General features: G+C 39.6%; 1 protein-coding gene across 2 annotated transcripts; it reads left to right on the top strand.

Moving 5' to 3' along the window:
* The first annotated feature begins 43,241 nt into the window (after positions 1-43,241).
* On the top strand, positions 43,242-56,085 carry LOC149022496 (uncharacterized). 2 transcript variants are annotated; one of them, XM_089150567.1, is made up of 4 exons: positions 43,242-43,471; positions 44,394-44,509; positions 53,824-53,942; positions 55,244-56,074. In XM_089150567.1, the coding sequence occupies exons 2-4, from the start codon at positions 44,428-44,430 to the stop codon at positions 55,358-55,360; spliced, it is 318 nt and encodes a 105-aa protein (XP_089006693.1). In that variant the 5' UTR covers positions 43,242-43,471; positions 44,394-44,427; the 3' UTR covers positions 55,361-56,074. The 2 variants fall into 2 exon arrangements, with proteins under 2 accessions (XP_089006693.1, XP_089006694.1); XM_089150568.1 differs by lacking the exon at positions 43,242-43,471 and having other exon boundaries at positions 44,400-44,509; positions 53,790-53,942; positions 55,244-56,085.
* Positions 56,086-72,089: the final 16,004 nt, after the last annotated feature.

The raw sequence follows: 72,089 nt of genomic DNA, 5'->3' as shown, positions 1-72,089 counted from the left end.
AAATCGGGGGGCCAAAATCGGGGCCAAGATCATGGCCAAAATCGGGGCCAAAATCGGGGCTTGGGTCAGGGCCAAAAATCAGGGCCGGGCTGGGCGGGCTAGAGAGTAATCCCAGGCCCGCCCTTGGCCCTAATTCAGGGCCAGAATATTTTGGCCCTAACCCGCCCTTAGGGCCAAAATCTTTAGCCCAAGCCCTATTCGGGCTCAGGGCGGGCTTAGGGCGGGTCAGGGCCGCCAGGGCCAAACTTGCACCCCTATTGGTAGGGTTGCATATGTTAGGCTTGGGCTCATGGAAATCCAAGGAGCCGCCGGGAGTCGTGAGGGATCATGAGAGCATCCACCCCAACAATATGTGGATGACCATAAGGTTAGGGAGTGTAGTCTTGTGAGGGTTCTCATTTCTAGTAGTGAAGGATACTGAACCTAGTTGGTTGGTGCCATAGGGGAAGTATCTAGACCACATGTAGTATGTCACTATATGACCTTGCATTAGATTAGAAACCCCGACATGCGCTAGTACTCATGCCAATGGTCATGGTAAGAGAGTGTTGACCAAAACTCCACCCATGGTTGATTGACGAGGACTGAACCCCTTTACCCGGGATCCCAACAAAGGTAACTAGTCTGTGAGGGATCAGAGTGATTAGACCTACCTAGAGGAGGGCTGGTGTTATATCTTAAAGCATGTCTGCCATATAGAGACTTGCATAGTTAGATTCATAAATGCATCCATATATTTGCATATCATTCTTTATATATGAGCTTACTTTGATACACTGTCGAATGTATGTGAGATGTGTTTTCCTTACTGAGTTCGTCCGAACTCATTCATTTTCTTTGTATGTTGCATTATATTATACAGATGGGTTTACTGAACCAAGAGAAGTTCCGTATGACTGGAGCAACTCCTATGAAGAGGATGTGGTAGCCTCGGTGGGTGACAGAGATGTATGTCATGAAGCCTCTTGCGGATGCATCGAATGTGATTATAGCACCCATTGTCGGCAGAAGAAGATAGATTACTTGGCATTTTGAGAAGTCTTTGGAACAAAGTTGGATAGCTCCCATCATTGCTAGAACTGAAGTGAAGGCTTTAGCCCAGGAGTGAGCTAACGGAAAAAAAAAAAAAGTTTTAGTTTAATTTTGCTTCCACTGAACTCGATAAATTTTGGAACTTGATTTCTATAATTCTTTTTCTTTGATTCATTCCTTTAGAGTATTTGGACTCCTATAACCTCTTTATTTAAGTAAATTGAACTTAATCTTGCTCTTGATTATTATTACTTGCATTTATTGTTATTGATGATAAAATCGTGGATCCTGTGACGGATCGCACCCACGGGTTGTCGGGTGGGACTGATACGGGCGGGTGGGGTGTGACACTTTTTGTCCAAATTTTTTTCCCCTTTTGCATCTAACTACCTCGTTGTTTCAAGAAATGATCAAATATGACACTCAATTAGTTGGTTAATAGAAATTGTTAATTTAGTAAATTGTACGACAAAAATACCCCTATGTTCTTTTTGGATTTTTTTTTAATCATTCTTTTTAACAGAAAAAAAAAATTATCAAAAAAAGGAAAGAGAAAAAAAATTATCAAACTAAAAGAAAGGGGCCACCTTTGAATGTGAGGAGAGCATAATCTGCAATTCTAACCTGAAAGGATCCAAACTCCTTGAACCCTAGGTCACAACACTACCAAATATTGATAAAAAAAATATAAAAAAAAAAAAAGGAGAAATCCCTTGTAATCTTAGTTACAACTTACAACTAATGACTTGATTAGAATTTCAGAACCACTCCTATAGAACAACTATAGATGATCCTAGCAGTAGTAACTGTTAACCATATTGTAATTAGGGGGATAAATAATTAAGCCAAGAATTGGAAAGACATGTAAACTGAACCTCAACCAAAAGGAGAAGAATAAGGAAAACCATCGAGGCGTGTCAGACGCTTTCCTTAAAACAGATTCACCCCCTCTAGAGTGTGCTTGAGGATTCAACGGACATCTGTCTCCAAGGATACAACGACAAACAACGGTATACTTAGCACAAAATAGACCGTTATGACAAACTTGATATGTGCCTTCCGTCTATCACCGAAATACCACAAAATAACAAGACCCTTAAAAGAACTTTAGCATAACTCTAAATTGGATAAGGTAATAGTCTCAAAACCTTCTACTTGTCAAAGGGAGAATTTCCATAATCCATTAACAAGACCCACAAAACATTATAAAGACTCTCAAGGAAATCTTAGTACGACACTTAAATCACAAGAAAGAAAAATCCCAAAAGACTATCTTCATCAAAGGGGGATCCCAATTTATAGTGGAGATCTTTGGTAGGTACAATGAACATTCTATACTACCATCAATGTCTCATTAACAAGCTTGGGAAAACAAAAGTCCTTTTTCATCTATAACCAAACTTGGAAAACGAAGAGCTTTGGTTATTAATGGATCCAGTTTGGGAAACGAAAAGCTTCGGTCATTTATTAACCAAGCTTGGAAATGAGAAGTCTCTTGGGAAATGAAAGACCTATAACACTCCATTCATGAACCTTGCTTGGGAACTGTAAAGCCCAAATATTTATTAACTTCCATGCATGAACCATCCTTGGGATTTGAAACACCCAATCAACCATAATTATTTTATGCACTTATTTCCCAAAATTTCTCTTAATGAATGATGTTCATTCACATACGCTCATTTTCCAATAATCCCCCACATGAATGAAAATAGACAACGGATAAAACAAAGACTCGACATGGTGATAGAGTTCTATGGTTAATGCCTACCTAGGATAAGTAGGTTTTGCCTTTGAACCTTCCCTTGTAAATGTATATTTACTTATAGGCTTATCAGTAGACGCGGTGTCCTTGAATTGCTTTACCGTTTGTGTAAATAATGATATACTCGACATGGGCATTCCCCTAGAACAATTACAGTTTTCATGGTTATGTCCATTTTGGCCGTGGACATCATCCTGGTTCCGCGAGAGTTTCTAGATTATTGAGCTCTCACAATTCTTCTTTGAAGTAGCCCCTCTTCTCTCTCACATAGGTGATTTCTTACTTAAGAGTAACCTGCATTACTCCGCTTGGATCCAACATTTGTCCAATGCATAAGAATCATTAAAAACATAAGCTTAACTATTCCTTACGGGTATCATTGTTTTCATCTTAGGAATGGGTAGAGGATCAACCGCCCCCCTCCACAGTGATCTCAGTCGATCGTTACAGTTTAGTTGTCCTATTGAACCTAGATCTTGGGATCTGCAGTCAACTAGGTTAGGTTTCCACTATAATCAACCTATTCATTAATGGGCTTGAGTCCCATTCCTCTTAATGTTTCTTTAACTTGATCTCAATTCAACCTTTGGTCAGTGGATCCATAATCCTTTCCTTTTGACCTTACACAGTCATGTGTTATATTTCATTCAAGATCAATTAGCTAACAGTATAATGTCATCGACATATGAGTCTTGACCTAACGTTGTACATCACATTCTGTGTTCTCTCAATAGATTCTTATCTATATATATAGCAGGCACAAGTGATGCTAGCAACCAAAAACAAAAGTTTTCCTTTGCCCATGTGACTTTGAGATTCTTAGATTTGTAGGGTGGAGATGACCAGCCATAAAGTCCATTCCTAAGTGAGATGCTAGCCACCAGGGTGGAGATGACCAGCCATAAAGTCCATTCTAAGTGAGATGCTAGCCACCTACCTTACCTTGATAATTACAAAATGTTCCAAACTAATTAGGGAACACAAATTATAGAATTCTCATAACAAAACAAGACTAGTTTTGCAAAAACCCAAGAAGAAAATAAATAAGTTTTACTAATAGATAAAACAATTTTGGAAAACCACTTTAATGATAAAATTTTTATAAGGAAGTTTGTAGGTATGTGCATACACTTTCAAAATTGTCAAGTTACTAGCAATAGAACATCTACATGTTTTGTACATTGATGGACTCCTCATATTTGAAGTGCACTAATCATCAAGAGACTAGTCCTCACATCTCTCATAGTATGAGCAATTTTAACTTGCATCTCTCAAACCTATCATAGGCCAATAATGTATTTTTAAGCAACTATACATTAGGATAGGTGCGGCCAAGTTGAGAACAATATAGCAGTTTAAACCGGATGATCATCCACAAAATCAATCCATAACAATCCAATGGACCAAATATTCACATCAACTGCTAGAAATAATAAGTGTCATATCTCATATGTACCCAATGCAAATGTGCAAGTTACATAATAACCCATTCTGGAATATCTTCCTAGAAATTCCATAGCCATTCGGCCTCTTTGCCACATTTATCCAAGGCTACAAACTCAGATTCTATTGTAAATTTAGTTGACACTTTCTGTTTTGAAGGATTTTCATGAGATTCACTACCTACAGTCATAAACCTCCACAATTCGGGTTTATTATGTATAAAGTTTTATGACCTTATATTTTTATATGTCCTCCATATATAGGTTATAACCACCATGCACACAACACTAATGAATTAGATTGCATGAATTATGCTACATCGTTCATCTCCTACGACCCTTAATCATGGCCAACTATGGATTTAACATAATCCATATAGTCTAGATACACGTGATAAATTTGCATAATGCAACCTCATATGATTACAACAAAATGTGATCAACAAGAAATATTTCAACACAACCCAAGTTCATCATATATGCATGGTGCTACATACAATTGAATATACTTGCATTGTATAACGCATTTTTCAATAGATAATATAGTCATCTCTTTATTTTAATTTTTTTTGTACTTCTAATAGTTCTTGAATTCTTTCACGTAGATGGTAGCTTCTCAATTATTGTAGCTACTTGGATAGACTCACTCAGGTCATTCCCTCAGTAATTCTAGAACTTGACTCGTCACTATTTCTGAGTGCACCATTTTGAAATATAAAAGTAGAACCATCAAGAATTTTTTATCATCAGTATCCCCAGATCTTTACTTGAAGTCCAAGGACTCCCACATTTCTTTTTGAAGAACCGTTAAACTATACTTACCATAAAATGCGTCAATCAAGTCGTTTAGAACATAGTTCCGGTATAGAAAATCAGATTATTTTCACAAGTCAATAGTTTGCACCGCTAGTACATTTGACTCATCTTTTCCAATAGTAGGAAGATCATCTTTTAAGAATCATGCAAGATATAGTGTTGTTAAACAAAACAACATCTTTTATTTCCAAGTTTGAGGTTCAACCCTTCAAACTGTCCAAGTTTCTCATGGTGATTAAGTTGGCTATACACAAGTCGTTATCCACATTTTAACCTGATAATTTATGATATGCCAAATATGGCATTGGTATGCATTAATAATTTCAGCCACCCATGTAAACTTTTTATCTAGTTGCACTCAAAAGAAAGAGCACATAAACTAGATACCAATAGATAATAATTCTAATTGCAGTCAATATCCAATTTCAAGAACATATTCTTTTTGCTATTTTATGCCAAGATACTCTATGAGCATTGGAGATTGCAATATCCATATGACTCAATAATTTCACACCAAAGTAAAAAAGAAAAAAAACTAATAAAAATAAAATAAAATTGGAGTTACTCATCTTGATCACGCTAGATTATTGTCTAGCCCATAGGTCTATGCAATTCATCATCCCATAACGCAATTATGGAGCCATTATCTCCAAAACTTGTTCCTTAATTAACAAGGTATTTAGATATAACAAACATGTGAACTAAGTAAAGACATTTAATCATGAAATTATAATCTAGATGAATTGTTGTAGTTTTAAAAGAACCAATGTAATGGTTAAATCAATGTAATGGAGCCTAGAGCTTGAGTTAGCAATTCTTTGAAATCTTTAACGTACCCACTTTGAGCACAAGAAAATTAAAAAACATACAAGTTGATGCGTCCAAAATCTGCTCAGCCCTTAGATCTCCTCGTGATGACTTGTAAAACAAAAGCGTCAGATGTGGCCCGACCGCTGGGGTCGGGAGTCCACCTCCGAAGGCTAAGTCAGTTGATGAACTTAATCACAAACGGCTCTGCTAGAAGCACAGAGCTAAGGAATGAAGAACTGGGAAAAGTGATCTAGATAGCAGATCGCTGATAGTTTAGGTCTATCAGTATGTATCTGAACCTGAGTCTCAGATAGTATTCTTTTCGATCCCCTCACCTTGTATGGTAGTGAGGTTTATATAGAGTGTACCTTCGAATCTCCTTCGTTGCATGCACTTGAGCCTTCTTCGAGTAGTCGTTGGATCTTATCAGTTAGATCCGTTGAGCAATAGACTTCTACTAGTTTGGACTAGTAGAGGACTCCTGAGATAACCTTTAGGTTATGCGATGATTATCCCTTCGATAATGATTATCCGCAGCCGTCAATTCGAGTCCGCCATCATTAGGGTGATTACCCTAATCCATAAGTAGGATTAGGGCACGCTTGCAGCCGAATAAGCTTTCTTCTTCAGCAAGCCAATCTTCTGGATCCGGTTCGCTAGGGAGCAAGTCGGTTCTCTACGTCTCGACCGGGGTCGAAGGTCGGACCAGGTATGAACCCGGTCTGATCATAATTTCTCCGTATCACACGCCCCCCAGACCAAGCGTTTGGTCCATCCCGAGGGCTTGGTTTTTAACTCGGGTTCGTCGTCAGTGATAATCTCTGCGTGCTTCACTAAATGTCATATCACATTTAATGCGGTGGTCACTTTTCCTCGAGCGTTGCTGAGTGTAAGGCCACGTATCTCCTTGCAGATTGATCTGTCGTGGCTCACGTCATCCAAGCGACGGTTTCCGAACGCCTATTTCGGATTCGTGAGTTCAAACTTTCAAAACGTCTTTCAATCTTGATCGTTGATTTTGAATCAATCTCGATCGTTCAAATTCCCGAACACTCGTGCGGGAGTTTTAAAAGCGGTTCGTTGTCTTCGTAGGTTTCATTCTTCCTGTCTGGAATTTGAACCTTTGTTGTCTGCTTTGCGCCTTCTTGCTCTCAAGCTTCTGCCTCACTGAATCAATAACTTTACTGGTCTTTTTCTTTTTGTAGTTTACTGAAACAAGTAATGGCGGACGATAGGGCTTCTCTGGTACCCAGTGTTGGTAATAGCAGTGAGGCTTTTGCTTCTCCTGCTCCCGAACAGTCGGATAATGATAACAAAACCCTAACTGTCCTCTAGCGCGAGTTTGTTGAAGTTTCTCAAAAAGGTTTAGAAAGAAAAACCGAAACTTCTCCTGTCCTTCTCGAGTCTGGATCTTCCAAGATTGTCGAGTCTTCTAGGCAGCCTCAAACTTCCGGGTCCGATGGTGGACCTGGCTCTGTTCCCTCCATTTATAATGAGGAAACCCTTCTTTCAGCTGTCCAAGATTTTGATTTTCCTTCCTCTTATCAGGTTAGGGCTGTAACACCTAGCCCAAATCTAGCCCGGAAACCCGATCTGTTTTGCGTGAAGTCGGGTTTTATTTAATGTTGACTTTGAAGTTTGACCGTGATTTCAGTTTTACTATCTTTGAAAATCTTAGGAAGATGTCTTTGTGGGCCATCTCAGTAGAAGATATGGTGTTTGACCCAAAACCCATGGATATTGATGATGGTGTTTCCTTATGGAAACCTTATTTGATTTGGTGTTGAACTATTTATTTGTGAAGAAGAACTTGGTTGGTGGACCTAAAGCTTAGTTGGACCTGGTTTGAAGACATCCCTCCATACTAGGTAAGTAGTATGATGTGTTTAAAGAAGCCCATCCAAAAATATTGAAGTTTAGCCTATTAAATCCTTTGTTTTGAATAAGCTGTACAAGCAGTGGCATTTTGGTAAATATCTGTTTTGAAGGTTTTCAAAAGCTTTATTTCTTTTAATTTCGTGGTAAACTATTCCCACCATGTTTCTAAACCTCTAGATAGTGTGGGATCGACCTTTGAACTTCCTCTTTGGCAACCAATCAACCACCAGGGTCAGTTTGGTCAGTTTGGTGAAACCCTAGTAACTCTTGAACTCTTTGTGCATTTTAAAAGGGGGGAACTCCAAGTGTTTCACTCTCAATCTGTTTCTAAGTCTTGGGAGAACGTGGGAAGATCCCTAGAACCTCTCCTTCGAAGCCAAGACAGATCCTCAAGTATCTCGTTCGGGTTTCTTCAGCGGTTTCTCTTCTAAAAGGTTGGTATTCAATTCGCTTCTTCTTTAATTCATTCTTTCTTCTCTACTTCTGATTTTCTGATCATGAGAAGGGTATTACACTACTGTAATGACCTCTTCTTTAATTCTTTTAGCCCTAGAGTGAATCCCCCAATTCACTCTATGATCTTGAAGCCATATGGCGATGATCCTTGAATCTGATTCCACCAAAGCTCTTAATGATACTTTCCCTAATTTCCTACCTATATTTATTATTGTGGGGAAAGTCTCATATTATTACCATGACCTTCCCTTGTGTCCTCATGATTGAGGAGTTGATCCTTGTTTTTCCTTGGAACAATTGGCAACCCTTTTATTTTCTATTAATTCATTGGACTCTCCCCAAAACCTTTCTTGATTGTAAATTCCTTGCCTTAAGGGTGAATCTTTATTCTCCTTAGTCTTTTCGTGGGATACACGGATTCTTGTTAGTAAATCCCTAATTGTATGATTTGAATTTGTTTCCCTTCACTTTAATTGAGAACCTTATTTTCTCTCATTAGTAGACCCTTTCTAATTCCATTCTTTATTTTGAAATACTAATGAGATATTCCTTTATCTATCTTGGGTTGTTTTTGTGAGAATTAATTATGGGTAACTCTCATGAGAGGTAACCAACTCTTATGAGAGGTAACCATATATGAAACCCTATTGTTCTTTTATTTGTTGGAAACTTCCCAACACTTTTTCAGATTGTGCATTCTTTGTTTCTCTTTCCCTTGGGTGATATTTGTGTTAACCTAAACTTGATCACTATATTTTCTTCATGATCCATGTTTAACCTAATTAGGATTTCTAATTATTCTTTCTTCGTTCTTGTTCTTTTTGAGATCAGGAAGAAGATGATGCATTCTTGCAACCATCTATTCCATGATCTCATTCTATTCTTTGAGATCTATGATCATCATCATGATCTTAACCCTAGCTAATAGATTCTTGAAACCTTAACCCTAATCCTTGAATGATCTTTTCTGGAAACCTCTTGTAACCTTCCATGTGCGGGAAACCTCATGGGTAATGTTTCGTTAACATAAACTAGATTTCCTATGATTTCTTGTTATTTTCTTGATAACAATCATTCCCTCTCTTTCCGTGATCATAATCTTTTCATGAGTCATATGTTATGATGAAACCCTAACCTCTTTGTTACAAACCTATTATGATTGATTTTTCGGACTATGATCTCCCCCATGTCTTCATCCCGGGTTTGGTTGTACTTGGTCTTCAACCCCATGAGCAAAGCACCCTTGTATAGCAATATACTTGGGGGCGGTTACTAGTGGCGGTTGATTAAACCAAGCGACCGCCTTAAGCGACCGCCCGGTTACGCTTGCGGGAAAATGCCCTCTTTTGCCCCCTCGTTCGTTATAAATAGCATCCCTCGCCCTATTAACGCATTATTATGTTCGGGATTGCTATTTTGGGCGATTAGGCGGCAGTGGAATCGTGCGGGATTCAGGTCCGAAGTCTTGTTAATGATATGAAACCTTTTCTCTTCTATTCTTGGTGATTCGATTAAGGTAATGAATCTCCATCTGCAATTCTCTTTTTTTAACCTCGATTGTTTTGAACCCATCTCCTTTTTGGTAGTGGTTACCCATTTGATTTGTTGTACTCCCTTTCCAATGTTCTTGATGAGATCCTGTCGTAAACGAATCCCCGCATTTGTTTAATGGATGGATCCCATCAAGGGGAATGATTTGGGTAATAAATCTTTGTTAATTTTAGGGTTTCTTGTTACCCCCTTGTTCTAGACTTATTAAGCTTGAATTTCGGACTAAGATCATCCCAAAACGGATTGAAATCGGATGATAAAAAGTCTGATTTTCGGAGTTGGAAACCTGCTGAAGCAGGGGCGGTCGCTTGTGGAGGTCGCTTAACTAAGCAACCGCCACAAGCAACCGGCTGGTTTCCAGTAACTGTGTAGGTTTGATTTTTGAATTGTTTTGACTCTTGACTCTTATACATTCTTGTAACCCTATGCCTAGGTGTTCTCTGTTTCAAATAAAAGTCTTATAATAGTTTTTGGATTGCAAGTTAGAGGACTTCTACTAAATTACAGGTAAGGACATGCATTCTTATTTATATGCAATTACATATACATGATGATTCTGTTGTTCTATTTACTATTCTTTGATCATGTAACTTGCTGTAATTGTATAAAGTATGTGAATCTTATTGTACACTTGCTGTTTGTGGTATTCATTGATGTACTTCATCTTTTATGATATTGCACAACTGTTCATGATATGATAAAGAGTGTTGTAGTGTGATTGTGATGGAAGGGGTATTCCATTGGGATATCTTGGCTTGGGATATCAGAAGGTTGTGGAATGGGACACATGCCTGCTGATGTCTCCAGCACTATCATGATTACTTGATGACATACTTAGGGAGTCTAGAATTGCATGGCTAGGTACCCCACATGCTATTACCCTTTCGGCAGGGGAATTGAAGCCGGGTGACCCGTGACAATGGTGACGTGACTATGTTTCATCCAACAGCGGTAACCAGTCCGTGCGGAGACTCAGTGGTCCACTATTGGTCATGTAATGGTAGGGTTGCATATGTTAGGGTTGGGCTCATGGACGTCCAAGGAGCGGACCGGGTGTCGCGAGGAGTCATGAGAGCATCCGCCCCAATAATATGTGGATGACCATAGGGTTAAGGAGTGGAGTCCAACAGAGGTATCCAGTCCGTGAGGATTCTTACTCCTAGGTTGCGAAGGATACTTGAACCGAGTTGGTTGGTGCCATAGGGGAAGTATCTGGACTTCATATAGTATGTTACCATTATGACCTTGCATTGGATTAGAAACCCCGACATGCGCCGGTACTCATTGCCAATGGTCGTGGTGAGAGAGTGTTGACTTAACCCCCACCACGGTTTTGAGAGCCAGTGTGGACTTACCCCTTTGCCCAGGATCCCTACAGAGGTAACCAGTCCTTGCCGGATCAGAGTGATGAGACTTACCCAGAGGAGGGCTGGTGTATATCTTAAAGCATGTCAGCCATTAGAGACTTGCATAGTTAGATCTTAGTAGCATTCATATTTCTGCATATCATCCATATCCTTTCATATGTGCATTCGTGGATTGTATTGACATATATATGAGAATTGCTTGTTCCTTACTGAGTTCGTTGGAACTCATTCCTTTCATTGTATGTATTATATAAACTGTACAGATGGTTGCACAACGTCGGAAGTTGGAAATGATTCGTATAAAAGAGCCTTCTCGTTTGAAGCTGATGTGGCACAGACAGTGGTACATGGACTTGCAGAGCATGAAGCCTCCTGAAGATGAAGATTATTTAGTTATTCTTTTTGCTTCCGCTGAACTCGATATTACTTTTGATTCTTGATCTTCCTTCTTTCGTTCGTTCTTGGATTTTTATTGGAGTATTTGGACTCCTGTAACCTGTTTATTAATTATTGCACTATTCTTGCTCTTGATTACAAGTATTTGTATTTATTATTATTGATAGACTAAAACCATGGATCCTGTGACGGATCGCACCCACGGGTCGTCGGGCGGGTAACCGGGCCTGGCGGGCGGGGTGTGACAGAGTGGTATCAGAGCCTTGGTTTTACAAAGTCAATAATAGTTAATACAAGTATTAGATGAGCAATCTGAGTCATAGATCCAGAAGTGACTCAAGCTGTCTTAGAGGTGAATAATAGAGAACCTTGGATTAGAAACTTGAATAAATGAAGCATAATACACAAGTTTGAATAATGCACAATAATTACAATTTATGACTTGTACTTGGGTAGTAGTCATGGGTTAAAGTTTAGTTGTCAGTTTTAAGTTATTGTATGTGTCGAGTCATGAGTTGTCCTTGTGAGTGAGTTTTGTTGTGAGATATTGTTGGGAGTAAGTCGTCATGAGTCTGAGTCATGTTGTCGTCATGTGTTGTCGTATGAGTCTGAGTCGTGTTGTCGTCATGAGTTGTCGTACGAGTCTGAGTCAGGAGTTGTTGTTTTAAGTTGTCGTTGGGAGTAGTGGTTGTGAGTGGTCGTTATGAGTTATGAGTCATAACTAAACATTGAACGATTATTAATGCAACAAAAGAAAAGCATAATATACAATAACACAAGTGATACAAATTTAACTTCACTAATCACTTAGGTTTACAAGTCTGAAAGTGAATACATCTGTGATGACATAAAAAGGAATTCCTAGAACTGCCTGTCTAGGTAATCGTTTATGAGAATCAAGCTGATCTTTCATAGTTTGAGACTCCTCCTCTAGTCGTGTTAGTCAATCTTCTATAATGTATATGTGTGTCTCCATCCTCTCCTGTTGAGTCTCTATCCTCTCTTGTGTGGAAGTTATCGCCTACAACTGAGAAACCACACCCGATGCCTCGAAAGTTGAATTTGATGGACCTCTCACCTCAAACTGTCGAGCTGGAATAGTTTCCTCCTCATCTTCTTGAACCTCCTAATCCTGAGTCTTATCCTGAGCTTGAACCTCATCCTAGTGCTCATTCTTTTCCTCAGTATCCTCGTCCTTATCATTAATTACCCTCATCAATCATCATCTTTCATCCTAAACCAAAATCTAATCTGAAGTTTTGACTATTTCTTTCTTATTTTGTTATAATCTCTGCTTGTGTGTTGTGTGTTGTGGAAGACCTTGGAAACCCTATAACCTTTTTGGGAAGCCTAGAAAACTTTTCTTCATGTTCGTTATTCATAGCCTTTGTTCCTATCTTCGTTCGATTTGTCACCTGTACATCTCTCGCATTCTTATCATCTGCTTTGTTTTGAATTCCTCTTTGCCATTTAAGAAGTCAGCCAAGAGTCTAGTTTTCTGTACCTATTAGATCTATTTTTGTTGTACTTTCCATCCCCTTGTAAAGATTCAGAAATCCCAACTAATCCTAACTTTGCTGCTGTGTCAAATGCATACATACCATATACATTGTTCGATTTATTCTCTACCGTATGAAGTTACCTAGTTTCATTTGGTAGAAGTTTACCCCGAAGCTTACCTATTCTTTCTTCGATTTTTCTAGTGCCTTCTATCTCCCTTTGATAGGAGGGTAGTCTTAAATCATTCCCATGACTGATCCTTCTATCCTTGCTGTTCTAAAGTGGATCTCCATACACTCTTTAACCTTGTGAATTCTCCACATGATGATTTCGAAGAGAAATCAAGTGTGATCTTCATGAATTGTTATTTCCTTCTAATTGTTTCAAGACTTCAAACTTTTCATCTCCTATTCTTCAATCAAAAATTAATAATCTCTCTTGTGTTGTATTGATCTACTCTTACTATGTTTTTATTTTCTTTGTGGTTGAGGTTATGAAAAAGATGCCGCATCCTTGCAACCATCTCTTCTACAACCTCCTTTCATTCTTATGGTTTTATGATCTTCATATTGATCTTCGCCATGATCCTTGTGAAATCTTCATGAAGCCATGATTATACTTTCGATTTGATTTCAAAGCATGTTAGATTTTCTCCGTTGATTTCAAACAAAAAAAAAAAAAAAAAAAAAAAATTTGTTATTTGTTTTCCGTTGTTTTTGGGGGAAGAAAGTCAAGATAAAAGCAATGTATCTCCATTCCTTTGAAAGCCAAGTACTCTCCGAATTTCGAGGACGAAATTATTTTAAGGGGGGGAGAATGTAACACCTAGCCCAAATCTAGCCCGGAAACCCGATCTGTTTTGCGTGAAGTCGGGTTTTATTTAATGTTGACTTTGAAGTTTGACCGTGATTTCAGTTTTACTATCTTTGAAAATCTTAGGAAGATGTCTTTGTGGGCCATCTCAGTAGAAGATATGGTGTTTGACCCAAAACCCATGGATATTGATGATGGTGTTTCCTTATGGAAACCTTATTTGATTTGGTGTTGAACTATTTATTTGTGAAGAAGAACTTGGTTGGTGGACCTAAAGCTTAGTTGGACCTGGTTTGAAGACATCCCTCCATACTAGGTAAGTAGTATGATGTGTTTAAAGAAGCCCATCCAAAAATATTGAAGTTTAGCCTATTAAATCCTTTGTTTTGAATAAGCTGTACAAGCAGTGGCATTTTGGTAAATATCTGTTTTGAAGGTTTTCAAAAGCTTTATTTCTTTTAATTTCGTGGTAAACTATTCCCACCATGTTTCTAAACCTCTAGATAGTGTGGGATCGACCTTTGAACTTCCTCTTTGGCAACCAATCAACCACCGGGGTCAGTTTGGTCAGTTTGGTGAAACCCTAGTAACTCTTGAACTCTTTGTGCATTTTAAAAGGGGGGAACTCCAAGTGTTTCACTCTCAATCTGTTTCTAAGTCTTGGGAGAACGTGGGAAGATCCCTAGAACCTCTCCTTCGAAGCCAAGACAGATCCTCAAGTATCTGTTCAGGTTTCTTCAGCGGTTTCTCTTCTAAAAGGTTGGTATTCAATTCGCTTCTTCTTTAATTCATTCTTTCTTCTCTACTTCTGATTTTCTGATCATGAGAAGGGTATTACACTACTGTAATGACCTCTTCTTTAATTCTTTTAGCCCTAGAGTGAATCCCCCAATTCACTCTATGATCTTGAAGCCATATGGCGATGATCCTTGAATCTGATTCCACCAAAGCTCTTAATGATACTTTCCCTAATTTCCTACCTATATTTATTATTGTGGGGAAAGTCTCATATTATTACCATGACCTTCCCTTGTGTCCTCATGATTGAGGAGTTGATCCTTGTTTTTCCTTGGAACAATTGGCAACCCTTTTATTTTCTATTAATTCATTGGACTCTCCCCAAAACCTTTCTTGATTGTAAATTCCTTGCCTTAAGGGTGAATCTTTATTCTCCTTAGTCTTTTACGTGGGATACACGGATTCTTGTTAGTAAATCCCTAATTGTATGATTTGAATTTGTTTCCCTTCACTTTAATTGAGAACCTTATTTTCTCTCATTAGTAGACCCTTTCTAATTCCATTCTTTATTTTGAAATACTAATGAGATATTCCTTTATCTATCTTGGGTTGTTTTTGTGAGAATTAATTATGGGTAACTCTCATGAGAGGTAACCAACTCTTATGAGAGGTAACCATATATGAAACCCTATTGTTCTTTTATTTGTTGGAAACTTCCCAACACTTTTTCAGATTGTGCATTCTTTGTTTCTCTTTCCCTTGGGTGATATTTGTGTTAACCTAAACTTGATCACTATATTTTCTTCATGATCCATGTTTAACCTAATTAGGATTTCTAATTATTCTTTCTTCGTTCTTGTTCTTTTTGAGATCAGGAAGAAGATGATGCATTCTTGCAACCATCTATTCCATGATCTCATTCTATTCTTTGAGATCTATGATCATCATCATGATCTTAACCCTAGCTAATAGATTCTTGAAACCTTAACCCTAATCCTTGAATGATCTTTCTGGAAACCTCTTGTAACCTTCCATGTGCGGGAAACCTCATGGGTAATGTTTCTGTTAACATAAACTAGATTTCCTATGATTTCTTGTTATTTTCTTGATAACAATCATTCCCTCTCTTTCCGTGATCATAATCTTTTCATGAGTCATATGTTATGATGAAACCCTAACCTCTTTGTTACAAACCTATTATGATTGATTTTTCGGACTATGATCTCCCCCATGTCTTCATTTGGGTTTGGTTGTACTTGGTCTTCAACCCCATGAGCAAAGCACCCTTGTATAGCAATATACTTGGGGGCGGTTACTAGTGGCGGTTGATTAAACCAAGCGACCGCCTTAAGCGACCGCCCGGTTCTGCTTGCGGGAAAATGCCCTCTTTTGCCCCCTGTTCGTTATAAATAGCATCCCTCGCCCTATTAACGCATTATTATGTTCGGGATTGCTATTTTGGGCGATTAGGCGGCAGTGGAATCGTGCAGGATTCAGGTCTGAAGTGCTGTTAATGATATGAAACCTTTTCTCTTCTATTCTTGGTGATTCTGATTAAGGTAATGAATCTCCATCTGCAATTCTCTTTTTTTAACCTCTGATTGTTTTGAACCCATCTCCTTTTTGGTAGTGGTTACCCATTTGATTTGTTGTACTCCCTTTCCAATGTTCTTGATGAGATCCTGTCCAGAAACGAATCCCCGCATTTGTTTAATGGATGGATCCCATCAAGGGGAATGATTTGGGTAATAAATCTTTGTTAATTTTAGGGTTTCTTGTTACCCCCTTGTTCTAGACTTATTAAGCTTGAATTTCGGACTAAGATCATCCCAAAACGGATTGAAATCGGATGATAAAAAGTCTGATTTTCGGAGTTGGAAACTGTCTGAAACAGGGGCGGTCGCTTGTGGAGGTCGCTTAACTTAAGCAACCGCCACAAGCAACCGGCTGGTTTCCAGTAACTGTGTAGGTTTGATTTTTGAATTGTTTTGACTCTTGACTCTTATACATTCTTGTAACCCTATGCCTAGGTGTTCTCTGTTTCAAATAAAAGTCTTATAATAGTTTTTGGATTGCAAGTTAGAGGACTTCTACTAAATTACAGGTAAGGACATGCATTCTTATTTATATGCAATTACATATACATGATGATTCTGTTGTTCTATTTACTATTCTTTGATCATGTAACTTGCTGTAATTGTATAAAGTATGTGAATCTTATTGTACACTTGCTGTTTGTGGTATTCATTGATGTACTTCATCTTTTATGATATTGCACAACTGTTCATGATATGATAAAGAGTGTTGTAGTGTGATTGTGATGGAAGGGGTATTCCATTGGGATATCTTGGCTTGGGATATCAGAAGGCTGTGGAATGGGACACATGCCTGCTGATGTCTCCAAAGCACTATCATGATTACTTGATGACATACTTAGGGAGTCTAGAATTGCATGGCTAGGTACCCCACATGCTATTACCCTTTCGGCAGGGGAATTGAAGCCGGGTGACCCGTGACAATGGTGACGTGACTATGTTTCATCCAACAGCGGTAACCAGTCCGTGCGGAGACTCAGTGGTCCACTATTGGTCATGTAATGGTAGGGTTGCATATGTTAGGGTTGGGCTCATGGACGTCCAAGGAGCGGACCGGGTGTCGCGAGGAGTCATGAGAGCATCCGCCCCAATAATATGTGGATGACCATAGGGTTAAGGAGTGGAGTCCAACAGAGGTATCCGGTCCGTGAGGATTCTTACTCCTAGGTTGCGAAGGATACTTGAACCGAGTTGGTTGGTGCCATAGGGGAAGTATCTGGACTTCATATAGTATGTTACCATTATGACCTTGCATTGGATTAGAAACCCCGACATGCGCCAGTACTCATTGCCAATGGTCGTGGTGAGAGAGTGTTGACTTAACCCCCAGCCACGGTTTTGAGAGCCAGGTGTGGACTTACCCCTTTGCCCAGGATCCCTACAGAGGTAACCAGTCCTTGCCGGATCGAGTGATGAGACTTACCCGAGAGGAGGGCTGGTGTATATCTTAAAGCATGTCAGCCATTAGAGACTTGCATAGTTAGATCTTAGTAGCATTCATATTTCGCATATCATCCATATCCTTTCATATGTGCATTCGTGGATTGTATTGACATATATATGAGAATTGCTTGTTCCTTACGAGTTCGTTGGAACTCATTCCTTTCATTGTATGTATTATATAAACTGTATGAGATGGTTGCACAACGTCGGAAGTTGGAAATGATTCGTATAAAAGAGCCTTCTCGTTTGAAGCTGATGTGGCACAGACAGTGGTACATGGACTTGCAGAGCATGAAGCCTCCTGAAGATGAAGATTATTTAGTTATTCTTTTTGCTTCCGCTGAACTCGATATTACTTTTGATTCTTGATCTTCCTTCTTTCGTTCGTTCTTGGATTTTTATTGGAGTATTTGGACTCCTGTAACCTGTTTATTAATTATTGCACTATTCTTGCTCTTGATTACAAGTATTTGTATTTATTATTATTGATAGACTAAAACCATGGATCCTGTGACGGATCGCACCCACGGGTCGTCGGGCGGGTAACCGGGCCTGGCGGGCGGGGTGTGACAAGGGCTCCCCAGCCTGATGAGAGGGTTGATTCAACCCTTTCGGGTGAATTTTCTCTGTATATAGATGCACTGGAAAGCGGGGTTCGCTTTCCCTTTTTTAATCCTTTGTTCTCCGCAGTTCTGAATCATTGGAACATTTGTCACGGAATGCTCCTCCCCAATAGCTGGCATCTCATCGTCGGCTTCTTGGGTTTGTGTTTTGAACTTGGCATTACGCCATCTCTTTCTCTCTTTGTACATTTTCATGTTCTTTCTATCTCCCATCCTCCCGGATGGGTTTTTCTGTCCAAACGCAATAAGGCTGAACTCGATTGGAGGGGCAGCATTCTTGTCAAAGGAACTTGCCCTTCTAACCACAAAAAATGGCGCAAACGATACTTTTTCTGTCGAGCGCCTCCATCAGATCTTAACTTCCCAACCGCCTGGAGGAGGTGTACTTCTTCTTCCGAGAATAACCGAGGCCTTCCCTTATCCAGAGAAGACGAGGCGGCCGTCAGGAAGATCAAATCCATTCCATGGTATCAAGAGATACATGGACTTGAAGTGGAGTATAACTCCATTCTTCAGTACTGGGGCCTGGCTCATTGTGAGCTTCTAACCACCATCCTTTAATTTTACTGAAGTGATATGTCTTTAATTCTGACTCTTGTCATTCTTCTTCGCAGTGCCTCCAAGAATGAACCCTGAGAGCCTGCGGGTGAAGGCCGCTAGGGCCGTTGTGACAGCCGAGCAACGATCGGCCAAAGCCTTGACCGTAGATCAAGAGGCTTCTATTCCCTCTCCCGACCCCTCTTATAGGGGTATCAGGAATATCAGGCCCGTGGCTGATGCTTCGGGTAAAGGGAAGAAACCAATGGTGGAGAGGTCTAATGTCTCTTCCTCCGCCCGAACCAAGAGGAGGCATGACACAATTGATGCTCCCTCCAATAAAAAATCCAAAGCTTCAACAGATTGTGAGGAGGTCTTCACCCCTCAGCGGACCCTGAAGCTGACCGACAGGGTGACTTGGGATCTTGAGAAAGCTGCAAAATGGAGCTCCCTCAGTCTTGCTCCTTCTGATCGCCAGGAATTTGAAGCCCTGGATGACACCTCCCTTGTTAGTCAATCTACAAGGTACCAGTCTTCTTGCTTACTTATTTTTTCATAATTTCTTATGACTTCTTCTGATATTTTCCGCCTTCCCAGGAATGCTGTGTTGAGCTTTTATCAACACATGGAAGCATTAAGCCGGGTTGGTCGCACCAGCTCCTTGCTGCAAACCTGTGAAGAGAATTTGGCCAAAGCCAATTCTGAAATAGACCAGTGACCGCAATCTGCCGTGGAGCTGTAGAAAAAGCATGAGGAACAAGTGATCTCCCTCAAGGAGGCCCTCGAAGCTTCGAAGATTCGTGCTGCTGTTGCCAAGCGCGAGGCCAGGAAGCAAAAAGCAGATGCCACGTTGTTTGGTGACAGGCTTGAATTCAAAAGTAGGGAGCTCGAAGAACATCTGAAGTTGGCGATCCCTAGCAAGCCCGAGCATATAAAGCCACAGCTTCGGAAGGAGTGTGTTCGGAAATACCTGAACAGCGTACCTTTCTCCGAGCTGCTAGGAATCTACAACATTCAAGCTTATCGCTTGGGGCAGAACGACATTTGGGAGCGAATTCTCGGATCAATCCCTGTCTTCGATACTGCTCCCTTTCATGAGGTGTGCCACAAAGAGGTCTTCGGGAAAGTTGGTATGGATCTCCCGGACTGGGCTCAGGAAGAAGATGATCCTTTTCTAGCTGACCCTCAATATGAGGCATACCTGGCTGACGAGCCGGCACGTCCAGAGGAGAAATCACAAGCCGAGTCTCAAGTTGCTGCTGTAGAGGACTCAGCCGATGCCATTCTTGAGGAAGGCTCTTCTCATGATTCTAAGAAAAGTCCTCCCGACCAGGGTCCCTCGGGCAACAATGAAGAAAAGGCTTAGGGAGTTATCTTTTTGTAAAGATTTACCCTCTATTTAATGAATAGACATTTCTTTTCTTATGTTGGCCTTTATATTTCCCTGTCTCCTGCTGAAATATTGCCTTGAATATCAAAGTATTAATGATAAAACTTATCACTTAACTTCACATTCCTCGCCGAATAATAATCTTGTAGAAATATTGTGAAGATGCGTTTCGGAAAGATGCATTAATCTTCCCCACCACTTCATTTATTGCAAAGTCCGCACGTTTCCCTTCTGTGAAGTTCAAACGTTTTCTTGCTTTTGTATACCATTCAATGTTTCCAATGAATTGGAAATATATCCATTATTTTAATGGCGATGCAACGATTGGAGGTATCTCTGCATCAGGTGCTCGTTTCCCCATGTTTCCATGTGACATCCCTGCGACCGTTGATCTTGCTTTCTGCAGATTTCGAAGCATCATTTCGATCTAGGTCGTCGGTTGTCCTTAGCCTTCAACCGTCGTCTTAATACCTGAGGCTATTTAAAGCCTTCGTGGGTATTCTCCATCTATCCTGCCTTCTGCAAGTTAGATTTGCTAAAGTGCTAAAGCGACCTTTCGTCCTTCGGCCTACTTCCGTATTCCTCGTACTCCAACAATAGCTCTATCAACTTCTAAACAAGTGAGTTTCTTGATTACTCATCTCTTTCCCCACTTCCCCCCCGAGTAAACTGCACAGTAGTTATACTTGAAGTTTAGTTATTTGGTTTTGTCGGAAGTGATAAAAAACTAGGGTTTTCCCTCTGTGGTCGTAGTTTTATTTCTGTACTGATACGGCTTGTTTGTTTGCATGGTGGCTCCCAAGATCAACCCGAACTTTATCAGAGCAAAATCTTGCAAGAAAATCGTTCCATCGGTGGTGGTTGGGGCCAGTGAGGTGGTTTCAGCTAGTGAATCCTCCAAGCGTAAGGCGACTGCTGCCGGTGAATCTTCAAGTCAGATTCCCACAGTTTTTATTGATGCCGTCCCTGCGCCTCCTTTGCCCGAAGTGATCGCTCGTCTTTCCCGGGAAGATCTTGATCACTCCGTTGCCGATGGTGCTGCCGACGCCCCGCCTTGGTGAGACTGTTGGTGCACCCCCGAAAGAGACTCTTCGGGCATCTGAGGCAACTATGTTGGCGTCTGATGAAGGTGTGGTCCTAGCAGGTGTTGCTCCTATTTCCCATTCTAATGCTTGTTTGGCATCCTCCTCCTCTCCTTCCGAGTTGGAGGATTTTGCCACTAGGAAGCGCCATCGGTTGACAGGTGATGCAGCTCATCCTTCTCTTGGTGTAGCTCATCCTTCTCATCCCTCGCTTTGAATTAGTGTCAAACGAGTTTGATGAGAGCGTTGGAATGGTGTATTGCTGCTCGAATGACTTCTAAGAGCGCAGTTCTTTCCAAACTTCCAGATGAAGTCTTTATGAAGTCACTGGTGATGTAAGTCTTTCTTCATTATCCTTTGATTCTGAAAAATTACTTTTCTGCTCCTTGTTAACTCGGAAGTTGTTTGCGGGAGTCTTCTTGGTAACTTCCACAACCAAGTGGAAGCAGTTTCTAGGCTCGATAGGTTGAGCAATGAAGTTTCTAGGCTTCGGGAAATCTCCGAAGCTAAAGATGTTGAGATTGCTCGCCTTCGGAATCTAGCTTGGGAGGTGGCGAGGAGAAAAAATTAGATGATTGGTCGTCTTCGATCGGACTTGGATGATGCCGGGGAGAAGATCCGGCGATCGGAGCGATCAGTTGGAAAGTCGAGAGCCAAAGGATCTGAAATGTTACACGAAAGGCAAGCTGTCGTTCCTTTGCCCGAATCCCTTCCAACCGATGTTCGCAGAGCCTGCGTCTTCAAGTATTTACACAAGTAAGCCCTTTGTTGATATGCTGAATGCTTATAACTTGCAAAGCGTACCGGGATGGTGAGAACGAAGTATGGGAATTAATATTAAGGAAGGATCCTCATTTTGATACGACTCCCTACAGTGTTGTTTGCCATCCTGAAGTATTTACCGACCTGGGTATTCCTCCTCCCGACTGGACCAAGGATAAGATTGATCCTCCACCTTCCGATCCAGATATTATGCATTATCTGGAAGAATCTCCTGTTTATTCTCCCCTGGAAGAAGTCAATTATGACGAGCTTGCCCTGAATGCTAGTTTGGTCGAGGACCATACTTCTCCTGGACAAGCTGGACAAAGAGTATGAAATTGCGGAGGATTTTATGCATACCGAAATATTTTTTGTAATCCTCACTTCTTCTCTTCTTTTCCTTGAATCCACACCAATGGTTGACTCATATGTATGTTCTAGCCAAGTCGCGTCGATCTTGTATAACTTCTTAACAGTCACCTATGATGACTTTCTTTTTTGATCGAAGATTGTATCCAGCTCTTGTAATTGTTTTGATACTGGCCTCTTTGGATCTTATGAAGAAATAAGAAATTAACTTTATCTTGAACTTTTCTAGCCACTTGAATCGTTGTTGCATTAGGTCTTAGTTGTTTGAAACAATGCCTTTACTTAAGGATTTCCGGAGAAATACAATAAGTCTGAGAAGGAACTCACTCGGGTTTTAAACCGATGCCTTTACTTAAGGATTTCTGGAGAAATACAATAAGTCTGAGAAGGAACTCACTCGGGTTTTAAACCGATGCCTTTACTTAAGGATTTCCGAAGAAATACAATAAGTCTGAGAAGGAACTCACTTGGGTTTTAAACCGATGCCTTTACTTAAGGATTTCTGGAGAAATACAATAAGTCTGAGAAGGAACTCACTCGGGTTTTAAACCGATGCCTTTACTTAAGGATAATTCAAAAATTCAATAAGTCTTGAAGGAACTTACACGGGTTTCAAATCAACGCCTTGCAAAAGGAACTCACTCGGATTTTCATCCGATGCCTCGACTTAAGAAAGTCCGAAAATTTTCCATAAGTGTTGAAGGACCCACACGAATTTTCATCCGATGCCTTATAGTTAGATCTTGTTCTTGAATGTAGTGTATGATGCCCCCCAATCAAAAGATAGTTTGTTGAAAGCCAAAAATTGCATTGATTGAGTTGAAAATGATTACATCGCGAACAAAATTGAAATCATCATCAAGGATAAAACTTTTTGAGATGCCTAGCATTCCACGAACGATCCAACTCTTTCTGGGTGTTGATGTTCTTCAGCCTGTAAGCTCCTGAACCGACCAGTTTCACAACCATATAAGGTCCTTCCCAGGAAGGGTCCAATTTTCTTTGGTGACGCGGGTCGGAAGCTAGGGTGTTTCTCAACACCAAATCTCCGGCTAAGTACCGACGATTCTTCACTCGAGTATTATAATGAGACGCTATCCTTCTTTGATAATGTTGAGTTCGTGCTATTGCCTTTGCCCGAACTTCGTCCAACAAATCAAGACTATCAAGCAGTCCTTGTTCATTTGCTTTTTCCTCGAACTCACGATCCCGTAATGTCCCCGCCATTATCTCCACTGGTGCCAATGCTTCGGATCCATATGCCAACCTGAATGGAGTTTCTCCTGTGGGTGTTCGAACCGTAGTTCTATAAGCCCACAGTACATTATGAAGTTCTTCGACCCAAGAAGCTTTGTCAGCTTCGAGTCTTCTCTTTATTCCTTCCAGTAGCGTTCGGTTAGTAACCTCTACCTGTCCATTGCTTTGGGGGTATGCCACTGAGGACATACGATGCTCGATCATATATGTTCCAAGGAATTGCTCAAATTGTGGAAAGTCGAATTGAGTATCATGGTCAATGACAATAATCTTTGGAATCCCAAAGCGATATATGATTGATTCAAGCACGAATTTCTCCACTTTTTTCTCAGTAATTGCCGCCAGTGCACTGGCTTCTACCCATTTTGTGAAGTAATCAATTGCTACTATCAGATATTCCCGTCCGCCTAATGCCTTGATGAATTTGCCCATGATATCAATTCCCCACATCGCAAAGGGAATGGGATTTAGAATTGAAGTCATAGTTTCCGCCGGGCGCTCCGATCATTGTAGCATGAATTTGAGAGTTACCACATCGACGAACATATTCCATAGCAGCCTCTTGGACCTTAGGCCAATATAACCCAAGTCTCAGAATTTTGTGAGCCAGGGCCCGTCCACCCATGTGAGCTCCACAAATTCCTTCATGAACCTCAGCCAAAGCTGATTTTGCTCCTTCGAGGCCTATACATATCATAAGGGGTCCAGCATAAGATCTTTTGTATAGTCTCCCATTCTGAATGACAAATCTAGCTGATCGAATCTTGATCAACCTTGCCTCTATTGGATCCTCGGGTAATTTGTCATCCCTTAGATACTCGATTATCGGATCCATCCGAAGAACGTTCGCTTCAATATAAGAAATTTCTTTCTCATGATAACTTGGAAAAGTTATCTCTTCAATGTAGACCGAAGGGTCTAGATTCTTTTCCTTGGCATTGGCTAGTCGGGATAGCTCATCTCGCCACTTGAATTTTCATTCCTCGAAATCCGAGATATTTTCAAATTCCGAAATTGGTTTTGAAATGCCTGCACTATCTCTTGATATTTCTGCAAGCATGGTTCTTTAATACCATACTCCCCCTGGACTTGGTTGACTATAAGTTGAGAGTCACTATAAATAGTAACATCTGCAATAGATACTGCTTTTGACAACCGAAGTCCTGCTATCGAGCCTCATATTCTGCAGCCGTTATTACTTGCTTCAAATGCGAATCTCAAAGCATATCGAATAATAAATCCTGCTGGACTTTTTAATAGAATTCCAGCTCCTGCTCCATCTTTATTACTCGAACCATCCACATATACCTCCCAAGTGGTTGGTATAATGGGATCCTCAATGGTGGGTTCCACCGGTGCGGTAGTTTCTACTACAAAGTCGGCTAATGCCCGAGCCTTGATTGCGGTTACGGGCTTAAAACTTACTTGGAACTCGCTGAGTTCAACCGACCAGGACACCATCCTTCCGGACAAATCGGGTTTGTTAAGAACTTTACTAAGAGGAAAAGTTGTAAATACCTCAATTGGATGAGCACGAAAATATGGCCTTAGCTTCCTGGCGGCCATCATGAGAGCCGAGCACGCTTCTCAATCTGTGAATATCTTGTCTCCGCATCTAGCAACACGTGGCTTACATAGTAAATCGGCCATTGTTTTTTATCTTTTTCACGAACAAGTACTTGCACCGACCGCTGAAAGGGACGTCGCTAGATATAGCTGTAATATTTCCCCCTTCTCTGGTCGGGGACAGGATCGGTGGATGTCCAAGTGCTTCTTTTAATTCCTCGAAAGCTTTCTGGCACTCTTCGGTCCATTTCGCTTCCTTATTGCCCTTCGGGTCTTTAAGTGCCTTGAAGAAAGGCAAACATTTTTCTCCAGACTTGGAGATGAATCGATTTAAAGCAGCAACTCTCCCTGTTAAACGCTGCACATCCCGAACAGTTTTGGGAGCCTCCATATCAATCAAAGCTTGTATTTTGGCAGGATTAGCTTCAATTCCCCTCTGTGATACCATGAAGCCCAAAAATTTGCCCGAGGAGACTCCAAAGGCACATTTTTTCTGGGTTTAGCTTCATTTGATATTTCCGCAGCACTGAGAATACCTCAGTCAAATCTGCAATATGATTTGCTTTTGTAAAGCTTTTCACTAGCATGTCGTCAACATAAGCTTCAACATTCTTTCCTATCAGCTCTTTGAAAATCTTGTTGACGGCCCTCTGATATGTTGCTCCTGCATTCTTCAGGCCAAAAGGCATGACCTTGTAATAATAGCTTTCACGATCAGTCATGAAAGCCGTATACTTCTCATCCTCCTTATTCATAAGGATCTCGATTATACCCCGAGTAGGCATCCATGAAACTTAAAGTTTCATATCCTGCAGTCGCATCTATCAAGAGGTCAATCCGAGGCAACGGGTAGCAATCTTTTGAGCAAGCTTTGTTAAGATCTTTGTAGTCTGTACACATCCTACACTCCCCATTCGCCTTTTTTACCATTACCACGTTGGCCAACCAAGTTGGGCACTCAATTGGTTCTATGAAATCAGAATTCTTAAGTTTTTCAACTTCGCTTCGAACGGCTTCATATTTTTCAATGGAGAAATTTCTTCTTTTACGTATCACTTGGTTTCGCCTTAGGATCTATCCCGAGTTTGTGCTCTGCAATGGCCCGATCGATTCCGGGCATGTCCTCAGCAGACCATGCAAATACATCCTTATTTTGTTGAAGAAATAACTTCAACTCATCTTTAAATTCTTCCAGCTGTTCAGACCCGATATAAGTAATCTTTTTCTCATCCTCGGTACACAGCTGGATTTGTTCTAGCTTCTCCACTGGTTCGGGTCTTTGCATCTCTATCTCTTCCCGATCATCTCGAACTTCTATGGGGCAGGCGATTTACCTTCCTCGGGCCCTCCTTGTCTTTTAAATAGGCAACGTAACACTGCCGAGAGATCTTTTGGTCAGAGGAGACTTGACCAATTCCTATATCAGTCGGGAATTTTATCTTCATGTGCTTTGTTGAAACAATACCACCTATCTTGGATAAAGATGGTCGCCCAAGGATCATATTATAAGCTGGCAGTTCCCGCACCACCAAAAAATTGATTCGAACAGTTGTTTCCTTAGGAAAACTTCCAATGGATAAATCCAACTGGACCGATCCTTCCGCCACTCTGAGATGACCCCGCAAAACCATATAGATGTGTGGATGAAGGTTTCATCAAGTCCTGATCCACCTTCAATTTTTGATACACTTCGTAGGAAATTAGGTCAGCTGCAGACCCTGTATCAATCAAAACTCTATGCACTTCCCGTCGTGCAATCTCTACCTTGATGACTATAGCATCATCATGAGGTAAACAAACATCTCTTTCGTCTTCCTCGCTAAAGGTGATAGAATCTTCACCATTCAGGCTTCTTACGCTGCTTCTGCGTCTCTCCGGTTCCAACAAATTTGGATTTTGTTTTCGAGACTCGAGTGATTCGGGCTCTGGTCCCCCAAAGATGGTAAGGATCGGTGACCGAGTAGCTTCAATCACCTCCTTGCCTTTCTTAGACTTCGGGGCCTCCCTTGATCGTTCCGAACTAACCGAACGATCCCTTTTAGGAGCAGCCGCACGTGGCTCACGTGGCTCTTCCCTTCTTACGCTAACGGCCCGGACGAGATGTCCCCGAGATATCAATCTCTCAATATCTGCCTTGGGATGACGACAGTCATTAGTATAATGACCATAGTCCTTGTGGAATCGGCAATACTTTTCTCGATCCTGCTGCTCTCCGAGTTTCAAAAGAATTTTAGGCGGCCACTTTAAAATATTTTTTCTTTTGAGGATATTTAAAATATCAGCCCGAGGAGCATTCAATGGAGTGTACTTAGTTTCCGATTAGTGAGTCCCGTGAATAGAGCAGTTTTGGCTACTTGTTCATCCAAATTTTCTATCTCCATCGTCACTTTGTTGAATCTTTTCAGAAACTCTCTGATTGATTCGTTCTTTCCTTGTTTGACGATAAACAAGGTTTCTTCCGTTTTCTTGACCTGTATTCCACTGAGGAGTCGCCCTATGAATTGGCACGCCAATTCGTCAAAGTTACGATCCTTCCGAGAGGGAGGTTCGAAAACCACTTCGTGCTTGCTCCGGTGAGAGATGAACCAAAAACCCTGCATAAAATTTCATCGAATTACACGAAAGCGCCATGGTCGTTGGTAATAGCCGATGTGAGCTGTTGGATCTCCGGAGCCATCAAATGTTGAAAAGGTAGGCAAACGGAAGCTACGGGGAAACTGATATCCCGCAATTGGCTCGGCAAAGGGAGTCTTCCGAATGACTGAGTAAATATCTTCAGTTATTCTTCCCTTAGCCAACCGCGCCTAATTTCTCATTGATGTTGGCCAATTCTGACCAATGCGGGTCGGGTGATCTTCGACAATATGATCACGACCTCGATTAACACGATCATCCCGTGCTACTCGATCATCACGAACAGCCCGTCCTTCACGAGCATTACGCTCGTCGCGATCGCTCGATCATCACGAACGGTTCTTCTGAAAGTGGGTGAGTGAGTTCTTACCCCCTGTATCCAACCTTGTATTTGAATCAGTTGTACTCTCTTGCGGTCTATCAAACCGATCGTCTCGCCTCGGTTGATCATCGATCCTCCTAAGTCCTCGGTCTCCTTCACGAAAATTCTGACCAATATTCCGGTCTTCAGCCAATCTCTGGTGACGTGGTAATGCACGTCTCCCTGAATCGCGCTGATCAGGTTCTTATGGTAAAACCACTCGTCTGGTGAGCATGCGGAGTGCTTGGCTCACCTCCAAGAGTTGAATCTTTACCTGATCCAATTGATCTTGGAGTGTATCAGGAGGAGGATTACATCCTCCCTGGACACCATTTACCTCGATAGGATTTTGGCTTTCCTGGGGAATATCTGGATTATTCACTCCAGGGATCTGAACACCGGAATTGCGTTGTGTAGCGGCTGCTGCGGCTGCTGATCTAGTCACCATGGCTTTTCAAGTTGTTTCCCACAGACGGCGCCAATTGATGCGTCCAAAATCTGCTCAGCCCTTAGATCTCCTCGTGATGACTTGCAAAACGAAAGCGTCAGATGTGGCCCGACCGCTGGGGTCGGGAGTCCACCTCCGAAGGCTAAGTCAGTTGATGAACTTAATCACAAACGGCTCTGCTAGAAGCACAGAGCTAAGGAATGAAGAACTGGGAAAGGTGATCTAGATAGCAGATCGCTGATAGTTTAGGTCTATCAGTATGTATCTGAACCTGAGTCTCAAATAGTATTCTTTTCGATCCCCTCACCTTGTATGGTAGTGAGATTTATATAGAGTGTACCTTCGAATCTCCTTCGTTGGATGCACTTGAGCCTTCTTCGGGTAGTCGTTGGATCTTATCAGTTAGATCCGTTGAGCAATAGACTTCTACTAGTTTGGACTAGTAGAGGACTCCTGAGATAACCTTTAGGTTATGCGATGATTATCCCTTCGATAATGATTATCCGCAGCCGTCAATTCAAGTCTGCCATCATTAGAGTGATTACCCTAGGGCACGCTTGCAACCGAATAAGCTTTCTTCTTCAGCAAGCCAATCTTTTGGATCCGGTTCGCTCGGGAGCGAGTCGGTTCTCTACGTCTCGACCGGGGTCGAAGGTCGGACCAGGTATGAACCCGGTCTGATCATAATTTCTCCGTATCACAAGTAGTACATAACATCATCTTTTCTTCCTTTCAACTTTCTTTCTCTTTACGTTAAATAAATTGAAAAAGTAAAGTAAATAAAACTATAACCTATAATGATAGGTTAACATTCCAAACAACCAAATAGAGAGATAAAAAGTTCATGGTAGTCATCCTTGTATGCCCATTCTCAGAATTTAAGGAATGTTTTCATGCTAAAGCAATGAACCACTATGTAACATCTCAATGAATATTTCCATTTTGAATTAAAATTACATATAACATGCAATTATATAGTAGTCTTGTACTAATGTTTCAAACATCATAAGATTTGTGAAAATATCATATGGTCCCACTTCAATAGATCTTTAGAATAGGAGCATCAAGCAATTTTAATAGTAGCTTATGGAGTTTCTTAACAACTAAAGTATCCAAGAAACTCTCAGCCCTCACCATTGATGTCGAATAGATCAATTGATGAGGATAGCCTCTCATGAATAAAATTAAGATGGCTTTCACCGTACTTGTACCAAACAATAAGTAATTCAACCAATGCTAACTTTCCATTCATTCACACAACGTAAACGTTTGAGATTGTCGAGGTTAGCATCATCTGCAATAAGTAATTTATTTTTCCAAAAATTTAAAAGAGTATTAAGAACAGGCCCCTCAAAGATTTCCATCTTCTCTGCCAAAGGTTGGATCTTTTCTATTCTTTTATGCTTAGAATAAGAAACCATATCTTATGCCTTAAAGGATCTGTTTTAAGATTGTTAGCCATATTATAAATATAATCAAGGGGATAAATAATTAAGACAATAATTGGAAAGAAATGTAAACAGAGCCTGAACCGAAATGAGAAGAATAAAGGAAAACTATCGAGGCGCGTTAGACGCTTTCCTTAAAACAAATTCGTCCCCTTAGGAATGTGCTCGAAGATTCAACGGACCTCTGTCTCCTATGATACAACAACGAACAATGGTATTCTTAACACAAAGTAGACCGCTACAACAAACTTGATATATGCCTTCCTTTTATCATCGCAATACCACAAAATAACAAAACTCTCAAAAGAACTTTAGCATGACTTTAAAATTGGATGAGGGAATAATTCCAAAACCTTCTACTTGTCAAAGGGAGAACTCCAATAATCCATTAACAAGACCCACAAAATATTATGAAGACTCTCAAGGCAATCATAGCAGAACACTTAAATCACAAGAAAAAGAAATCCCAAAAGACAATCTTCATCTAAGGGGGATCCCAATTTATAGTAGAGATCTTTGGTACATTCTATACTACCATCAATGTCTCATTAACAAGTTTGGGAAAGGAAAAGCTTTTTTTCATTTACAACCAAACTTGGAAAATGAAGAGCTTCGGTTATTAATGAATCAAGTTTGGGAAACGAAAAGCTTCGGTCATTTATTAATGAAGCTTGAAAATGAGAGGTCTCTTGGGAAATGAAAGACCCATAACACTCCATTCATGAACCTTACTTGGGAACTGTAAAACCCAAATGTTTATTAACTTCCATGCATGAACCATCTTTGGGATTTGAAACACCCAATCAACCATAATTATTTCATACTTATTTCCCAAAATTTCTCTTAATGAACGATTTTCATTCACATATGCTCATTTTCCTGCAGTAACAGATCACAACCATCTTGTGGCATGGAAGGTCTCTCATAACACTTAAAAATAACAGCAATGGTGACGGCTGGATTATGGATAGACCATAAATCACAACAATTTTATAAAGAAAAACACTTGTACAACCATGGTTTACAAATTAAAGAATTTCAGTTTTGAATTAAATTGAATTGGGAAGAGGAATCACTGCTCCAAGTGTGATGCTGTTCGACCCCAAATGATAGTCTCGATTTGGTTCAATTTTGACTCCCTTGGCTCACACATGCTGTGTGCGTGTGCACATGGCAGCGTGTGCACACTGCCATGGTGGCATAGTTGAACAAACAAGCGCGGTGGCTACATGAGAATCTTCTCAGTTTGATGAGTTACGCACAACGGTAAGGGCCAAAAAGTCACCCTCCTCCTCTTTGAATTTTATAGGGTGCATTATTTGATTGTTGTGTCATGTTTTAATGGGAGAGTAGAAGGCTCCTATCGACAAGGGAGAATGAGGAGGGGTGCATAAGGTCACAGTTGGAAGGCTTCGCAGAACAAGCTAGAGAATATAAGGACGCGTTTGATAACGTTCTTAAAAAATATTTTTGGCAGTCTTCTATTCTTTGGGAATGGAAGAACGAGTTAGAGGCATTTGATAAAACGGTTCGTTCTTCTGTTCTTTAAGAACGAACCAGTCAGAAAAGTGTTCTAAAGAACGCTTTTTGCAGAACATCAAAAAGATGTTTTTACTAAAGAACATAATCAAAAGTGATAAAATTGGTTCAAATGGAAGCTTTCAAACGAGTTTATCAAACACCAATTTTATTTTTCAACCCAAAAAAGAAAAAGAAAAAAACACCAACTTATTCTATTATTAGTGTTCTGAAAATATTTTCAGAACGGATTTATCAAATGCCATTTTCAAGCAAAGAACGGTCTTTTAGCACAGAAACATTAAAAAATGGTTCTGCATAAAAACTGGTTTTTCAGAAAAGAAACGTTACCAAACACATACTAAACGAGAGCATGCCACATCCTGAAAACTCTGGCATGGTTAACCAATTGGTTCAGATTTCAAAAATCAAGATTAGTTTGACTTGAGCTGGATTTGGAATGGATCCGCTAAATTGAATCCTAGTTCGGGTTTATTCGTATTGTTATTAATTGAGCTAGATTTGATTACCAACCATTTAGAGCTTTTCAGATATCCCATTGATAAGATTTGGGATTCGGAAATTTGATTCCAAGAATCATATTGGGATTGATATTTCCAGATTCAGAACCAACCAAGACCAATAGTCCGATAACGTTTCATGTTATCTCTATATCAAGAAAACTAGGGTTAGAATCTAGATTGATGGAACACAAAAGACCAACTTGGAGTGAAATCAAACAAATTTTGATCCAATCAGAGTAGAAGTCCTTAAGATCTTTTTCCCTTCCCACAAGGCAAGTTGTAATTAGAGTCAACAAGATCCCCGACTAAAAGTATTATCTATCATTCAATTATTTTGGCGTGTCCCAGGCATGACTCTCTTTGGCACCGTAGAGCTTAAGTCATCAATAAAACTTCACTCCATAAAAATCTTGGGTTGTCATATCAAGGCCTTTTTGTGATCATCAACAACATAATTTAAGACCTCAGTTCCGCACCCTCTAAGAAATAAAAAATCCCCATTGCCATTTGAAATTTTTTTTATTTTGGTTATCATTTGAACTTTTGTTTAAAAAACTAATTTTATTAAGAGACGAGAGTTACTTGTGACCAAAGAAAGAAATTTCGTTCGTTTCGCCCGGTTCGCTGGGCAGCGAACCGAGCGAAATGACGAAATTTCGCCTACATTTCGCCGAACTTGGGCTTTGAAATTTCGCCCAAAAAGCTTTTTCATTCTGAGTCTTCTGAGTACTTCCAAATACTGAGGTGAGATAAAGACAAAACAAGCATTAAATGCTTGTCTCCCCATTAATGTAAATAAACAAGACCTCTTCAACGTGATTTATTTTAAAATAATAAAATCTATTCAACCTGCACTTCAGAAGTTTCAGGTTTTGAGTTCGTTTCTTTCTCATTTCTTCTTGTCGACGCCGCTGCAACTCTGATGGATGGTTCGCCGCTGCTACTCGGATGGTTCGCCGCTGCTGCTATTCTGATGGTTCGCCGCTGCAAGCCAAGATCTGTCTCACTGTGTTTTTTTCTCTTTCTCTATTTCTTTCTTTCTTCTTCTTCATCTCTTTCAACGATCCAGAAAAACAGCACCACCGGTGGTATTACTCTTCAGTTTATTTATGTTTCTCTCTTTCTTTCTTCTTCTTCTCCATCTCCTTCAACGATCTGGCAAAAACAGCACTAAATCCGGCAATTTTCGTTTGGTTCGCCGGGAAATCAACGATTTTCCAGCGACATTTCGATTTTCTGGCAACCATTTAAACATCTCGTTTCGCCCCTGGTTTTGTTTCGCCAGGGGGCGAAGCTGGCGAATTTCGGCGAATTTCGCCGAAATTTCTTTCCATGCTTGTGACCTTGTGCAAATTTTAAGGGGGTGCGTTTAATTAAAAAATTCCTCATGCACTAGGTACAATATTTATGAAAAAATCTCATCAAACGATGGTTGTAATGCATTGCATCTCATTATATTATTATTTTAATATTATGTTAGTATGTTCTATATCCTAGATTAATAATTAGTGACATTTGTACCCCTTATTCATAACTGGGTCGATATACATTTTCGTCTATCGGTCTCTCATATGACGGAATTCTACTGAACAAAAGACAGGAAAATGACTTACGTAATTTTATACACTTAGAAGTATTAAGAAGTTAACCTGTAGTAGAACCGTAAGACCCCAATGTGACTTGCAATTATTTATCTAAAGCCTATTATTCTAACTCAATGCCTTAAATGAGAAAATGTGACAAAAAAGGTGGAGTACATAAAGGAAGAAGAGCATAGGTGTTAATTGGAAGATAAAGAAAGGAATAAATAAGAGAAATATATTACCTTCAAGAGAAGACGTCAGAGTTTACATAAAGGAAGAAAGAGAAATGGTGACACCTAGCGAATAATTGTCACCAATTACTATTATTAAGATAAATAAAATTATAAAATATAGAAAGAATAAAAAGTACATGGGGTGAGGGTTTTGTGTGGAGAAAGAGAGAGAAGATTGAGAAAGAGAGAAAGAGAAAAAGAGAAGTAAACAGAGAGGGAGAGAAGGGGAGTTGTTTGAGGGAGAAAAGATAGAAGAAATAAGAGAGAGGTGAAAATTGTAAAAGGGTTATGCAAAAATCATCACCGTACTCAAATTTGGGGACATGTTCATGCCAAAGCAAACACCTAATGGATCAAATTTCTCAAAACTTAGATTACTTGAAATTATGGTTTTTTAATTCCCTAGTTGCGTTTTTTTTTGTGAGAAAATTAAAAGTTTTATTTATTTAACTGAAATCCCTGGGGGATCTTACACATTAGAGTCAAAGAGTATAATCCAAGATAAAAAGTGGTGGGGGTGGGGAGAAATGGTATATGAACCAATCCTGTGTGCGGGCCGCTACTTTAGCAAGTTCATCGGCGGCAAAATTGGCTTCATGAGGGATGTAGGAGAAGGAACATTCAGTAAAGGATGCTGCTAGCCTATGGATGTCGGAAATGAGGTGTCAGATTTTCCAACTTCCACAAGATTCCGTATGTGTAAGGGAAAGAACAAGCAACTGCTTATTGCTTTCTACTTGGATATGTGTGAGTTGGAGGTTGAGACCGAGACAAAGACCGCGACGAACTGCTTGTGCCTCGGCTGTAAGAGAGTCCTGAGAACTCGTTCCTTGTCCAAAAGCAAACACCACTTGACGACACGAGTCACGTGCTATACCACCAATCCTTGAGCATTTTGGATTAATAAAAGAAGAGTCATCCACATTTAATTTGATCTTGCCCTGAGGTGGAGGTTCCCATCGGATAAGAGAGGTAGATTATCAGGAAGATGAAGAGGGGTTGGGGGGGGGGGGGAATGCATGGATTGCTTGTTGTAAATGCACCATGGCTTCAGGAATCTTTTGGGGGGTAGAAGAGTGGATAATCATGTTATAGTATTCCCAAAGAGCCGAAAGGGTGACAAGAGTTTGAAAGGGCTGCTATTTGTGAGAGGGAAAACCAGTAGGTTGGCTTCAGGAATCTTTGGGGAGGTTCCCTAGTAGCTTGATCACTGTGTGAGATTGGAAATCCCTTATCCGGAATTGGATTGTCGTTCGGATCAGCCCTTTTGTCTTTTTGAAAGATATACCCTGCATACTATATCGATTGTAACTTCTTTGTTATGTGTCACAATCGAGCAATTAAATATATGTTGGAAAGAGCATCCAAAGACCTACTTTTCTTGTGCTTATGAAAAACCCTGAATTCGATCAGAAAGTGGGAAAAACGGTTGATGAAGTACGGGTATGTACGAAATCCGATCAAAGTCAGTATCATGTTGGACTGTACAGAGTGGCCTTACACTATGGTTGTACATGTCTTTGTAAAAAAAGATTAAGATTTGATATGATTGGTGATGCAACGGTAAAATTATAATTTGGTAAAGGAAGGTATTTAACTTAAAAAATATAGGATCATAACTCCATATTTGTGAGTATTATAACTCAGTCCATCCTATGCAAAATTTTATTGTATCTTTTTAACTATCATGGCATAGATTTATGTATTTTGATACATGATGGCATATGCAATAATTTTTTATTGAATAATCAACTAATTCAGGATATGATTAATCTGTGCATGATTGATGTGCATACATGCAAGTGTTTTACAATGTTGTCATGGTCAAATAATCTAATGGATTTCTTTTGTTATGGATTATTCATTATTCTTGTATGTTAAGCATTACTTGAAAAGTTAAATAAATGCAAGACTGAAATAGAATAAAAATATTGTACTAATAAGCATTGTCCTTGTAAGTCTTGTTAGGCATTGTGGTCAAAGTTAAAGTGGAAAGATTGGGTCTAAGCTAATGATAGTAGATTATGAGGTGTATATGACATTGTGCCTTGAGAATGAACCCACTTCGATGGTATAGCCTCTTCAGTGGTGAAGAGGTAGCCACTTTGGAAGTGTAGGGTTGACATTTGGGTGGTTTAGAGAGTGGTACATTCTCCAAAGATTTTTAGGCTTATAACTATAATAACTCATAATTCTCTATAGAAGCGATTGTCTTCTTATTAACCAGATGTTAGAATAAGGGGCAGGTGGAGTATAAACTATATCAGGGGATCTTTTCTTTTTTTTAGTAGGATCATTTGGGTCTCTTCAACCAAACCATATACAATCATTTCAGGTCTGTCAGATGGACCTTGAATGGAAGGCACTGTAATAGCCTCAATAGTAGGAGAGTCATATGGTAGAGGTTTAGGAGTACTAGTAAGGGTGTCAAAACCTAACTCGAACCGTTAAAACCGGACTGAACCGGCCAGAACCGAAGCTTAATGGGCTGTGTTTGGGCTGAACAACTTTAGCCCGCAATGGTTTGGGCTGGGCCGAGCCAGCCCGTGTGTGGCCCGCTAGCCCGAACCGTTTGGCCCGAAACTAGCCCGAACCCAAACCAACCCGTTAAACCCATTATTAATAAATTAAATAAATTAAATTTAAATGTAAAAGACAAGAAAACCCCCAAGTGTTCATTTATTTTCCTTAATTGTTTTGCTTTGGAACATGCAAACAACAAGCTAGTCAAAGCCTTTGCCATTTGAAAGATGGGTTTAGTGAATATTTAGCAGGTATTATCATTTGAAAATCTTTAAATACTTTATTTTGATCCATTTTACAAGTATTAAGAAGAGGGAGTAGAATAAGTAGAGACAACCCACTAAAATTTATCAAGATGCCAACTTTCATTTGTATATATTAGTTCTATAATTTTTACTTCTTTGAAGAAAAAAGTTTTTGGTTTGAACACCGAACACAAGAGACTTGGAGAGAACTTAATGTTTATATGTGTTTACATGCTCTTGATAAATTTCACACATCAACAAAGTACTCAAAACATACCGCTAGAAAACCCGAACCGTTAGTAAACCCAATTTTAAACTGTTAGCCCAAACCGTTAGTCAACCCGAACCCAAACCGCACCGGCCCGAAACCATTATTTTCTTAATGGGCCGTGTTTGGGCTGAGTATTTTTCAGCCCGAAACCGTTAGGCCCGGCCCGAAACCGGCCCAACCCGAACCGTTGACACCCCTAAGTACTAGCATGTAGATACTCTTTACCATTATGTAAAGCATACACAACTTTGCACTCGTTGGAAGACTCTTGTAGTTTTTGACTTTGCACGATATTAAGCTAGGCGTAGGAAGTCCTTGTTGAGCCAACCTTTGATGTCTAGGATTAGGCTCTAGTTGACTAAATAATTTTTCTTTTTCCTTTTCATTCAAAGTTGTGGCAAGCTAGGTGAATTGTCTTTTTACATTATTATGACTTATCATGAGAAAGATCATACTCTTTTCTAGCTCACTAATTCTAACTGCTTCTCCAGTATTTGTAAAACCAGCGGGCTGTTGGTAAGGTACTTGGGGAGATGGCCTAGCAAAATTGGTTTAGGGATCTAAAGTAGGCATAGCAAAAGTAGCTAAAAATTGTGTGGTGCAAAGTTGGGCCTTTGGGTGCCAAGTTGCCCTTAGTTTTGGAAGTCAGAGGGGCGTCAATGTTTCCCTTGGTTCGAAGAAAAATTAGGACAATTTCTCTAGTCTGGATTGTAAGTATTGTTGTACTACTTATTCTGATAAAGTGCACTTACATTTTTATTGGTGGTGTTGCCCCCTAAAGTGTTGGGGCATTCATAGAAATTTGATGTTTGACTTGGTGGACTAGGTTTGGTGCTTTAGGTATAATGGCTTCCATCATTTTAATGATACCATCAAGATGAGCTTCTTTAGTTATGATACCATCGATGTTGTAACCTCTACCTCCTATTGCTCTTTCATTATCTTGAGTGGACTCCCACTCCTTTATCTTTTCAGCTAGATCAACTAAAAATTTCAAGCTTCTCCCTTGTCTTTTCAGCTAGATCAACTAAAAACTTTCAAGTTTTATTTTCATCCTCATAAGTAGTAAAACTTGAAGGACACATTGACTTTAACATTTGCCTAGCATGGTAATTGATTCCTACTTAAAATTATTTGGCAAATATGCCATTTTTCAATTCTATGATGGGGACATTCTTGGAGAAGGCCTTGAAACATCTCCATGAGCTTTGAGAATGATTCTTGTGGCTTTAATCTAAACTGCGTAATATCACTCCTAAGTTTATTTGTTTTATGCACAAAAAAAACTTCTTAAGGACTACTAATGTAAATTGACTCAAAGTGGTGATAGTGTGAAATCCCACCTAACTCTAACCTGAACACCCTATTTGTTTTGGATGAAGAAGAGCTTGATTGGTGTTTGACCTTGAAGTTGGACCTTGAGTACAATATTGAATCTTTGGAAGGTTCTAAGAAGTCAGGTCAGACCTCTCCCTTAGTGTAGATCCGAAGACCCGAAGTGAAGGAAGAAGACATTGTGGGCCATCTCAGTTGAAGACATGGTGTTTGACCCAAAAACCATGGAGTTGATGGTGGAGTTCCCTATTTGGAAACTTTGTCTAATTTGGGGAAGAAATTGCATCTAGATGTTGAAGAGCTTGGTTGTTGGACATGTTTTGGAAGGTCCCTGAATGTTAGGTAAATCATTTGTTGAGTTGGGAAAAGTCCCATTGAAAATTTTGAGGTTTGGAGCTTGAAATCCTTGTTTTTGGGCTTGCTGTCAGCCTGGGTCGATCGGCCTGACATACCCAGCTGAGAGACCAACAAGGTCAGGGACAGTTTTGTAAAACTCAATTTTTTATGCTCTATACATTAGAACTTTGTGGATTTCAGCCCCATTATGTTTTAAAGCCTCTGGAGAATGTGGGAAGGACCTTAGAACCTCCTCTTCGAAGCCAAGGAAGATCCCAAAGCATCTGTTAGAGTTTCTCCGTTGAATCTTCTCCTACAAGGTTAGTTTTCAATCTCTTTCTTCTGTTATCTATTCTCTCTACTATTTCTTCTAATTGTTTTGATTGTGAGGAAAGTATTACACTATTGTAATGGCCTATTCTATGATCCTCATAGTCTTAGAGTGAATCCTCATTCACTCTATATTTCCTTGAAGCCATATGGTGAGTTTTCTATATTTTGATCTTGCATGAGACCATGAGTTACTCTCTCTTTGTTTTCTATCTACCTTTTTGATTGAGAGGAAGGTCTCATGCCATTGTTATGACCTTTCCTTCTATCCCCATAATTTTAGGGTGAATCCTTTTTCCCTCTATCACTTTGTGACTCTACTTTGGAGTGATTTTGAGGGGAAATTCTAGGGTAACCTTCAAGAATGGGTATCATTCAAAGACCTTGATTTTTCTTTCACGTTAGACCCTTCCCAATTCCAATTCTTGATTTTGAAATATTGTTCTTTTTTTCCTAGAGTGAAACCCCCTATCTCTCTAGTCTCTCCGTGAAATCCACGGATCGATTTCGGTAAAAACCCTATTTTATGGTTCCATTAGAATTCTTTTCTATTCACCATGTTTGATTATTGAATCATCATAGATGGTCTTAGTATGTTTTTGTGCAACTCCCCTTCGAATTTCGGAGTAATCGGACGTCAAACAAAGGAGTTATGACCAATTTAGGTTTTTTGTCCGTACAAATCACTGTGGGTCGATCAGACCTGAGAGACCCAGCTGAGTCAGTGACAAAAAATTTGCTCTATTTTGCTTCCGTTTCGTCTCCGATCGTTAGGGTTTGTTCCTAATGCTTAACCCATGTTTGTTTAGTGTTATTTTGGTGATTTTGGACTTGCCCATTGATCTCTTTCTTGAAGTTTATGAATCGAATTCAAGGTGAGTACGTTCACTCATAATATGCATGGTTACATGCTTGTTATGATATGATTCAAATGCATGAATTAGCTATTGTTGTTTTACTTTCTTTACATTATGTTACTTCTATAATTACAGTAGCATGCTCATATTGTGATTTACATATTGAAATTGATTATTGAATGATGTGAATGTGATTTGGATTATGATGTGATATGTGTGGAATCATGCTATGATGTCAATGTCTAGGTAGTAGTTGTGGAATGTGGAATGCCCTTTTGGCGTTTCTGTCTTTGGACACCAGTGGAGGTGGCATGGGATGTTTTCCTATGGTGGCCTTTGACGCTTTCCCTGACTACTGGTTAACATACCTAGGGCACGTCTAGAAGTGTTGGCTAGGGAAACCCCTGTCATATTTGACCCTATCGGAAAGGGAATTGAGACTGAGTGACCCGTGGCAACAATGGGGATTTGTGAGCACTGAAGACTGTTTATCAACTCGTGAGAGGACATGAATCACATTGTGGGGGCCATTCATTGGTAGGGTTGCATGTGGTAGCCTTGGGCTCATGGGCACTCAAGACTGGTAACCAACCCGTGAGAGGACAAGAGAGCTTCCCGTTTACTATGTGTGGATGACCAATAGGGTTAAGAGTCTACGTAGCCGAATGAGACGGTGACTCTAGGGGGAAGGATACTGGAAAGGATCGCAGGAAGCGAGGAATGAATGTATATAACCCTAAGTAGATATGACTCAGTAGATGATTTGCATTGGGCTAAGGTTAACCCTGAACACGTGCCAATACTCAGACCAATGGTGATGTGAGAGAGTGGTAACCTAAATCCCAGCCATAGAATGTTTGAGAAGGATGCAGGATCCAATTACCAACGGAGAAAAAGATACCAGGAAGGTTGAGGGAGAGTGATTTGAGACCTACCCAGAGGAGTATAGTGCTATGACTTAAAGCGTGTTTGCTAGTAGAGGCCAGCATATATAGAGTTAGAAGCATACTTGAATTCATTGTCTCATCTCATGGCATTTATATTGCTTAGGATTGTGTGTGAAGATGTTTATTATGGTTGAACTACTTGCTAAGTTCTTCTTGAGCTTGTCCTTCAGGGACATGTTTTTCGATGCTTTTGTAGGATCGGAAGAGAACCCGTGCTACGATACAGAGGACCCTTCCTTGCATGTTACAGCTTCGGAAATCAATGGAGAAGATCATGACAAGTGGTGTGACCAACACACAGGTTTGGACTACACTGACGGCTCCTATTGATGGTAGCCGACATCGTTTTATTCGCCGATGGGATCGTGAGCTAGAAGCTGATCTAAAGTTACAAGAGCACAACCCTAAGGTGACGAAGGCGAGGATCAAAGAAGAAGAAGAGCCGACAAAAGAATTTTGATTAGTTTACTCTTGTTCTTCTAGATTTTATTTTTAATTGTGATAGCTTTAGACTTTGCCTAGATTTCTATCTACCTTCTGCGTTTGTTTGTGTGATATATTTCCGCAATACTTTACAGTTATCTTTTGATTGGTATTTTGTTATCCGCACTCTGATATTCTTTTATGATCCTTCTGTGATCCTTTCTTGATTTTTATTATTAAATTACTTGAATACAATGATTTATTCTTGCTTTTGATTATGTTATTGTGCTAAGTAGATATGATAGTTCTTAAACTTGATCTTCGACGCTGTGGATCACACACTTAGGTATTCCAGATAGGGTACTAGCTGGGTGGATGTGACAGAATGGTATCAGAGCCCAAAGTTTTTGGACAATCATAACCACAGAACACAGTAATGAAATATCCTTGAGTCATAGGTCCAGAAGTGACTCAAAGTTTCTTAGAAATGAATAATAAAGAACCTTGGACCAGAAACTTGAATCAATAAATCAAAAAACACCAAGTTTAAATAATGCACAATAACCATAAGTTATGACTTATACTTGGGTTGTTGTTATGGGTTACAGTTATGAGTCGAGTTATGAGTTGTCGTTGTGTGTTGTTGTATGAGTCTTAGTCGAGAGTTTTTGTTATGAGTTGTCATTGTGAGTCATAGATGTTATGAGTTGTCATTGTGAGTCATAGTCGCTGTGGGCTGTTGTTGGGAGTAATAGTCATGAGTGGTCGTGATGAGTCATAAGCCAAACGTTGAACAATTACTAATAAAACAAAAGAAAAGCATAATGAACAATAACACAAGTGATACAGAGTTAACTTCATTAATCACTTACGAATTTTTTACAAGTATGAAAGTGAATACATCTGTGATGACATAAGATGAATTCCTAGAACTATCTGTCTAGGTGATCGTTTATGAGAATCAAGCTGATCTCTCATAGCTCGAGACTCCTCTAGTTGTGACAATTGATCTTCTATAGTGTATATGTGTGTCTCTATCCTCTCTAGCATGGAAGATTTTCGTTGACAACTGAGAAACGACATCCGATGCCTCTGAAGTTGAATGCGAAGGACCTCCAACCTCAAACTGTCGAGGTGGAATAGTTTCTTCCTCATCTTCCTGAATCTCCTAATCTTCCTCATCATCATTCTCACTTTGAGCCTGAACCTCATCCGGAGTTTGGACTGTTGCCTCCTCATCCTCATATAATCTTTGCCCGTGGCATAGTAATAGTACTCTGACCTCGATTTGGTGAAAATTTTGGTTTTATCCTAGCCTTTAGATCAACATATTACATGCGGTGCCCTCTTAGACCTCATTGAACACTCCTTTGGAGATACTCTCAATATTCGATAGAAAGGAGCCAAAGCCTAGAAAATTGAAGGGGCCAAGGGGCATGTAATTTTAGTTTGGTCTTTCCAAAAATTGTAACTTGTTTTGTGTCAATACTTAAGGCTGCATTTGTTTGCAAAGGTGGGGTGAGAAAAAAAAATGTGGGTCTCATGTGTAGTAGAGTGAGGGAGAAGGAAAGGAAAGGAAAGGGTTTTGTGAAAAAGTGATAGTGGTCAGTCCCACTTTTTACATTTTCCAACTTTCCCATAAAGTCCCACAAAATATGTGGGGTTTTAAAATAGTTTGGGGTGGGAAAGTTGGACTGCCACATCACCAGACAAGTTCCCAAGTAACCAAACAATCTAGCATTTTGGGATTTAAAGGAAAAGTAAGAAATCTACAAATTTTTCAAGAATTTTCCCACCCCACCTTTATTCCAGCAAAAAAATCGTAGCCTAACTGAATTTTAACAACTTCCAAGTAACTGAATTATAGTTTTACTAACAACGGGGGAATCCGATTGATACAATCTTATTCTATAGGGGTCTAATTGGATTTTGGGTGAACCGCGGGGTGGAATTAATTCAAAGAGTAAAACTCAAAAAGGTAGCTATGAGAATTTCCCCGAAAATGGTTACCAAAAAAAAAAAAAAAGAATTTCCCCGAAAATAAGGGGAAAAAAAAACCCTGTACCTCGATTTGGTCTTCATCTTCCAGACCTTCGACCGCTGCAACTAAAGAAGACCCTTTTGGCAACGTTTACAGGTTTGCAGCGGTTACTCGGGCGAGATTCCGGTCTCCGTCTAAGCCACTAAGTCTACTTCTTTCTTCATCTCTAGTGGATTGCAGAATCTCTTCTTCCTTTCCAGTGGATTGCAACGGTCCCTTCCTCACTGTGAGTATCTCTCGTGCTCTGTTACTTCGTTAACTATGTTTTGTGAATTCAGAGAAATTGGGGGTTGGATGAGAAACCACCAATTTAGGATAGCAACAAGTGAATCCCAATATTAATATTGTATCTTGTCAGACTTGCGTTAGTTACTCTTCAGACCCAGGTACTTATGCATTACTGCGTGTTTATTGTTCTCCTTTCCTAGAAAAATATTGAAAGAACTAACCATTTGAAGCAAACAATGGTCTTAATAGAAGGAAAAATAAATATGATTGGTGCTGTTGATTTTACATTTTCAATTTTCGAAAGGGGAACGAACCAGCGGTGGTGTTTGGTGGGGTTGTTACGTCCATGTGTACAGCAGTGCCACTGCCTTGTAGGTGTTCAACATGGATTTAGAGCTGCTAGTGTCATGTCTGGCTGTTGGTCTGGTGGACTCCTATTGTTCAAATTTTGCTTACTGCATCTGCGTTCAGTTTCAGTTGAAGCTAAAATGCTGCAACCCCTTGTAGGCTTATTGAGCTCCTGAAAATATTTTTTCTTGTATGTTCTAGTTACATATGAATAGTAGATAAGAATGACTGGTTATTGGGAAATGTTCTGATTGATTAGGCTGTGTTATTGTGTGTTCTGGTTTCTTGCATATTCATCTTTTGGGTTCTCTAATTGTATTCGTCTATTGTGTCATGCTTATACCATTGTGTGAGTCTTTTTTTTATTTTTATGAAGTCATTGTCTGCATTCTTTTGTTTTGTATTAGATGATGTACATGTTTGTTGCATTGTGAATATGCTCGTGTTTTTGCTCTGAGCAACCATATTAAACATGTACCTGATAATTTGATTCCCATATGTTTGGATAGATTTTTTTTGATTGGCTTTACTCTAATAAGTAAAATTTGTGACATGTATATACAAACTGGCAGAAGCTTGATACAGGAGCTTTCTTCTCAAGGATCAATGAGTCAAAAGGAAGAATCCTCCAGTTCTGGATCACGTTTGTCCTGCACTGCTTGCTTTGATGCTCTCTCGTTTTGCTATTGTATGCATACTCTCGTCTTCTCTACTTGTATATTCCCTTGCATTGGTATAATTTCTCAGTATTGCACTTGCTATGAGATTCATTTTGATTCATCTCTAAGGAGCTTGGAATCCTTTTGAATTTCATTCCGTTACTTTTTTTTCACCTTTTTGAATTTTACTGTCTTTTGAACTTTCTTTTTACCTAGAAGTTATTTGATATACTTTACAGCACCATTGCCCCCTCCCTCTCACCTCTCTAGGGTATGGTGGGCCTGTAGGGACTAGGAGAAGGTGAAAATTATAGGGATAGGGGGAAGATCACAATTCTCAAAGTAAAAACACTCAAAACTTCTATCTCAGTTCATTCTGTCAACTGCTGGGTTACAAGCATGTACTTATTCCTAGTTGAACTATGAAACTAAAAATAAAGTGCAACTCAACTCTAACTTATTCCTATTTAAACCCAAACGCCGAAGCGATTATCAATCCAATAAATAGAACTAATTATTTCCAACCCTTGTTGGACGGTTGGACCAAATATCATTGAACTGGTTCTTACTAGGTTTGGGCTTTCAAAGTCTAACATGCCGATCCAACCAACTAGATGTTTCCACATCACAAATGGTGGGGAACATGCTAGAATAACAATCTTAATATGTGAATTTTCTTTCTTTGGATTAGAATTTTCTTGTCAAGAATTTATGAATTTCTGTATTTATTGTTTGGATACAGTGATGTTTCATGTCTTGCAGATACTGAATGTGGCTATTGAATCTGGTTTCTTGGGAAACTATTAGTAGCATTGATCTTATTGCATTTGTTAATGCCTGAGAAAATGAGCTGGAAGATAACGAATCAGAGTTACCACTTACCATATTGGCAGAAGGTGTTGGCTTGATGGTGTTAGTGGTCTTACAGGGAGTGAATAACCAATATGCATCTTTTATCACCATGATAATTCTAAGTAACAGCAGAAAGGAGGATAGCTGGCACTTGATCATTGGAGGACAACCACATGCATGCACATTGGGTCAGGTCTGATTTAGCCGGGGGATGTTGGGACAGGTGGAGGGGATGCATTCGGGGAAATATGGGAATTTGCTACGGGAGGGGAAATATATTGAGAGAGGTAAGGAATAGAGGGTAAGAAGAAACTTGTAAGGGTGGTTGCTAAGTAGATTTGCAGGGGGAGAGCAAAGGGCTCTGGGGTAGACTGTAGGAGAGGTTTATGGTTGCTGGATCAATGAAGTTTGTTACTGAACTGTTGAATATTGCTGTCTTGTTATCAATGGATGTTAATGGAGTTAATAAATATGTTAGTGAAGCTTATGTTTCCACTTCGTCTTGATATTACTCTGTTCTAGTGTGAGTGGTAGTGTGTGTGGTAGTGTGTGTGGGTGTTGTTAAGCTGAGAGCTGGGAGCTTGACAAATTGGTATCAGAGCGTGTCTGATTCAGGGGAAGGGTTAGAAGCCAAATGAAGTCCAGAGTGGAAAATCTCGAATCAGTGCTGAAAGAGTTGCAGGGGCAGATGGCAGCCCTTGACTCTAAATTGGGATCCCTAGCCCAACAAATGGAGAAAGAAGAACACGTTAACATAGAAGTCAGGATTGAGTTAAGGTCTTAGTTGATGAAAGGGAAGGCGGTGGAGGTTGAATTGCAGGAACCTGAGATTACTGTCAAGAGAGCAGTGGGTTCACCTCAAGCTCAGGTGGGGGACAATACACACAGGGGCTTGTGGCTGATGCTGTAGGTATGACTGGAAGGAGACTCAAGCTTTACCCTCGTTATTTGGAGATGCCGGTGTTCATGGGGGAAGGCCCAGCCAGATGGATAACTAGAGTGGAGAGGTATTTCATGGTGAATGGTCAGGGCCAGGAGGAGATGTTGCAGGTTGTGACCATTTACTTTAGATGATGCAGCTCTGGGGTGGATAAGATTCAAGGAAATCATTAAACTGATTCTCTTGTGGGAGCAACTTAGGAAAGAAGTGCTCTATTGTGTCGGTTATCCTCAGATGAAGAGCCCCCTAGAAGAACCTATAGGGCTCCTATGGTGGCTGTAATGGAGGGAGAATTAGAAGACTTAGAAGAGGAGGAAGAGGAAAGGGAGTGCTCACACTCACTCACCAGCCACACAGGCTCTTACAGACATAACTCAATTCATTCTATTCAACCCAAAAATTGTATCCTAATCAAGGTTGTCAAGGCGACAAAAGCGACCAAAGCAGTTGGGGCACCGCTTAAGTGCCTAGGCTGCAATACAGCAACCAAAGCAGTTGGGCCACATTCTTTTAATGCAACTATTTTATGTGGCACAAATAGCATACCGATAACTGATGTAGTTCTAGTATAGGCTAAAGAAATATTAAAGAATCATATTTATGAAAGACTATCATAAAAAAAGAACATTAGTTCATCCTGTCATAATACAAATATTCAATAGCATTTAGCAACATAATGTAATAACATCCTTTTTGTATGCATAATGTAATAACATTGTGAATTATGATTATGAACTATATAAAATTACAGGAAGTATTGGGAAAATATTTTTGGTTGTATGCGGAGAAAATATGCATTATGTGGTCTACAATATATACAATTGTTACCTTGTTGCGCAACTTTGACATCTGATTACCTGACTTTTTTTAATAAACGAATAATTCTAAATGAATTGGAAATCAATTTGTCAAGCTTTTTAGCCCTTTTTCCAAATAATTCTCCATCTAATGATTCCCAAATCCAAAATGAATAACTATTTTATATGGTTTTGTAGAACAAAGTTTGGTGTCTTGAAAAAATCCATTGAAAAGTCTGGGTAAAAAATATATAAAATGTGACCGCTTGGTGCCTAGGCGTCAATACAATGCATAAGGTGACAAAGCGGTGGTGCTTAGGCGATAAAGTGGCTGAAGTCTTGCATGTGAAAAAAACGGCTTAGCGTCTTAGTGACCACCTATGCCGACACCTTGAAAACAGTCTTAATACACTTTATTTAAAAGAAATAAAATTCAAATTCTAGTTGAAATCAAAATCTAAAATAATATTCTAAGCAAAGTTTGACTCATTCTTATATAGGAAATACTTAATTAAGTCTTAACTCTTATTGGTCCAAACCCTATTGGACCAGTTCTTCTGGGTTGGACCAAAACCGATTGAACTAGTTTGATACTGCATCACATCGGCAGAGTGGCACAGTCATAGAATATAAGCAATGATTTGAAGCCCTAGTGGTGGCTAGGGCCCCAGTTGATGGAGTTTTATGGCCAGATTGAGGGAAGACCTAGGCGGCGTTGATGTGCATCTATTTGCATCGATGACACTAAGGATGTGAATGGCCTAGTCTATTAAGGTTTGAAACTCAACTGTAAAGGGACATAAGGGGTCTAGTATGTATCAGACCAACCCAATGACTCACACAAGGGCCAGTTGCACCATATCAATTGGACCTAATAACCTAGTGACTCATAAACAACTAATTGATACTAGACTTGGCCCGTTGAATGGAAACCCAGCTCGTTCGACCTAAATTACTCCCAAACCTGAGATGGTAACTCACCTAGGCTCATGATCAGGAAAAGCCTCCTCTAGGAGTTACAACCCTAGCAATAACCAATTGAGATGGTTCACGCAACGGGAGATTAAAACCAAGATGGATAAGGGGTTTTGCATTAGGTGTGATGCTCCTTACTCTTGATCTCACTAGTGCTCCCACAAGCAATTGTTAGTGCTAATGAGGCATGAAGAAGAAGGCAATGAGTTGGTAGCAATAGAAGAGGACGACGGAATCAAGGAGGAAGATCCACTAGTTACTGTGAAACTCTAAACTAGTCGTTGGTAGGGTTTGACTCGCCCTGCACGATGAAACAGAGAGGGGTAGTCATCGGCAGTGAGGTGGAAGTACTGGTGGACTATGGTTCAACCCATAATTTTGTAGCTCAAGGGCTTGTGGAACCATAGGGGGTGATGGTGGGCAAGAAGGATTTTTAGATGATTTTGGGGACGGCCAGAGCATCGGAGGCAAGGGAATATGCGATGTTCTCGTGATTTCCATGGGATAGGTCACCTTTGCTAGGACATCCCCTACAAACTGGGTGATATTGACATCATACTACGTGTTGAGTGGTTGTTGACATTGGGGGAAATAAGGAGAAACTAGAGACCAAATTATGAGCTTTGATTGGCACGGAATGGTTGTGATGTTATGCAAGGACTTGGCTCTGGTTGGATGGAGACCATCATAAAGGGACTGTGGAAATCCATGCAAATGGGAGAAGGATTTTGGTTACAACATCTCACCGTAGTTGACGACACCAAGCGGCCATTGATGGACAAAGTGTTGGAGCGATTGCTGATAGAGTTTGAGCAGTTGCTTGCTAATTCCATAGGATTATCCCCTTTGAGATCACACTACCTCTTTATATGCCTGGTTGAGTTAGTACCCCATTGAACATTGGTCCTATCGTAACCATGGTACAAATTTCAGTTGAAACCATCAAAATTTCGACCCCAATCTTGGTTTTTGAAAAAAAGAGACGAAACCTAGATGGAGATTGAGTCAAGGATGTGGCCGTAGTGTTCAGCAAGTCATTTTGCTTACAAGGCTTTCCGAGGTCCATTGTCTCCAATGGTGATTGAGTCTTGCTTAGCAACTTATAGATGGAGTTGTTTTAATTGGCAGGCGCTTGTTTGAGATTCAGCAGTGTGTATCATCCATAAACAGATGGAAAAATGGAGGTGGTCAATTGGAGCTTAGAGATTTAGTTGTGTTTTTGTGCAAGGCAGCCCAAGGATTGGACTAATTGGTTAGCATCGGTGGAGTATTGGTATAATGCTTCCTTCAGCCACCAATATGATGCTGTTTCAGATGATGTATGGGTGAGAACCTGCGGCACTGTTGAGATGGTAGGGTGGGCAGTCCAAAATTTTGATGAGGTTGATGCCTTTGTTCCAAGGGTGGAACTTGGATTCAACATTATTTGTTGGGGGGGGAGGGGGAAGAATGAGAGTCCGAATCACCTCCGGATTCTAGGAGCACTGGCATTTTTTCCCCGCTCATATTGTGTAGACCCATGTGGGGCTCACTGGAGATCCCACCTTTGAATTATTTTATCATATTCAAATGTGGGCCCACACATTAAAAAAGAAAGGTGAAGTATTGATAATGACATTTTCCCCCCGTAAGGATCACTAACAAAAGAAGAAATCTTATAGAATAACTCTTTTTAGTTCTAATGAATGTTACAAATTATAGATATTCCATTCACAATATAAAATCAAATAAAAGAATAATAGAGAAAAAAAAAATGAGCCAGAGAGAGAATCCCTAATTGTAGAGAAGATTTAGGAATGGACTCCTAATGTTGAGCTTTTCTAAGTTTTCCCTAAGCTGCATGTGAAGAAAGAGGGAAGAATAAATGGGAAGGAAAGAGGAGAGAGGAGAGAACAAATAAGAAGGAAAGGACTGCCATCTTGTGAAATATGATTTGCAGAACCAATCTCCGGAATTTCACCTTGAGGAGAAGGTGAAACTGAAGGAGGGGAGTGTTGATAGGCCCTTAGTGTAGCGTGTGTACTGTGTACACTTGAAAGCATAGGAAAATGTATGGGGGATACAAGCAAATGAAAATTCTAACTATTAGCTAAAAGGAGGACAGCTGGCACTTGGTTATTGGATGACAACTACACCCATGCCCTTTGGGTCAGGTCTGATTTAGACAGAGAATGTTGGGACAAGTGGAGGGGATTTACTGGGGGAAAGATGGAAATTCATTAGGGGAGGGGAGGGTATATTGAGAGAGGTAAGGAATAGAGGCTAAGAAGAAATATGTAAGGGCTTGCAAGGTAGATATGCTTGGGGAGAGAAAAAGGCTCTCAGGTATTCTGTATGAGAGGTTTATGGTTGCTGGATCAATGGAGTTTTGTTACTGAACTGTTTTGTATTGCTGTCATGTTATGAATGAATGTTAATGAAGCTGTGTTTCCACTTCATCTCTGATATTAGTCTGTTCTACTGTGAGTGTGTGTGAGTGTTCTTCAGTTGAGAGCCGCGAGCTTAACGGGGTTCCTTCTATCTTCATTTGACATAGTTGATTTCTATTTTCATATTTGGTAGTTGACAACAATTAGTAGCTCACATCAGCTTAGAAACTTGAGTATGAGCCTTGTAACCCAAATTTTTAAATGGTCAAGGTTAGAAGTTTCTAATTTCGAGTCCCAAACTTTGACCATGTCACAAGCTCTTTTTTACAGTCCTTAAAGGAACCAAAAGTGGCCATAATAGTCCATGATTTTTGCTCAATACTCTGCTGCTGCTTGCATGGTCGCTCTTACAGGATTTCCTTAGAATTCAATCTAATGTGGAAGGGGCTGGTGTTTGATCCAGTTGACTCTTTGTGGTGCATAGCCCGGGATGCTGTTAGCTACTTTTTTTCTTCATCCTTATACTGCTATAAGACTGGTAGAAGTTGTATTGAACCATTAAACTCCTGATGCTTGTCAGACCTGAGCCTCCTGGTTAGCTTCCTTTTTTTCAGTCCACCGTCTAATTTTATCACCCCCTCTTTCCCTTCAACTTTCCACTGAGTTTTGTACCTTGAAAGATACTCAAACCAAGCGGTAGGCCAGCATGTTATAAGAAATTTCCCATGTTCTGAACTAATATGATCCAAACCATGCTTTGGGCTTCAGTTTGTGAAATTGGCAGGGAGATCTAGACCTGCATATTACATTAGACCTGAGTCATTACCTTCAGCATTAAACCTTTGTATTTCTGTCCCTTTCCCAGTCTTAAACTGCTCTTCTTTAAAAACCTGACTTTTCTTATTCTGCTTCACACCCTAGCTCCTATGTTTGCATTACTCCTGCATTAGATCCTGTTCTGTCCTTGTTGAGGCTTGCAACCTATCCTACATTACAACCCACACAGCACCCCACCCAGCCACCAAAAAATAAAAAACAAAAAACCACAAAGAGAGCTGGAGTTTTGAAATAAAAAGCATTACCTTGGCAATCACTTTCTCTTATTGGAATATTCTTGCTTCAATTGGATCCCTAACTTGTATGGAGATTAAGTTAAAGAATTTAAAGGCTTATTGTGTATTATGGTTTTAACAAGTTAAGGAGTCTTTTTAAGGCCTAGGATAAAAATGCTGCTGTAGGGTGTGCCAAAATGAAAAAGTGGTTAAATGGTTACAATTTTTGGATCTTTAGCCTCTGTTGGAGTTTAGGGAATAGCGTTCCGAGGATTTGGAAGTAGGTTTTGAGAATTCCAAGTCAGAACATTCTCATTCAATACACTAGCTGCAAAAGAATACCAATTTTAGGAATTAAGAAATATGGATAAGATAGAGAATAAAGAAGGGAAATGAAGATAGACTAATTAAGGATATGGCAGATGATCCACCTCGGGTTTCAGATTGATCTCCGCCTGAAACCTAATTCATTCCAAATATTAAGAAATGTTTGCTTTACATCATGGAGTCCATATTTTGGTCTAGTCCATTTGGCTGTTGTAAAGCTTTGAGGATTGTTCCTTTCTTGATTATAATTTTTCTTATCAAGAAACTGAAGGGAAAATATGTATGACTAAAATGGGATTTTAGAGGTTTTTACATGCACGCCCCTTCCCCCCCCCCCCCCCCCTGTGAACCAAAAAATAAAATAAAATAAAATAAAAAGGAGTGTGGCAACGTATTTTAGTGCACCTCCCCCACCGTCCCTTGGCTGTTAACGGTTGAGGGGAGAAACATCTTCTCCAACCCCATTTCTTCTTCATCTTAAGCTCTCTCTTTGTGGTTGGCTAAATCAAAATTTACGATTACGCCTCTTTCAGCTCCTTTGGGCTAAGGTCGAAGCCTGCAACCTCATTTTTTTCTTGGAGAAGATGAGACCCAAGTCATAGGAGACCTGAAATGTACTTGGACTTCACCATTCTCTCTGTTTGACTCAGGTGTAATAGGCCTGAGATTAGCTTTGCCATCAGTCACTCAACATTCTTAAATTGCAGAACCCTAATTATTGCCAGTGGAGCTTTTTCCCATGGTGAATTTTTGTGTTTCCTCGTCTTGTCCTAACAAACTTCATACTCCATGTATGGAAGGCAATAAGAACTTGAAAAGAATGAAAACGCAAACCACTAGTTGCAAAGATGAAGGAATTAAAATGGGAAGTAGAATGATCTCGGAATAAAAAGTCTCAAATCTTAGATTGTGTTTTAGTTCAGATCTAACCTTATTCTGTAAATTAGTTGGAAATAAATAGAATGGGATTTTATGACTTTCAGATTTATTGTATGGATGGGGTTTACTTTTGTTCTTTGAAGGAATCCTTCATTTTCATTTTCATTTAAGGGCGCGGAAGAAGAGGCTTAATCATAATTTTTATTCAAGGGTGAGGAAGAAGATGGATTCCCCTTCACCCACCTCGATGTTTAAGGTTTAAATTTGAAAACGTGTAAGTTAAGGGGCATTTGAGTCATGTTAACACATAAAGAGAATTTTGGTCATATTGAAAAAAATTTGAATTTCAATCATCAATTGGAAACAGTCCTTAACCTTTTTTTTTTTTTTTTTTTTTTTTTTTTGGGGGGGGGGGGTTGGTATTTGTAAGGTTTCAAGGTGGGAGAGGTGTATTGAAATATGTCAGAGAACTGGGGGGTGCATTAGAAAGCTCTTTAATTTGTTGCACAAAGATACAATATGGAGTTTGATGCTAATTGGCTTCACATCAATCTTTTTAAAAAATGTATCCTAATGTAGATTCATCACTTGCGACCTATGGAGGAAAAACGAAAAGAAATAGAATCAAGGATAGGAAGTGAGGCGGCACCAATCAGACAAGTATTGCCTAGCGACCCAAGGCAATAGTGACTGCCTAGATGCCAGCGAAGCACCTGGATACCAACATGATTCCCTGACAGTCTGACACCTATTTTCAAGTGCTCTCTTGGTTAATACTTGGTCATGGGTTTAAGTCCTAGGAACAGCCTTTTTGGAAAATGGGGGTAGGATTGTGTATGTCTGACTCCTCAGACGCTGTTAAACATATGAGCCTTGTATAGTGGATATGTTCTTGTTAAGCTTTTAGGGTACTTGCTTCGGCTTCAATATGCCGTGTAACTTTCTTATCAGCATTGTTTACCATCCCTTTTTGGACTCTTTTGAGAAAGTTGAGCTGACTTAATTCCCAGTTGATGTTTTTTTACTCCTAAACAAAATCGAGTTGAATTGATTTCTGGCTGTCTTTTATTCCAGAATATATTTTCAATTTATTTGTACTTATGTTTCTTTAGCATTAGGCTGTTGAACTAAAGAAGATTCATGTCCTGGCAGCTCCAGTTCACCAGATGCAGCAATATTACAGGGTTGGGGTACTTGATAACTGTTCTGAAAAGTGGACTGCGTTATTTGACTGTCTGAGTCTGAAAACAAAACGATCTTCTGAGATGCAGGTGAGCAATAATTGATTCTGTTTTTCATATTAAGGTTCATGCTACATGTTTTCTTCCTTCTTCCCTTTCTTTTTGCCTTTATACTAGGACCACCTACTATGCTAGGACACGATCCACTTCTTCTCGTGTTTGTATCATCAAAATGTTTTCTTTACTTGCTTCTAGTCCAATAATGTAGTTCTCGATCAGTTGGAAACTAACTAGAAATCAATAACCAGGATCTGCTGTGAACAAGGTTGTTCAGCTAGGTCAAAATGGGTGAATTTGGTGAAACTAGCGTTAGAGCTTGATGGTAGGGTTGTATCAAGTTGATTTAGGAGTCTTCTTAATGGTGATTTGGTTATGTTTTGTTGGTGGGAAGTGGGAAGAGGGCTGGAATGGATTGGCAGCAGTGGTTAGGATTAGGATTATGTTTTTTGAGAAGAGCAGCTTGGGGGAATCAAGGAAGAGAAACAGAGAAGAAAGGAAGACCAGCCAGAAGAAGGAAATTGCTTGGGTAATGCGCATGACTGTCAAGCCGAGATTTCGGACCGTTAGATCCGAAATTTTGGTCGAAATTGAACCTCGACCGTTGAATTTCAATGGTTGAGATCAAAATTTCAATCCAACGGCCCATAGTGTGTGGCTTGATGGTTACCCAAGCAGGACCCCAGAAGAAGGGCTGAATATTGTATTTCATTTAGGTAGATGCAAGGCAGCTTTATATAGGCCAAAAAGTACTAAAAATAGAAACACATAAAAGAGGCCAAGAGAGCTCGCATGCAATCTCGGGCTGGCGCCAGCCAGCGTCAGTGCATGGGATCTCGGGAGTATTCTCTTAATACTACCAAAATTGTTTTTGATAAAGGTATGTAGGTTATGTTGTATATGGTAGTTTTGGGATTTAAAAAATAAAAATTATAACAGTGGTTTAACCGGCGGTCAGTAACCGATTGGACTAATATGTCCGTGGAAAGTCCAGCTTTGGGGTGTGTTTGCTTTAAAGATAAACTGAGGTGTCAGTGTTTAAAGGCCTTTGTTTTGGGGTGCCGGGACAATTTTCTTTTTTCTTTCAATATTTAGTTTATCTTGTAATTCAAATATAGCCTAAAGGAGAGGAGAAAAGAACAAAGGTTTGTGCAGGTTTGGATATTTTGGTAGGAAACTGCTGTATGTCTGCATCCTCTCATTGCCTTTAACTGTGTTCTCCTTCCCTGATGTTCTGTTGTCATGATTTCATATTTTCTGTTTTTATGGTGATCCTCATTCTTTAAAGTTGATGCATAATTCGTTCTTGATAGTTGAGACACTGCTTTTCTCAGGAAATTTTGGAAACTCGTGAGAAAACTAAACCTCACATTTGGACTTTAAGGACACCTGAAGAAGCTTCGGCTCATTGGAATGAGTTGTTTGGCCATGTAAATGACCCAACTGACTAGATTGGAGCTTCCCCATTTCCTTGCAGATGCAGATGGTGATGTGCTTAAATGATTTCCGTTTCCCCTGTACACTTCAACCAAGGCTTGGAAATGCCTTAAGAGTTTACAAAGGGACTGAAAAAGAGTTGGGGTAACATTTATTTTTTTGTTTATTTCCTTAAAGTTTTATTAAGTCCACTTGATTGGTGGACTAAATTAAAAGTTGAAAGATTGAATGCTTACAGATGAGTTCTACCAAAAAAAAAAGAAAAAAAAATGCTTACAGATGAGGGAAAGTGAAAGGATTTCAATTTTGTATCTTAAAATACCTCTTATTTTCGTTTCTTGAATTTTCTCTTCCTATCAAGGTATATATTAGAAATCCAGATTGTCTATTTTCCTTACTTCCCATTCTGAGAACTTATATTTCTCATGGTTATCACTAGGGAATCTCCCTTCACTGATACCCTTCTTTTTTCTATATTTTAATGCTTTCTATGAGAAAAATACAATTGACTCACCTAAGAATAATTTTTTTTGTTCCCAAGTAATATGTAATTACATGTGTATAGTGTAGATTTGATTGCATCATTATCTTCAGTGATAGTTACTAGAGTAAATAGAGATGCAGCTCCTTGGGTGCAGTGGGTTGGAACAATTGTACATTTTCAAAGATGTTGAGAAAACAGTATTACAATTTATAATTTCTCTTCCCCGTTATTTTACCATCTGATAAAGGCAGCTCGCAATAATCTGTGGATCACAGTTGTAGTTTGAGGTCAAGGTATCGAGCTAGGTTTTCCCTCTCATTTTGGAACTTTGCTAGTCTGAAAACCTTGGGCACTGGGTTTGCCTTTCGCACCCTTCATGCTTAATAACCTAGCTGTTTTACGAAGGATTGCTATTGTGATCAGTTAGCATTCTTCTTGGTTGCTTTACTACAAAAGATTTAGTATTTCAAATTGGAGTATATAATTATTATAAATTATTGCTAAGAGAAATTAAAATGTAAAATTTTCCGCCTAATCCCTTGAGTTGTCCTCTAAATTAGTGACACCCCTTGAGTTACCCAATTTATTACTTACTCTGTATTTCCAATGTCATTAGTCTAGGTAGTTTTTATTTATTCATTTTCAATATTATCCGTACATCTTAAGAGAAGAAAATGGAGATGGAAAGGAAAACAAGAAAACATTTGTAAGAGAACAAAAGTCATACAGAAGATATAAGAATGGAATAAAAAGAATGATTACAGATAGTAGAAGAGAGACAAAGACAAGTCACCTTGAAAAGGGTATATGAGAATTATATTGATCACTTAAAAGAGGGTATGCAGGCATCTTACGGCACATTGGAGTTGGAAAATATCACTTTTTTTTTTGGTAATCAACAATCTTATTCATTGTGAGTCAAAGGTGTGGTCGAGCATAGCTCTAATAACCACTCATCAGAACAAGGCTGTTGGATTCTCAACTAAGAAGGCATTCCTTGCTAAGAAATCCCCAACAATATTGGATTTCCTAGAGATAAAGTGGGCTTTGAAACCCAAAAACTTAGTACCTGACACCTCTACATCTTGTATGATAGGTTGAAATAAGGAGGGGGTAGGGGCATTACAATCCAGAATATAGTCAATCAAGCTTTTACAATCAGATTCAACCTGTATATAATCCATTCCTTCCACTAGAGCCTCAAGTAACCCAACCCTTAATGCGAGAGCCTCACACTCTGCTGCAGAAGAGGAGGATATTGGTATAGATTTTGCTAGAAACAGTTTCCCTTCCTCATTACTTATGATCACTCCAATCCCACCTTCACAATTTTTTGGCTTCCACGATGCATCCACATTGAGTCTCAAGAAACTTGGCGATAGAGGCGGTTGAGGGAGTGAAGGATCAACATCTTGTATTTGGCTTGGTTTACGTGCTCTTGTCTCTAAAGGTGAGCTCTTTGAATTTGTTGAACGAGTTGCCCTGGTTCCCACTTCCTTTCCCCTTTGACTCTAGCGTTTCTTTCTTTCCACAGCAGCCACACCATAAAGGAACACAAACTCTTGAGTCAGTCTGCCTCCTCTTTGCCTAAGCTCTTAAAATGTTTTAAATAGTCAATCCATTTCTCCATACTCATTTCCTCAGGGTGTTGAATTATCCACGACATAGGTCCACCAAACCATACTTGACGAGCCATATCATAGCCAAATAGTATGTGGGACAAAGTTTCATCCTCTTTATCACAAGCATTGCATTTTGGATGGATTTTAATTCTATAACATTTAGGTCTATTGTTGTAGCCAAACCTTCATTACAAAGCCCTCCAAAGAAAAGTTTTAATTTTGGGAAGAGTTTTGCATTGCCATACCTCTTCCCATATATGTGGTGGAATATTCTCCCATAATCTCCGAGATAACAAGGACCAACTTCTTCTTGGCATTCAAGATTCCTTTCTTGCAATTTATATGCGGCCTTAACTGAAAATTTTCCATCATCACTACCACCCCAATTCAATTTTTCCTCCCTAGGGAATATAGATAATTTGATGTCCATGATAGCTTTAGCTTCTTCATGTGAAACCATTGATGGATCAACTCCATTTTTCATGTTCTTGTTTGTTGGCATATCAGCTCCGCAACCCATTGTATTTCACAACTTGGCTCTCTCTCAGTTTTAATCTTGAAGTGGTGTAATCCGGGCACCCATGGGTCTTTCCATATATTTATCCAGTACCCCAACCAATTCTCCATATTAAACCCATCATCAACACCTCCTTTCCTTCTAAAATACTACGCCAAGCCCATGATGGGTTCATTCATTTGCTTGCTTCCAAAAAGGGAACATCTGGGAAATATATACTTTTCATGAATTGTGCCCATGCTGATTTTGGATCGGAGAATAGTCTCCATACAACCTTACTTAAAAGAGCCCCTGTTCTGTAGGTATGGATCTCTTAGCCCAATACCACCTTTGCATTTTGGCTTCGTCATCCTTTGCCAAGAAATCCAATGGATTGTTTTCTTTTTTTCACTTCCACCCCAATAGAATCTTGCCGCCTTCGCTTTCAATTGATTATGAATACTCTTTGGGACCTTAAAATGAGAAGTCACATAATTTGTAGAAGGTAAAGCTACTAATTTCAATAGAACCTCTCTACTTGTATGATTTAGAAGCCTTTTTGACTAACCTTCAAACTTTGTATCCATTCTATCCCCCATTGAATGGAATAAATCAACCTTAGAAACCCCAGAAATCCGTAGGGAGGCCTAAGTATTTTGAGGGCCCCGCACCATAAGAGACCTTGAGAATTTTTTAGAACCATCTCTTTATTCTAGTGTGTGTGTTTGGGCTGAAACATAGAGATGACTTCAAAAGGTTGATAGCTGCATGCAATCCTTGATACTGTGTACAGTCTCACTTCTGAGAATAGAATAATATCATCAGCAAACATCAGATTAGTAAGTGGATGTGTTCTTCTCTTTATCCTAATACTGCTCAGTCTTCCTCTCTTTCCTCTCTTGATATCAACTATGCTAATCCAAGTGAGTAGATAACAAATAGTGCTGGTGAAAGGGGATCACTCTGTCTAAGTCCTCTTTCAGGCACCATAGAAAACCTTTCAGCTCCATTAATCAAAAAAGGTATGAGACTGAGGTAACCACATTCATGATCATGTCCATCACTTCAACACTAAACCCTAGTTTAGATAATATGCAGCCATGTATCTCCACTCCATGCGGTCATATGCTTTTTTCATATCCGCTTTTAAAGCCATGAAAACCTTTTTTTCCTTTCTTTTTCTTTTTGATGTAATGGAATGCCTCATGTGCTTTAAAAACATTGTCGGATATTAATCTCCCATGGACAAATGCTGATTGAGAAGAAGGAACAATAGTAGGCCACAACTCATTCATTATTGTAGCAATTATCTTAGTGACAACCCTAACAGCAATTGTGCACAAACTGATGGGCCGAAAATTCTCCACCGTTTCTGGGCTCTCTATTTTTGGTATAAGGCATACTAGAGTATCATTGCTACCTTCTGGAAGAGCACCCATAGAAAAGAAATTGTGTACAAAAACGCATAAGTCTACACAGACTATATCCCAAAAATTTTGAAAGAAGAGGGGGGGGGGGGAAGCCATCCACCCCTGGGCTCTTTGTTGGTTTCATAGCAAACAATGTAGCTTTAATTTCCTCCTTGGTTGCTGCAATAAGGTCGCATTTTGTTTAGCTGTCACCAAAGGATCAATATCATGAAGTACCTCATTAAGGTCATCATCAGTAACATCTTCAAAGGCAAACAATGTAGCATAATTGTCTGAGAAGGTGTCCTAAATCTCTGCTTCTGAAGAGCACCATTCCCCAATTGTCCTATGAATTTTTAGCACTCTGTTTCTTCTCCTTTGCATCATAGTTGAGGCATGATAAAAAAAAGTATTCCTCTCCCCCTCTTGTAGCCATTGTACTCTGGATTTATGTTTCTAGAAGACCTCTTCACACCTCAGTAATTCTTCTAGCTCCTTACTCAGCATTTCTTCACAAAATTGAGATGCCTCTTCCACCAGTAGCCACAGTAAGTGTGATAATTGCTTCTGCAGCCGCTTAATTTGTGATTGCAAATGACCAAAGAATTATTTGTTCCATACTGTTAAGTCATTTTGACACCATTATAATTTCTGAAATAAAATGGACTGGGAATTCTGTGGCTTGCTCTTCAGCCATGCTTTCTGGACAATAGCTTCACAGTTGGGGTTACGAAGCCACATTGCTTCAAAGCGAAATGAGCGTGGTCCACTCTCTGGTCTTCCATCCGTATCCACAATTAATGGTGCATGATCCGCGGCAATTGTAGTTTCTACAAAGATAGACGTCTCAGGGAAAGATAGAAGCCAATCAGCATTTCTCATTGCTTTATCCAGTCTAACCCTGATAGTTTCCTTCCCAAGTATTTTATTGTTTCATGTAAATGCAGCACCATGAACACCCAGGTTCTTCAAATTACAATGTTCAACCATCTCTTGAAACCCCTTGACATCTCTGCTCCCTTTGTAGTTTCCTCCACTCTTTTCATGCCATGCTAGAAAAGAGTTAAAATCGCCTACGCATAACCAGTTACCAATTCTCCCTTCACTACATGCAATTATCAAGTCCCATACCTCCTACCTTCTATGTCTTAAAGGATTCCCATACACCATTGTCAAATAAAATTCTTTCACATTGCCCATTTTCATGAAAGCATCAATATATCTAACTGTACATTGCAGAATTGAAATTTGAATTTTACCCCTCCTGTATACTACCAACCCATGTGCCTTACCAATTGGATTCACTGAGAAGCAATTGTCCATCCTTAGTGTTTGCTGTAATTTGTCAACATATCTTCTAGAGACCATGGTTTCCATTAAGAACAAAATATCTGGTTCCCTTTTTTTACGAGATTCATCAAAACTCTTCTTGTAGAGGTTCCCGCCAGACCTCTACAATTCCAGCTTAGGAGAATCATGAGGATTCGTGGGGCTTTTCTCCCCCAGCCACAACGGGGTTTGACTTTAAAGGATTACTTTCTTCATCTTGGTCAGTGTTATTTCCCTTTGAGTGCTCCCCCACCTCGATGCTCTTTCTCTTCTTCACTATTCCTCTTATTTGAACTAAGCTTCCAAATGGTGCAGATTGTAAATTTAAAGATGTTGTATTTGGGTGTGCAGGGTTTAGGGCCGTATAAGGTTGGGTTATGTGACGATTTAAGTAGTGAGGTGGGTCAAGGTAAGGGGTGTCCATCACATTTGAAGGTGGGCTAGATGGATTTTGATTTTGTATTTGGTATGATGCTGGGCTTTGGGGTAATGGGCTATGAGGTAGTAGACCATGGGGTATTGGGCTTTGTGATAATGGGCTTTATGGGAATGGGTTTTGTGAGAGTTGAAGAGGATATGTCTCATGTGGGTACCCTATGGTTCCTAGAGAGACGGTGGCTAAATGAGGTAAAATGGATGAAAGTAGGTTTTGTAGTGCATTTGGTGAGAGGTTTGGGATCACTGCTTGAGGGTTAGAGATTTGGCTAAGCAAAGCGGTGATTTGGTTTGGCAGTGATGGTGATGGAGGGTTTATCTCTAACGGATACAAATCATGGTGTAGAGGTTGTGGTGTCAAGGACGTTGTCTGCAACCCTGAGGTTCCTAAAGATGGGTTTGGTTGTATGGTGGTTTGTTGGGGAATGGAAGCACCTATTTGGAAGTGTTGTTGTAGGCTCTAGAAGATTCGAGGAACAGGAATCAATGTGTTGTCAGAGGCTGTTGGTGGTTGGGATTCTTGCACGGCACCGTTTGAGGTTCCAAATCCGGATCATCTCCCCGTCATAATGCTCCCTCATGGCTTCCTGACCACAAAAACCAGTGGGGCCCATTGGTGAATTTTTTTTTTCTTTTTTCTAAAAAGTGTTTTTCACCGTGGGCTCCACTGGTTTTTGTGGTCAGGAAGCATTGGGGAGCACACCCGCCGGGGTTGCAAATCCGGACTTCCAGTGTTCTTAGCGGCAAACATTCTTCGGTATATGTCCGATTCCACAAAGTGTATCGATGAAGCCTTGCTCAACATTTTGCCATTAGGTGCTGTTGCTCTCAGGTGCGGACCAAGGTAATCTATTCGTCTCCTTGTATTGCCTTCATCGAACCAACCTAGACATTTGTTCTCATCGTGCCCTAGTAAACCACATAAGTAACAAAACAGTGGGAGTTTTTCAATTTTCACTTTAACTTCAACTAATTCGCCCAAGCGTTTCCTTGTTGCGATGCTTTGTTTGAGGGGTCTTCTTCTATCCATGGTAACGCGGCATGTAAAGTATTAAACAAATTCCCTAAATTGAAATCCTTTCACTACCCTTCCCTAGTTCTCCGATCTTCGAAGCCAATTGAAACCCAAAATCCTAAGTCAGGATGTCGTTGGGTATAGCATGAAATTGACACCAGAAGTCCACATGAGTGAAGTTCCAAGCTCTATCATCCCTCCAAAGTTCTAGCATTAACATATTTCCTGATACTGACCATGACAACTCTTCTATTACATTCAACATATCTTGTTTGTGATCAAATTGGAACGTAAATTTGTCATCCTCCATGGATCACCTCCACTAATTAACTGTGGTCAGGAGAAAAACATTTTGCATCGCAGAATTTCTTAATGAAACCTACCCACAGAGTTGGAAAATATCACTTTTTTTTTTTTTTTTGGTATAAGTTGGAAAATATCACTTGAAGAACCTTAAAAGTGACTTTGGTTCACCATATGGATATGATAATTTTTTATTTATTTATTTACTTTGACATAATTTAGGGAACTTGTTCAACAACACTGATACATTCGTGCTTTGCACTAAGGTTGTTTTAAGTAAGGTGAAAGGCTTTAAATGATCAAAGGGTGCTTTTAAAAAAAATAATAATAACTTATTAACAACACGTGGCACATTTATATTTGATTATGATACCAATTACCAAAGTAATGAGGTGGATTTGAAATTAAAAATAATAACAATAAACATAACATGATACCAAGATATAGAGAGGTTGGACTCTATGTTAGATTATTATGTTTAATTTGATAAATAAATAAATAATGGGATTATTTACACTATAAAGATTGTTTATGTAAATAAGAAGTAATTAATTTACATTTATAAAAAAGAGTTAATACATTTTGATAATTCAAATTAGTAGTTATTTAGTGGTCCTTAGTTTTAAATGTCATTCACTGACTATCAATACAAATGAGCATTTTTAAGATTGACGTGTTCATCTATCTTTGAAAATTGAAAAATTGTAAGTAGAATATGAAGCAACCTCCAAGGCTGCCTTATTTGATAATCTTGGATGAGTCATGTAATTAGATTTGCACCATCTGTCTTAATCTTTCATAGTTTTTTCAAGTCTTTAAATGGTAAACAATACAGTAGTAGAAATCCTGTGTGATGACTCAATTGGTAACAAAACAACACCCAAAGGCTAGAGTTTCAATCTTCTAAAAGTCAAGGGCAAAGCCTCCCTTTTATTATGTAATAATCTCATTCTTGATATATAAAATTCAAATCTACTCACTCAAATAATAATAAAATTATCTAATCGGAACATTGATTTGGGAATTGGGTATTGAGGGATTCACATCCTGTGTAATTCCTTTCCGTACAATTCCCTGTAATTCCCTCATAGGATTGTGCCATGTGGAATTTAAGTAATCCAAATGTTATCCAATTTAAATTAAATTTGAATTTTATTTAAACACACCTATAAATTTAAATTTTATTTAAACTCTAGTTTGTTGGATAACCTTTGGATTATTTAAATTACACATGGCAAAATCCTATGAGGAAATTACAGAGAATTGTAGGGAAAGGAATTACACAGGATGTGAATCCGGGTATTGAGGCATTAGCTAATCCCTGTAAGACCAGTATAAAATAGTAAATAACAAATTAACCTTATTTTTTATTCTTTTCTTTTTCTTTTTCCAAAAAATGGATTTTTCTTTTAAATACTTAATCATATTTATCCACTACAAGATCGATCAAGAAGTCGGTTATCAACTCCTGTCATAAATCCAATATAGACTCCTTAAGGGTGCTTCATGTTAGTCACCATGGCTCCTAGGTTTTGCTATCCTACGACAAGTAGAACTCGTATGACATGGCAAACCTTATCACTGAACCCATATTTAAGGGAAAAAACTAACGGTAATGGAGGAATTGTTTAATTTATTGTTTCAACATAATAAATAAAACCAACAGGTGCTCATAGAACCAGACTCAAAAAAGCCATTGATCTTCTAAGTCCTTGCTGTGTAGAGATGGGTCATTTCATGCGATATGTTGAAGAGATTCGGACTTTCATAAGTGGAAATAGTCATGTTCGGTTCCAACACGTTGGAAGGGAAGGCAATAGAGTCGTTGATTCTGTGACCAAGATCAAGATGTCTTCATCTCAACTATGGGTATTTTATCAAGTTTTCCTGCCAGAAGTGAAAGATGTCCTTAAGGCATACGTAAAAATTTCTTTGAGTTAAGTTCTTTTGTTTTTCTTGGGCGCTTGCAATGTTTTGTACCCAAAAAAAAACCAGCATCCTTTGAAAAGAAAATTCAAAATTTTTTTGGTAGAAAAAAAAATCATATAAGATATTGGAGAAATAGTTGATCTAGCATTTTATAATTTATGATTACATATAACAATCATAGTTGACATGAAAGCTGGTCTAAATGGATAGGCGCTTATGCTTCGGCATTCCACATTGGATTTAATTGACTTTCTACTTTGAATCCTTAATTGACTTATCTTGTGAATGGGGGGCTCAAACAAAACCTAAAATCACTAACCAAACCTTAGAATATTTCAAAATCGTATAATAATTGAAAGACCAGAATCCATCAGTCTAAATTGTATCGCACTAAATGTCTACTGTTCTTATATTGTAAGTTAACATAATAATATTAATAATTAATGTCAAAGTTATGTAATATTGAATAGGATGGTTTTGCTTCTAAAGTTATAACCCAAAAATATGGAGGATATGATGATCACAACAATGTGAACTTCAGTGAAGTTGACAATATTTTTATTAAATTATACGTTCAAAGTTTACTAGTTCTTTTATGTATTAATTAAGTATAAAGAAAATTTAATGGAATGCCCTTCTACTAGGATAAATAAATAAATAAATAAACAATTTTTTGGGTGTGCTTATTGGAAAATAATCTAACAGATTTATGGTGCCTATAGGTATACTTGATATGAGAGTGGTCCACCCCCCACCCCCACCTGTTTTTATTTTAAGAATGTATAAATTGTTTTTCCCTGTTTATCTTATCAAATAATACAAATTTTCATTTACAGAATAAAACCCTAATTAATTGGTTGCCCAAGCTAGACAGGGAATTTTTCAACACCGCCCCTACCCCCGAGTAGTGCAATTATTAATTACATTCTATAGAATGAAAATATATATCAGTGACACCTGTCATTAGAAAATCGTAGTTAAATATTGATGTAAGCAAGTTAAACTTTTATAAAAAGATGTGAATAATTTTGAACAAAAATCTGAGCGCTTGTTTCTTTGTCTTCCTCTCTCAATTGTAACATCTCACAAAATTCGGGAGATATGGTTCATAACTTCATAGGTATCTCTTTTTAAACTAATTTAATTCAATGTTCTTTCCGAAAATTCTACGACAACAAGTATGGATGCTTTATGGTTAGAAACTTGGAACTACACTCAAGGATATGATCGAGGTTGGAATGTTTGCCTTGATTCGACACGTTAAGTTCTGGTCAAGGTAAAAATCAGGTTAAGATATTTAGGGTAAGATTTTAAGGATTTTTATTTGCGGCAGCAGCTGCCGACGGTCTTGATGGAGCCACATAAACAAAATGAAATCCAACGGTTAAAGAACCATATGTCAATTTTTAACTTTTACATTTAAGGGTTAAAATTTTATTAATTTACAAATTTACACCTCTCATTTGCCCAATGGAACTCTGGCTTACTTCGATGATTCTGATCAGCTACAGAACGTCTCTGTTGGTAATACGTACTCCAAAAGTAGTTCAATTCAATTAATTGATGGGGGAAAGATTCTTTACCTGGATTCGCTTTCCCTTTTATGAAGTATTCGCAGCGGAAGTCTAGATCCACGTTCTCGTTCAACCACCAAAGCTCTACCGGGGCGATTCCACAATCACTAGGAAAGGGAATGATACCCACAACCCAAATGCCGTGGATTAATGGAATGAAGATCAAAAGCGAGGAAAGGAAAAATTTCCAAGCCTGCGATTCTAAGAGAGAGGGAGAGAGAGATGGAGCCGCCGTTTCTCAGAGATAAATCTCGTGCGAATGAATCACACACTTAATCACTAATGCGGTGGTTACCAAAATATATAACCCTATTTTGTAACCGCCCTAATAGTGAGTTTCCAATATTGCCCTTGGGCATTTAATTTATTAATTATATTAATAAGTTCCAACAGCTCCCACTTGCACAAGGGCAAGTGTTAATCTTTCAATGTGTCCCAGACACACATGTATATCCCAGATATACACATTCAATCTCTCTGCTATGTATCCCAGATACATAGACCTCTTATGTCCTAGACACACATGTATATTCCAGATATACATATATATTGATCTCTTCACTATGTATCCCAGATACATAGACTACCTGTGTCCCAGACACTAATATCCACAAGTCATACTGGCAAAATGGGTTGTGCGACCGGTGATATACCCGCACGAGTGAGCCCCAAACTAGAAACCTTCCTGAAGGCCGGAATGGCACATCACTCATAGAAACAAATCAAATAAGCATTAGTATAACACAGTGTCCTAGGTTTATTCAAACTCACCAGACTAAAGGTATCTCGATCCCTCTGAGAGATCACCTTCTTGTCCTTAAAATGTTCACTACTGTAACACATACAATTGGCGCCAGCAAACACTTTTTAGGGTGCAGTTGAATCAAACCTTTCCTTTCGCCCCAGACCATCACTACACTTAGGATTGGCTCCTTTCCCGGTAGTGCCCCTTTAGGTCGAATCAATCATGACCATAGGTAACACCCCAAAGTAGCCACATCAACCCTTCGTTTCATGATGTCGTCGAAAGTCACTAAGAACACTAATGGACCATAAGGTCCAGGACTCACACAATGAGAGGAGCAGGATTCATCCTCTTATTTCCAATGATCGCTAAGCACACATAGTATGATATATGTGCTATGGTGGAGCATTCTATATACAATAGAACGTATGTCCATCTCAACACCATACAGGTCTTAGTCTAGTCGCAACCTCTTGCGCCTAACCCGAGTTTCTTTATTGTCGCCACCCTAGCGCCACATAAAGTACTCGCACCTAGCTCTTATAGGCAACATGAATAGTGGGAACATTCATGTCGATTCTCTTTACAATAGAGAAACTCATCTTGATTCCAAATCAAGGCGACATCATGATTATGAATTGACCTACACAAAGTCATTCACAATCGGTCTCATCTCTCGCTCGCCTCCAAGGCGCCGGAGGCGAATGCTCGTGTGAGTGAGCCATTCTCTTGCCTATTGACATATCTTGTTTTAGAAGAAACACAATCACACAGAAAGTGAATAAGAATAAATGCTGGAATGAACTCATATTACTCATTAATAAGAAAGTCTCAATACAAAAATAAGTCACAATCTACGCAAGCCCAAGGATTTTACATGAGAAATAAAAACATCCTTGGCTATAGGTTTGGTAAGAGGGTCAGCTACCATTTGACAAGTAGATATGTGCTTAAGTACAACTTTCTTCCTTGATGTAATGTCTCTAACAAAGTGATATCTCAACTGTATATGTTTGGTCTTCCCATGATACTTGGGGTCCTTGACATAGCTAAGAGCTGCCGTACTATCACAAGAGACAAGGGCAGCCTCTTTGGATGTCATCACAATCCCAAGATGTCGAAGGAATCTCCTCAACCAAACAGCCTCTTGAACCGCAGCTGAGCATGCCACATACTCTACTTCCATGGTCGAGAGGGATATACAAGCCTGCTTCTTGCTACACTACGAAATGGCCCCGCCATTCAGCAAGAAAGCATATCCAGAGGTTGATTTGCGCTCATCGATGTCTCCAGCCCAGTCGGCATCACTATAGCCAACTAACCGCAAATCCGATCCTTGGTAACACAACATGTAGTTACTCGTTCCTCTGAGATATCTCAATATCCTCTTGATCGCTTTCAGTTGCTCTATGCCCGGGTTTGATTGGTACCGACTAACCAAACCCACCGCATAACAAATATCCGGCCTAGTACACATCATACCGTACATTAGGCTACCCACTGCACTGGAATATGGAACTCTTTCCATCTTGGTTTTCTCCTCTAGAGTCTTAGGACCTATATCAAGGCTCAAATGTAAACCCTTCTCCACTGGAGTATCAATTGGTTTGCAGTTGTGCATCTGGTATCTCGTCAAGACATTGTCAATATAGATCTTTTGAGATAAACCCAGGTAATCTCTTTTGCCTATTTCGACAATCTTGACACCAAGCACATAGCTTGCTTCACCCATGTCCTTCATATCAAATACGGAGGACAACCATTTCTTAATGGTTTCCAATAGCTCCTTGCTATTGCTAGCCATAAGTATGTCATCTACATACATTGTCAGAATGACATAATTATTATCAAATCTCTTGGTGTAAACACAGTGGTCTTCCTCAAGCATGGGAAAACCATTTTCCATCATAGCTTGGTGGAAGTGCACATTCCAATGTCTAGATGCTTGCTTTAAGCCATATATGGACTTCTTAAGCTTGCACACTTTGCGCTCAAGTCCATTTGCTTCAAAGCCTTGAGGTTGATCCATATAGATCTCTTCCTCAAGTTCTCCATTGAGAAAATCAGTTTTTACATCCATCTGATAAAGCTCCAAGTCCAACTGAGCAACAATGGCTAGTATGAGGCGAATTGAGGCAAACCTAACCACAGGGGAAAAAGTTTCCTCATAATCAACGCCCTCTCGTTGGGTGTAGCCCTTAGCCACTAAACGAGCCTTGAATCTCTCAATAGATCCATCCGCCTTTCTTTTGATCTTGAGAACCAACTTGTTCCCAATTGCCTTTCGGCCTGGCGGCAAGTCAACCAAGTCCCAGACATGATTAACTTTCATCGACTCCAACTCTTCCTTTATTGCTTTTAACCATTCCTTTGAGCTTGACCCCGCAAGAGCTTCCTACACGCTCTTTGGTTCATGCTCATCGACTGAAGTCATCTCACAGTCGATCTCTTCAGGAGTTACCATGTAAGCTTCATCCTCTATGTCGAAACGTCGACGGGGAACTAGCCCGCACCCACTACGGCGCAAGTGCATGTCAGATTGCTCACCGTCTAAGATAGCTATCACATCTGCACTCCCACTCCCACTAGGATCTTCTGGATGAACCCCAGGTTCATTATCCGGAAACCGAACCCGCGGGAAAAAAACACCAACATTTTTTAAAATGAAAACCCGGGAAAAAAAAAAACAAATTTTTTTTTCTCAAAGAATTCCGATGATTCTTTGTTAACTCCTGAAAGAGATGGAAAATCATTCTCCAAGAATGTTGCATCCCTAGACTCAAGTTCCGTTCTCCTCTCACTCTCATCTAGTCCAATGAAGATGTTGGTGCAACCTAGAGGGGGGGTGATTAGGTTGCAACTAGTGGATTGTCCCAATTTTTCGGTTTGTGCGGAAATGCAAAGTAAATTGAAAATTCAAATGAAATTAAACAATACAATCAACCACAAGACAAGTATTTTATAGTGGTTCGACTTTGCAAGTCTACGTCCACTCCTCTCTTGGCCTCAAGAGAGTATTCCACTAGTGATTCTCTTTCAATACAATGGGTAGAGATCAAACCCTTTACAATCTTTGTTACGGGGCAAGAGCACCCTTTACAATCTTTGTTTATCTTAGGGCAAGAGCACCCTCTTCAATCTTTGTTCACGGGCAAGAGCACCCAACCAATCGTTGTTCACGGGCAAGAGTACCCAAAACCAATTCTAATCTACCTAGAATAGAATTGAAAACAGTTACAAGAGAAGGATGTTACCTTAACAAGAGGTGTGACACTTTACCTCTTGTGTGTGTGTGATGCAATAAGAGTTGTATGCTCAAGATATGAAATGCATGCACCACCAAAGCCTTCAATCACCTCAAGCTTGACTTCCACAAGCTTATTTTAACACCTTGGTATGTTCTTCAAGGTTGGAGAGAAGGTGAAAGGCAAAGCACAAGGCTTTCTTGCAATTTGAGAGCTTTAGGATCACTTGGGGAGTGGGTGATCAAGTGTGAGTGTTGTTACTCTCAAATGAGGTAAATTGGGTTTATATAGAGCACCTTTGAGTGCCAAAACCCAATCCCCAACGGATAGAAAACGGACACATTTTTGTCCTGTTTTTCAGCCCAAACGGACGTCCGTCTGGTCAGACGGTCATCTGTCTCAAAAGTATCCGTTGCAAACAGCTGTAGAGGATATTCTCTTTAAACTAGCCGTTATAGTCAAATCTGGGCCAGACGGACGTCCGTCTGCCCAGACGGACATCCGTCTGGCCTGGACTGGCTCAGACGACGACATCCGTCTGCCCAGACGGACATCCGTCTGGGACTGGCTCAGACGGACATCCGTCTGCCCAGACGGTCATCCGTCTGGCCTGGACTGGCTCAGACGGACATCCGTCTGCCAGACGGAAATTCCGTCTGGCCTTCTGTTGTTTTATGAGAAACAGAGTTATCAGTACAGACGGACATCCTTCTGGGCTCTGTTTTTCTAAACAACTTTGGGCTGGGATATGGCTTGGATTTTTGGATCGTTTTGACAATCCTAAGCGTTGTACACCTTACTAACATGTCCTAGGTCACTCTAGTAACATGGATTACATATTATGGATGCATTTACATGTGTGTGTATGCAAAGGTGTCCTAAGCCCTGATTTAGCCTAAGTCTTGATCTTTGACTTGGTCTTCGACTTGATTTTGTGCAACGGTCTTCATGTCCATCTTGGCATGGTCATCTTGACTTAGACTTCATGTCCATCTTCATGTCTGTCTTGGCATGATCTTGGCTTTGACTTGCATATGGCTTTGACTTGGAGTTGGTCCACTTGTTCTCATCTTGAACTAAAACATCATAACTCAATATAGCCATTAGTAATTCATGCTTATTATCATCAAAACCAATAGAGGCTGATGTGGCAAATGCTGACATGGCATTTCCCAACAATCTCCCCCTTTTGGGGGGAAGATAAACATAGGAATGAAAGGAAAAAAGAAAAAAAAAAAAAAAAAAAAAACACATTCTTTTTTTTTTTTTTTTTTTTTTTTTTTTTGTTTTTTTTTTTTTTTTTTTTGTTTTTTATTAAAAAAAAGGGGGGGGGGGGGGGAGGGGGAATGGGGTTTTGGTATTTTTTAAGATGGGGTGTGGGGGGTTGGGATTTTTTTATAAAAAAAAAATTTTTTCTTTTTTTTTTGGGGGCTTTCCATATTGGTGAGAAGTAGAGTAAACATATGCTGCACATCCCCATGCGCGCAAGTAACTCAAATCTGGCTTCCTTCCGGTCCACAACTCATATGGTGTGGAAGGAACCGATTTGGTTGGAACTCTGTTGAGGATATAGGCCGCAGTCAGCAGAGCATCTCCCCAATAAGAGATGGGTAGATTTGCCTCGCGCCATCATGGATCTCACCATGTCTAGCAAGGTTCTATTCCTCCTCTCAAAGCAACCCCATTTTGCTGTGGAGTCCCTGGAATAGTAAGTTGTCTAGATATCCCCTTTTCATCACATAATCCTTTGAACATATCGGAGAGATACTCTCTACCTCTATCTGTTCTAAGAGTTTTTGTCACACCCCACCCGTCGGTCTCGGTTACCCGCCCGACAACCCGTGGGTGCGATCCGTCACAAGATCCAAGGTTTTAGTCTATCAACAATATTTAAGACAAATACAGATAATCATGAGCAAGAATATTCAATAACTAAATTAAATGAATTACAGAAGCCCAAAATGCTCCAATAACAAAGGAAAGAAGATAAAGAATAATGAATAAGTCAAAAATGAGGGCAGCGGAATAAAAGTGTTTAAATCAGTTTCTTTCCAGTTTGTTTCTCTAAGTTAATGAACTTAGATTCCAGTTTAATGAGGTGAGGGGTTCTCCAATTCTTCTCCAGTCTCAGTGCGAACTGCTTGACCACCTTTCGTC

This window comes from Hakea prostrata, chromosome 3 (genome assembly GCF_041222555.1).
Source record: "Hakea prostrata isolate BN-2017 chromosome 3, UWA_Hpros_2, whole genome shotgun sequence".
NCBI classification, from domain to species: Eukaryota; Viridiplantae; Streptophyta; class Magnoliopsida; order Proteales; family Proteaceae; genus Hakea; species Hakea prostrata.
The sequence above is the reverse complement of the archived record's forward strand: the minus strand, read 5'-3'. Positions and strand labels throughout refer to the sequence as shown.

Excerpts from the sequence above, each read along its gene's own strand:
- LOC149022496 (XM_089150567.1), top strand. The coding sequence starts at position 44,428 with ATGAGTCAAAAGGAAGAATCCTCCAGTTCTGGATCACGTTTGTCCTGC. Across the intron at positions 44,510-53,823 it reads TGCTCTCTCGTTTTGCTATT|CTCCAGTTCACCAGATGCAG; the intron begins GTATGCATACTC and ends ATGTCCTGGCAG. Across the intron at positions 53,943-55,243 it reads AACGATCTTCTGAGATGCAG|GAAATTTTGGAAACTCGTGA; the intron begins GTGAGCAATAAT and ends TGCTTTTCTCAG.